At 40.3% G+C, this 60,948-nt stretch overlaps 2 protein-coding genes across 2 annotated transcripts; one reads left to right on the forward strand and one right to left on the reverse strand.

Moving 5' to 3' along the window:
• Positions 1–16,776: 16,776 nt before the first annotated feature.
• Positions 16,777–25,176, reverse strand: LOC137281522 (uncharacterized). Its single transcript, XM_067812801.1, has 4 exons — positions 23,401–25,176; positions 21,541–21,918; positions 20,153–20,509; positions 16,777–18,104 (listed from the first exon to the last, which is right to left on the reverse strand). Exons 1-4 carry the CDS (start codon positions 23,456–23,458, stop codon positions 18,004–18,006), a joined length of 894 nt encoding a protein of 297 aa, XP_067668902.1. The 5' UTR covers positions 23,459–25,176; the 3' UTR covers positions 16,777–18,003.
• A 151-nt stretch (positions 25,177–25,327) lies between these two features.
• On the forward strand, positions 25,328–57,661 carry LOC137281549 (protein kinase C and casein kinase substrate in neurons protein 2-like). Its single transcript, XM_067812853.1, has 12 exons — positions 25,328–25,416; positions 32,218–32,333; positions 36,578–36,713; positions 37,845–37,956; positions 38,492–38,689; positions 41,000–41,112; positions 41,894–42,017; positions 42,333–42,424; positions 42,568–42,644; positions 48,655–48,822; positions 50,426–50,569; positions 57,441–57,661. Exons 1-12 carry the CDS (start codon positions 25,328–25,330, stop codon positions 57,659–57,661), a joined length of 1,590 nt encoding a protein of 529 aa, XP_067668954.1.
• Positions 57,662–60,948: the final 3,287 nt, after the last annotated feature.

A 60,948-nucleotide genomic window follows, 5' to 3' on the forward strand; every position in this document is an offset into this window, starting at 1 on the left:
CCTGCCATCCCACCGATAACACTTTGACATCCCAGACCACCTCAAACAGCTACCATGTGGAGAAGAATTCAGACTGATAGACGACGGAAGATACAGGATCATTGGCTTCAGAACCACCTTCAGTCTTTACAGTGTTTCTGCTGCTGTCTGACAAGAAGACGGACACTCACCAGAGAGCCTTCACCTTGGTCCGTGATGCAGATACTGCCAGGGTTTTCAGTTGCATCCTCAAACTATCCAGTTAAAAAATGTCAATCATTTTCCCACATAGTAAACTGAATTGAAATGAGGACATCAAGATCTGAATGTAATTAAAAAGAGGCATGTCAAAATACAGTAGTTCGTAAATGGAAAGAATCATTCTAATTATATTTTTCAATAATCCTCTTTGTCGCACGACCAAGAGTGCAGCACTGATCGTCTTTCCCATGTCGACTTGGTAAGAGTGCTTTACTCATTTCACTCAGTGTGGTTGGAGGAAGACCCAACAGTGTAGGCTACGGACGAGATACAGCATGTAGCCTCTTCACATCACAACGAACTGGATGGAATGGAAGGATAACTGGAACCACCTCTCGGGTGGACCAAAAACAATCACCTTGAAGGATGCCATTTGCACATCTGCATGTTTTTAGCTGATCCTCTCCCTGGCAGAGGAGCAAATGAGCAAATGAAGGCGGAATGCAACCTTTTGTGAGGCCGGCTGACGTCTTCCTCCCAAGAAGGCGAAATACTCCAATCTTCAAGAAAGATAGGACACCAGAACCGTGGTGACAAGAGAAACAATGTGCTTGACGACACGTGTCTGTCAATTAATTTATTTAAAATAAATATTTAAAAAAAACTATTTCGTTTCCTTGTAATTTCACATTTCAGTATTGCCAGAAGTCTTGAAATCACAAACTTTGTTTTCTGGCGGTAACTAGTTCAGCAACCCATTCACCCGAAGTAGACATTTTTATTTGTTGGCAGGAGACGACTTTTAGAAATAAGCAGGGAAGATGTCATCTTTTGATGACTCTTTACCATCCGCCATACAATCAAAGCAAGCCATATATAGGACCATGTTCCCTCCGTCCGTCACCTGCACTTTATTTCCATACGTGGTTAGACATGACAAAGGTCTGTGATATGAAATGTCACATAGTCGAGATGAGAGTACAATATTTGCGATGCGAGTGCCAGTCTGTGATGCAAGCAAGTCTCTTACAGACGGAGGTAAGGTCAATACCGATGCTCTTGAAATCGTTCTTGATTTACTTAGATGCCTCCAGCATTGCCTTTAACGTTGCTTCGTAAAGAACTTTTCTTGTTATTATCCCCCGCCACGCGTTTTGTCGGAGTATTATTTTTCACACCGTCCCTACGTCGTCTATTCTGGAGTAGAACTTCAATGTTATTCAATATTTCTTCACCAAACTTGACACGTACATAGGTCTGGTGGTGAACTAGTGCCTTTTGGTGGTTTTCAGAATATAACACTTTTGCATTTCGCAACATGTTTTGCCTATGACTGAAATTGGTGTTGGTGCTCTTTTCTGAAGCAAGGTCCTTGTTAAAACCACTCCATGTTTCTTTGCCAGACTTGACTCATTGATAGATCTGGGTCTGAAGTGGTGGGTTTTGGTAGTTTTGGATTTCTGGATATCATTTTTACGTTCCTATGGCAACAAATTTGACTTTAATTAAAACTCGCAGTAGTGCTCTTTTGCGGAACGGAACTTTTAACTCTCCATCAACTTTGTGGGTATTCAAAAACCCAATGACACAAATCAACAATATCATTCTATTTCCGGCATCAACATTACTGGGGTACGTTTAACCATAGAAGCACTCAGGCAGACTGTTGTTGATACAAGCAAGCTGGTATATGAACAGTTTATCTATAAAAGCATTTGTTTGGTCAGTGTGAAAGACAATGTAACCGGAAATGGGCTTCACACAGTGTACCCATGTTATACATGAAGAGTATTTTACCATTGCGAGGGATATTGAAGACTTTGTCTTCTTGCATCATTTCAGATGGTCTACGTAGCTGCTGCCAAGAATGCCGTCGTCAGCAACCTTCCAACTACACTGTGGAAGGATGGTTTCTTCCATTAGACGCAAGGTAGTTGGAGAAAGACACACACGGTGGACCTGCAGACCGACTGCAATCAGGATTTCACCAGACATGTCAGACGAGGTGCAGTGTTGCCCTTGGTGTCAACACAGAGTGTTAGTATTTATTCCAGTCACGATAACCAGTTTTGTTGGATAATCATTTAAATCAATATCATTTTTTCTTAAGTTCAATATCTTAACCTGTGTGTACAAACGTTGCAGGTTGAAGGCGTATCATTGCTAACATGTCGAACAACCCTCGCTGTCTACAGTACTCAGACTACGTTTCTCTGGTACGATGGAGAGCTACCCAGGCGGCTTGAAACTACGCTCTGGCCAACGGCCCAAGGACCAACAATCACCTTGAAGGCTGGCATGGACGTTTGAATATTTTCAAAGCACATCCCAATGTGTAAGAAATTTCTACATGGGCGCTGGAACGATGAATGTCTTGGTATATGCTTATACAGTGTCGTACCCGATGAAGCTCCAGTAAAATGGGGGATGTTGCAAGCATAATGCTTAGTAGTTGTAGATAGTGTAGTAATAGGTGTAGTTGGAATGTTTATAATTTATAAATTATAATTTATAAATTTATAAATAATTAATTCATTTCTGTTATGAAAATATATATATTCTTGTGTATTATCCGGTGAAACTTTCGATGATGAATTTTAACGGGTGTAAAGAATTGTTCTTGGGAATGTTTCATTTATTTACTGGTTTACCGGTGTCACTCAAGTGCTTAAAATATTAATCAGGCAGAACCTCTGTTCTTCTCCAGAAGCATCCACTTGAAAATACTCGCATGCTCCATTGGTTTGTTGTTTTAACCATCAGCGTTGTTGTCTTGCAGAGAATGAACCCATCTCACGCCACACTACACGTTGTAAATGGTGCAGGCACCTCATCTGCCAGTTATCTCCTCAAACGCCAGTCTTCTCTTCATACACCAGTTTTCCTTACCATCGTGTATTTTCTAAAAATCTACCTGACTTCCCATGTGCAGTAAAGTTCCTTTCTGTCATCTTCTTAATCAGTCCAGAAAACTGTAGTGCATATACTGCAGTGTATTTGTGTGTCTGTGTGTATATATACTACAAACAAAAAGTATGTGGACACTCTAAAATGTGATAGTCATATATAAACGTACTGTAGTCATACATGCTCTAAAGTAAGGGAAACATTTTGTGTGCTTTTATTATTTACAAACAGATCTTAATGTATCACTACTTCCTGTGACGTCACACAACACACCAAACAAACGAAATGGCTTTTTAGAAAAATGTTCTTTAATGGCATCTGTCAGGTTAACAAAAACACACACGTTCTCGTGAGTTTGTGTTCCAGTTTAGCCAATTAGGTTACCGTTATCGATAATCGGTCTTAAGAAAGGATCACTGCAGGCGCCCAGATCGTCACAGAGCGGAGCTGGTGACGGCATATTCTTCAGAATATCCTGTAGGTCAATGTCTTCTGGTTCTAGTAAATGGAATACATGGAGATATAATACATGGAACAGTGAATGTATTAATATGACAAATGTTGGTGATATACTTTTTTCATTACTGTTGATTTTTCAACTTTGTGGACAACAAAGTGTAAGTCACGATATCTCTTTCCAACCCTGATGGAAACTGTTTTTCTTCTGTTTGTTTGTTTTGTTTTGTTTTGTTTTGTTTAACGCCGCGTTCAGCAACATTCCAGCTATAAGACGGCGGTCTGTAAATAAACGCTTCTGGACAATACAATCCAGTGATGAGCAGTACGAGTATTAATCTATGCAACTGGGATGCAAAGACATGTGTGAACCAAGTCAGCGAGTCTGATCACCCGTTCCCGTTAGTCGCCACTTACGACGAGTATGGGTTGCTGAAGAACAGATCTGATCCGATAATTCACAGGGTTTTTTTCATTTCTTCTACAAAACAGGTATTGTTTTTACAACAATACATTTTTGTGTGGTATGATAAAGCACCCAGGAATAAAACGTAATTTGTCATGGAGATTAAAAAAAAAGTTTTCAACGATCGATGTTTATAGAATGATGGAGTGTACACTGAAAAGTGAGGATCCTCCATTGTTCATCCTTTGTGAAGGGAGAATCACGGTGAGGTATGTCTTGCTTGACTGTATTGACATTTCTGCCCAAAGGGATGAATATTTAAATGCAAAAACAGTTCTTTTTGTAATGTTGATTATCATTTAATTCTTTAATTTTTAAAAGAAACTGAAGATTTGTCTATATTGCTAAAAACTGAAAAGATGGTGTAAGGAAGCAAATACGATATTTTATTTATGTAGCAGGCATATCCAGGCATGTAGCGCTTGCTGAAGACGCTGATATATATTTCCCTCGATCACTGGATGTCAGTATCACGGGTCCATTGTATTTTCAGTCTCAACCCCCTGGGGAGTATAAAACTCTTGCTGCCTCTAGGCGCACCGAGGTATTTATAGCTGTCTCATCCTATCGAGGTACCCATTCACACCTGGGTGAACTTGGACAGATAGTCATGTGGTCACCACCTGGTCATATACCAACGGATTCGTGGGTTCTTGTAAGTGAGCAGGCTTGTGTACTGCACATTAATGGTTCTGACAACACGGAAAGAGTCTGCACAAAGAGTTGACTCCAAGGTTTTTATACCCGATCACAGATGGGTTCGATCCCGACACCTCAACCTCGCTGGATCACTAGCCTGGCACTTTAGCCAGCTCGCCCACCGCGTCCTACTGTACTGCAGGTTCCCATAGTGACTAGTAGGGTGAGGTAACTTCAGTTGTTTGGCATCTGTAGTTGAAGTGTTTTAGAAGTAATACCACAAAGAACTGAATGAAAGTTTTAATATATATCCGTGACACAGTAGTTGTTTTTTTCTGTCTGTCGTCGGCATGTTTCTAAACTTTATGTTTAATTATTATTAATCTGTGCCTTCATATAGTCACGGCATGAGTGAAATGACTTAAACTGTTAACACATATAGATATTGACGATTCATCGTGATTGACACAAGTGTCACCAAGGATACCTTAGACAGCGATTGGAGGGGAGGTAATCTAAACAGCATAGTTTTAATGTACGATAAGGCAAAGCCCTATCTTTCGACCCTAGAAACAACTTCACCATTTAAATTGTCTAAGTTAAGTTAACTCTTATCTCAGACGAAATAGTTAGGATCTTTTTTAAAGGAATGCACAAAGTTCTTTCATGACATATATCACAGTTGTGTAGACTGATGTTCATACTGTTGATCACTAGATTGTCTGGTCCAGACTCGATTATTTACAGACCGCTGCCATATAGCTAGAATATTGCTGGGTGCGGCATAAAACAACGAACCACACGTTACGTATGTAAATTTAATCATTAAGACTAATTTAGACAGGGACCTCATACGATGCCACTGCATAAAGACTTAAGGGGTAATGAGGTAGACTAGTCTTAACAGCGTATAGTCGTCACGCCGAAAACTCGGGTTCTATTCCCCACATGGGTACAGTGTATGAAGCCCATTTCTGGTGTCCCCAGCCGTGATATTGTTGGAAAATTGCTAATTGCTAAAACTAAACTCACTCACTCTTCTGGGAAAGACGCCAACGCCGGGTTATTTCATGCGAAAATGGAAGTGCAGAAAGTGTTTCAGTGCTTACCTGTCACTGGCACAGCAAGGGTGACACAGACCACCGTGACGATGAGAGCCAACTTCCGAATCATTGTTGGTGCTGAAACACTAGATCAGTTTCATCCTTCATCAACAAATGAACTACGTCTTTGTAATGATCCTGCCCTCAACCCAAATAACACCCATAAAGGATGTCAGTTTGATTGATGATAGTTTTGTGAATAAAAGCGGCAATAACTGTTCTATAGCCATACAGAAATCTCCACACTCTTTAGATGTCAGTGCCAACAACACAACATGGATTATAGGATTGCGACAATATAACAAGCATGTGTTTGTTAATCATTGTGAAATAACTGTGATAAGGTATATTTCCGAATAGGTCACATATATGTGCCGAATAGGTAATCCTGCTTCCGTAGACACTCGATTTAAAAATCCGATTTAAAATCGTGTGTTGTGTGTTATGTTATTTTGTGCCTGATTGTCGTGAAATTTCTCTTACGAAGTGAGTTATTGTTTCGCCAGTTTAGCAAAATTCATCAATATCAAGACATGGAACACTAGAAATGGGCTTCACACATTGTACCCATGTGGGAAATCGAACCAGGTCTTCGACGTGAAGAGCATACGCTTAACCACTAGACTACCCCAAAGCTCGTCATACTGACTGAAAGAAATATTTTTACGCAGTAGCAAAATGAAATACATTGCCAGGGTATAATGACAATATGACAAATTCACAGACACTAGTTACTTACATGCATGTACACTTCTGTCGCTGGTTGAAGATAACGATAAGGACCTATTTCTGTCTTCTTAATATAGCACAAGTCAAAGAATGTCCAATTTCCTGTACGCGTTACTGTTAATGTATGGCACTTACGACAATCGTAGCGCTAATAGAGCTTCGAAAATCTAGACCCTGTATTTTTGTATTAAAACACGTAAAAGAGTAATCGGTGATGCCATACAATAGTTCTCCATAGTTAATGCAGCAGCTTAATTTTTGGAGCAATAATCACACGCACACGCACGCACACACGCACGCACACACTCATGCTTGTAATTGACATAAATGCATCAGTGCGTGCGTGCGCGCGTGTGTGTGTGTGCGTGCGTCCGTCCGTACGTCGTTTACTTTGTTGTCTAAGCAATATCCCAGCATAATCTCTGTGGGGTCTCCAGAAATTGGCTTCACACATAGTACCCATGTGGGGAATCGAACAACATTCAACGTGTCTAGTGAGCATATTTACCTCTGGGCTACCCAAGTGACACTTTTGCGTGCCAAATCATACCACAATGAAGTGAGACTCTCTCTGATATTGATCAATGAGATTTAACGCTTGTTATACGTCTGACAAATGTTGTGTAAAGTCGGAATTTTTAGTCACTCGCCAACCAGACTTTGTTGTATGGATCATTCGTGTGTCATAGCACTGATAATACACTTCCAACCACTTCACTGTCCAAAGAGACGGAATTTGTGAGCTTTGTTCGAGATGGGCGATAGGGTTATAACAAACTCAAAGAGGCCACTGATTGTAGTTCGTCATGACAATAGTTCGTCATAGCAATGGTTCATTATAACAATAGTTCGTCATAACAATAGTTCGTTATAACGATAGTTCGATACAAGCATTTAGTCTTCAAATGCACAGATGGGGTCGTTATTGTAGTTCGATTGTAGTTCACTGAAAGAGTCTGCACAGAAAGATGACTCCAAGATTTTTATACCCAGTTACAGGTGGGTCAGATCTCGGTACTTAAAACTCGCTGGGTCACTAGTCTGGCGTCTTATACCGCTCGTCCACCGCGGCCATGATTAGTGCATTGAAATCGAAATGCATCTGACGAACTACAATCAGTTGCCAATACATGTATGAGATTGCTGGAAATAGCTGGAGACTGACGTTTGAATTTTCCTTATAGACTGTTGAAGACGTATATGACCGCGTTCTTCACTAGGTTTGATCCTAAAGTCAGTCAAACCGTTGTACCGTGTGCAGATTTCTCATGTGGACACTAGGTGGGGTGGTCTGTGGATGTCGGGTGAAGGTGTTTACCTCTGTTCGTACAATTTAAGTAATTGCATTATGTGAATCCTCAGTTGAACGAAGACAAGATGGTGCCACAATTTCATAACGATGTCACCTACCATACCACAATTCCATAAAGATGTCAAACACGAAGATATAGTCACTCCATAACAACATATACAAACTGCCAGGCAGTAGTGCCGCATCTGCAAATTTTCGAACAACTACCATAACACTATCAGCTGTTAATTCTCCAGGCTGCTATTCCAACTTGACCCACAGTGTAAGTGAGTATTGTTTCACGCCACTTTAGCAATATTCCAGCATTATAACGGCGCGGGACACCAGAAATGGGCTACACACATAAATCCCATGTGGGGAATATGACCCTGCTCATTTTTTGCATGGCGATCGAACACTTTGACCACAAGGCTGCCCACGAACCCGATCCACATGGTAACCATTAATAATCGATGCAAACTTCCATCCTTCTTTCTTTGCCAATTTCAGGAAAGAACTCTCCCTTTTGAAAATGGACCATGGGGCGGAGTTTTCATCCTTATTTCGACGCAGGAAATAATAACATGAAGGTCATTTGATGGTTAAGAATAATATTTTCAGTTATATGTCAAATTCCCCCTTGAATCATGAGATGAGTATCCCATCTGAACCTTCAGCTACATGAAGCATTACTGTATTGAAGTGTATATATTTATGTTACAGCATGTTTACACAATAGGCCCGCCGACCACCTGGTCAGGCAGCGGTGTCTTGGGGTAAGTTAGTGTTGGCAGTGGTGTGAAGTTCTCCAAGAAAGCTGCAAGCGATGCCCAGACAGGATTAAACTTGAGTGGAATCGGCAGTTGGTCTTCTTGTTCTAGGGACAGAATGTAACATGATACAGACATCTATAAAATAGCCACCCTACTGTTAAATGTTTATCTTTTGTTGTTTGTTTGTTGGTTGGTTGCTACCCTGCACTCAACTGTATTCAAGCTACATGTATATGGTGGAGGGTATGTGGAATGGATTAATGGATATCATAAGCAAAGATATACTCATCTGAGATACGATGATGTGTATTAGCCAAGTCAGTCTGCCTATCAGGTTCTCTTGGTCGCCCCCTAGACATGCATTGGTCGCTGAACACAAAATCTAACCTGGTATGTACGGGAGACCAGCACGTGTGTACTGAAGTAAAAATCTAACCCGGATATCTAACGGGAGACCAGCATGTTTGTACTGAAGAAAAATCTTACCCAAGTATCTACGAGAGACAAGCATATGTACTGAAAGTCTAACCCGGATATCTACGAGAGACATGCACATGTGCTGAAGAAAATATCAAACCGGGGTATCTACGAGAGACAAGCATATGTACTGAAAGTCTAAGCCGGATATCTACGGGAGACAAGCATATGTACTGAAAGTCTAACCCGGATATCTACGGGAGACAAGCACATGTACTGAAAGTCTAATCCGGACATCTACGGGGGACAAGCATATGTACTGAAAGTCTAAGCCGGACATCTACGGGGGACAAGCATATGTACTGAAAGTCTAAGCCGGATATCTACGGGAGACAAGCATATGTTACTGAAGACAGGTTCTAACCCAGATATCCATGAGAGACAAGCATATGTTTTCCAAATCGTTATCGCGCAGTATGAATATTTGTTATACATTATGTCTACGATTATGAATGCGAATAGTCTATATAATTATACAATTGTATGTAACCTTATTTTACCTTCTACTGGTGCGGCCAAGGCCACACACGCCAAGGCGACAAACAGTGTCAGCTTCACAATCATTGTGCGTATCCTTGATACTGAAACATTAAAGCGGGCGAGTGAGCATGGTTTAAGCAATATTACAGCAAAGTTATGGTGAGGGATACCAGGAATGCTTTCACACATGGTACCCGTGTTAGGAAGCGAACGCATTTCCCGCTAGGCTACCCTCGAGGCCAGACACATGCAAGATGTTACTGAGACCGAAAAATACTGTTTTAAAACACGTCCTCGATTGCTAGGGCGTAGAGGTTGCCTAGTGGTTTTTAAAGTTCGCTCGTCACGCCGAAGACCCGGGTTCAATTCTCCATATGGATACAATGTGTGAAACCCGTTTCTAGTGTCCCTGTCGTGATATTTCTAGAATAATGCTAAAAGAGGCGTAAAACTGATATCTCAGTTCAATTGCTGCCTTTGGATTCTCCGGCGCACAGACATCCAAATTGCTGACGGCTGAATAGATTACATCTCAGATTTTTGGTTTAGTTTTTTCTGCTTTTTAAGTGTTTGCTTTTTTTTCTTTCTTTTTTTGTTCTGTTGTTTTTCTTCATTGTGTTTATATTATCTTTATCTTATTTATTTATAGTCGCGTGTTGATTTCTATGTTGAGACTGAAAGGTCGAGCGGGAATCAGTAAAAAAGCAAGGTTACGAGACCAGTCAACCACAAAGAATTATAATGTAATTAACAGTTACTCACAAATGAATCAACCCGCGGTTGTAGGTTTCATCGTAATATGGTGGATGACTGGTGAGAACAGCATGTTTCTGATGTCGGTTTCATGCCCTGTAATGTATTGAGTAAGTGAATTGATTTTACGCCGCCTTTAGCAATATTCCAGCACTATCAAGACTGGGGGCAATAGAAATGGATTTCACACACTGTACCCATGTGGGAAATCGAATCCAGGCCTTCGTCGTGATAAGCGAACGCTTCAAGTACTTGACTACCCCACAGTTCCCATTTAATGCAGAGTATGCCACTTAATGCAACATACGTATTACATTTGGGATTATACTTTCGCGGGAGCATCCTGAATGCCCGTGATTTCTATGGGCGATCTTTTTGTTGGGAGGGGCGATAACTCTCCTTTTGAAATGATATAAGCTTCCGGTCTGGTTCCCGACACAAAGTGCGCTGCGACAACTTGCTATGAAAATACAAGCCGTATAATAACATTAACCATTCAAAGGATGAAAGAAAACTGGATTGTTTCATATCACTATAATCTATTTGCCATGTCACAACAGAGCAACTATAGTAGTGAGGGAGGGAGATTTTAAGTCACATCGACCGTATTTCAGTCATATCGTGACTAAATCAAGTTATAGATTTGTAATGATTAAAAATAAAGCATAACTGCATGTCAGCAAAGCACAGTTACAACAACCAGACTATCACAGATATGAATTTCAATCTAGTAATCTAATCTGAAAAGTGTAACAAAAGAACAAGATATAATATAAAAACAGGCTACAGATCGATAACAATTGACGGTAGATCACCACAATAGGGACTATAACTATTATATTTAATCATAAAACACTGTTTCAAACTTTAACTACACAATATAAAAACTGGCTATAGATCGGCAAAAACTGAAAGTAGATCACCATACTGGGTACCATTGGGACTTTAGTACCTTTGCTACCTGCATGGCCCCTAGCTGGATTTACGCCAGTCCTTCACGTGTAATAAAGGGTGTTCCCTAAGATCTTTGAGTAGTATATATTATTTAACACCCTTATAAGACAATGTTCAATGTTCTCCGTGTACTTACAGTTAATATGGCAGTGAACAGTTCCGGTTTGGGCTGGAAAGAACGTGTTAAGACTATCTCACATATATCCTAAGTAATCTTTGACCTAGTGACGTCATTTACGACGTCAATACGAAAAGTGAACGCGATAACTGTGCTTTACGTTTCTATGGCAACAGTTATCTGTAAAACATGAACAGCAGTTAACATATACAATCTCAACCCTTTGGAGCATGTCTGGCACATGTTTTGTCGTCGTGTGTAACAAAGGCTTTATGGTATGAAAACCAGCGTTTGCATTTTTTAAAGAAAATGAAACTATTATCAGCATAAACTTAACATGGAATCCAGTCATTTTGTCAAAGGATCATGTTTTCCTATCGTGATCACCACTAGAATTTTTACACACATGTTGAAAATCAGTCACTGCAAAAATACAGGGGAAGCCTACTTACCTTCTTTGTGTATACTCACACTCTGTATTATTTCAGAATACTGTGTGCCCTATTCAAGTCTATCGAGAACATTTCCTATTAATGATGATGCAAACTTCGGACTGCGCATAAATTTCACTTAAATGAAATCAATGGTTCGTAGCTAAAAGCTCGAAACAGAATTGAAACCACCAAAACGTTTGCTGTGCCGGTCCTTTTCTATTGCTTTGGTATAGCTGAGTTTGCTTTAACCAACAGGCTACGTCGTGATGGAAATAAACCAGGGGGAGTCATTTATCAAGTCTGCCTCGATTTCGGAGTCGAACATTACAAATTCGAAGGGAACGGTGGAACTTCTAACCTGGCGCCTTCACCTATATTGAATCTATCTTGTGCCCTCCACAGCATTTCTCAAATCACCGAGGAAGTGATTACAAATGTCAGATCCTCTCACAGTCTACCCACTATGAGTCGCAAACTTTAAATTTGCTCCCTGACTAGTGTATTGTTAAGGGACATATTGTCCAGTTCTCATTTTCCTATTCGTGTTGAATGGTGGGATAGCCTAGTGGTTAAAGCGTTCGCTCGTGACGCCGAAGATACAGGTTCCATTTCTTGCATATGTCCTATGTGTAATACACACCAGCAGTTTTTTCAAGGAAAAAAAAGAAATTGCTATTCCAAGGTGAGAATTGGTGGCCATTTTTAAAAAAATGAGACGTCTGATTGATCTGACAACTTAATAAAACTAAATGAATAAATTAAGGGAAAAAATAAATGATATTTTCAAAAAGAATTTTTTGCGGAATTGGTCTGAATATTTGTCCAAGCTATTAAATGTATGCCATTATATTATTAAAATAACCCCCACATTCCTTCGAAACAAATCGTTTCTTGTAATGTGTTGCCAGTAAAACAATTGTAACAATACCAATTCGCATCCAGACTCTGAAATGTTGACATAAGGATAAATAATTTAAAAAATCTGCAAAAGTATTTCGCCTATCTCCAATGTTAAAGTGTGGGGACAGATTTAAATGCAGTCAGTTTGCATCTATTATGAATGAAATGGATGTCAAGAAGTTTGGCGAGTGGATGTTTCATGGAACTACCCTTGGGAGAACCTTTCCAGATAAAAGAACATTCTGTGTGAATGAGAGTCTCTACGCTTTTGTCCACCTGGCACTGCCTTCGCATCACAGCCATGGAAGTTGTACTGTTGATTATAACATTCGTGAAGATTGGGGCTTCATTAGTGTGCAATCACTCTCAGTGTGGCAAACAGATAAATTCTGTCAGATTTTCCGATTCAAATGTGGCATACATAAGGCAGAAGATGATCTGCTCCACGCTTTGTGTAGCTGAATGTCGACCGAAGATTTTGGGGTACCAGTTCGCTAATGTCTCAGCTGACGAAATCAAGTCTTCAACCCATCGATCCACTTCAGGAACACCTGCTAAAGGTAATACCACAGTACATTTTCCATTCATTCTTCATGTTGCTATTCTATCACGGTAAACAATATTGGACATTTGTTTGCACTGTCCACATCACCTTGATTGTATTGTAAGAATCCGACGGGCACATGTCATCGTATCCCAAATGCGAAGGTCCAATAAACATGAACACTTGATTGTCTCGTCCAGACTCGACTGGACCCGCCGAATAAAGCTGGAATATATAGTATTCCCAGAAATTATTGAGAATCATGTTGCGTCATGTAACTCATTACGTTTATTAACTTCTGGCGTTTTACTTACATAAACATGTAAAAACATCATCCTTTTACAACCTCAGTCTTGTTTTAGTACTTTCTTAGACATCCTCGCTCAGCAATGCATGCCTGAATATGCCTAGGCACACTACCCATCAAAGTTTGTAGGTAATCGTGTGACAGGGTATCCCAATATTGGACCACCTCGGCCTTCATATCTTCAATATTTCTCAGTCCCTTTTGGTTTATTCTGTCCTTCATGACTCCCCACACAATCTCAATTGGGTTTAGGTCTGGGCTGTAACTGGGCCAGTCTAAAACTTGAACATTTTCGCCCGACAACCACTGTTTTGTGTAGCGCGCAGTGTGTTTTGGGTCATTATCATGCTGGAAAATCCAATCATCTTCATACAATGTTTGTGCTGTCGGAAGAAGGTGACCATTTAGAATGTCAACGTATCTTTCTTTTGTCAAGTTTCCCGTGAAAGCACACAATGGCGTCACTCCGCGAGCCGATATGCCACCCCACATGTGAAACTTCGGGCTATGTTTTGGTCGCTGTTAGATAGTTTTGACAGTATCTTTGGTCCAAATTTTCACACAATTAGGGAAAAGCCAAACAGAACTTTCATCCGAAAAGAAACCATTATCCCAATATTGATTTTCATTAGCCCGACACCAGTTTAAACGGTTTTCCTTTTGTGCATCTTTCATCAACGGCGAGGGAATTCCACGTTTTTTCACGCAATTAAGTCTCTGTAATTCCTGCCTAACTGTTTCATTGCACACCTGAGGACTTCCTCTGCTAATCATTTCATTTCTGATGTTCTCAACACTTTTCAATTTGCCCCTACTCACAATCTGCCCAAGTCCTCGGCGATCCACAACCCTGAATTTCCTAGGCCGACCTGCCCCTGCTTTGTGCTCTATCCCGGTTCCTGTTTGAATATTCTTCAAAGTTCTGTATACTGTAGACAGAGGAATACCATATCTACAAGCTAACACTTTAGCATCAGCCTCACCCCTTTCAAAATCATCTAGAAAGAGCTTTCTTTTCTCTCTTGCTGTAAATTCTGCCATGTCAACACAGGAAGCCGTCTGCTCAGACAAGGGAGATAACTCTTGACGTAATGAGCTGCCTTCTAAGCCTTCAAGAGTTGTCTCCCTTATTTAGTATGCTTAGTGCATAGTGAAAGCCCTTTTTCCAATCTTAGCATCATTAGAAAAAAACAAAGATTTTCTCAATAATTTCTTGGAACACTGTATTTCTGAGTGCGACGTTAAACAACCATCCAACCAATCCCCAGTATGCGACGAAGAATACATGCAACTATGAACCAAGTTACAGTTTAACGTTTGATCCCCTATATCAGAAAGCTGCCTTTCGAATTGTATTCAGTTTGTGATTATGAATGAAGACATACGTATATCTGTTCTGTAAGTTGTTGTGAGTGTGCATAGCTTTACGTCGTTTTAGCAGGACTCCAACGATGCCATGAGCAAACCAGAAATGGGTTTCACCTAATTTGAAGATTCGAACTCAGTGTAATTCCATCTAATTTTGTATGAATGTGTTGTAAAGTTAATACGTCCGCTCATCACGCTAAAGACTCGGGTCTGATTCGCTAAATGGCTACAATATGTGAAACTCTATTCTGCTTCACACAGAATATGTCCGCTCATCACGCTAAAGACTCGGGTCTGATTCGCTAAATGGCTACAATATGTGAAGCTCTATTCTGCTTCACACAGAATATGTCCGCTCATCACGCTAAAGACTCGGGTCTGATTCCCTAAATGGCTACAATACGTGAAGCCCTTTTCTGGTTCACGCATGACATCAATGGAATACTGCTCAAACGGCATAAAACTTTACTATGTGGACACCATTTGTCTAATTACTCTTCCGTGGTATGAATGTAATTGTGCTAAAAGCGGCGTAAAACCGTACTCACACACCGATACATCTACCTTCCCTATTTGCTCTCTAAACTTCTGCAAGAGGTACGGTTGCTTTGTGGTATTCTCTAATAATTCAGTCTGGACCAGACAATCCAGTAATCAACAATTACGACTATCCATTTACGCAATTGGGAGGTCAAAGGTCAACGTTCATCATGATGTTCATTCGATTATCCGTCCAGACGCGATTCTCAATAATACGTCTCCAGATTCTTAACTGATATTATTTTTCACCATCATATTGTACATTTTGCAAGTAATGCTCGCACTCAGTTGATACAAACTTTCTTGTTTCAGAATGCCTTCTCCTCAGCAGCAAGATGAAACGTCACCGTGGAAAATCCATCAATGGTCATAATGATAAGACAATAATAGGAGTAAATATCAAAGAGTGTGAAAAGAAATGTCTCCACTGTAAAGAGTTTCTCTGCTGGTCATTTGACTTTCTTAGATTTCAAAGTATTTGTTACCTTTCAAAAATGGCCTCCCATAAGGTAAAAAAATCTGAGCTTGGTACGGGATTAAGGTGGATGTTGGGGACACGGCACTGTGTAAAATGGAGACACTAAAACAAGAATTCCTTCAATACCTAAAACGCTTACAGACCCCTTCAGGATAATATGGGGTAGACGGGTGATTAAAGTGTTCGCTCGTCACGCCGAAGACCCATGTTCGATTCCCTACTAGGCCACTATGTGTTATGTAATTTCTGGTATCCCATCGCCTGACATTTCTGGAATATTGCTAAAAGCGAGATAAAACCAAAACACACTCGCTTTTCGGGGTAATCGGGATCTGTTGTAACAAGCAACTGTCTTATGAACATAGCTTATAATAATGATAACCTGTTGTTGTTGCGTTGTTTGTTGGTAACTAATGCCCCTATAATATCTATAAACTATAATCGGAGTATCTGTGATGGCCAAATATGTGTTTAATAACGAGCAGCTTAAATGATGATGCACATCACTCTGGGATGCCGTGAAGGATGAAGAAGGCCCCAAAATACGTTGATCTTCTTCAATGGCACTATCAACAAGCCATGGAACCATTTCTGTATTTCATCCCAACTGTATGCAAAGGTATCTGTAAAGTTACCAGTAGCTCTGAATGTCAGCTTCCAAGCCCTCACAGAGAGCATTAATGATAGAAACCAACTGTATCGTTTCTGAAAGCGATGAAGTTCCCATTTCTTCCTGAAAGTCAAGTGACGAAGTTCCCATTTATTCCTTTATCCCAAACTTTAAGTGATGAAATTAGTATTAATTCCCTTATCAAACCCTTTTAGGTGATCCGTGTACTTTCTATTACCTTATCACAACCCTTTATGTGACAATTAACACACGTGGTCGAACATTTTATTTTAAAAGCAGCTGTTAAGAAACCATATGACATGACCATTCATCGAGAACATAACCAACAAATCACAATAATCCAAATACATTTCATTGGGTGAATAATTAAAAACATTGCAAAACTCTCTTATCAGAGAAACGTGACATCGATTTACCAAATTCGAAATATTTCATTCGCAGAAAAAAGTCATGACTTTTCGAACTAGAAACTATTTTTTAGACAACATGTCCTCAAAATATATAATGTTTGAAATATACTGTTAAAAATAGTAGTGGATTCTCATTTTTAATTTACCATTGAAAGAAATGGAAGACACATGTATACCGAATGTGTTGAGGGTGCATCACCACGTGCACTTCCTTAAGACTATGGTTGTTTGTACAGTAATCGCTCTTAAAAGATGATTGTTGTGTGACGTGAAATTTGTATGTGTACGATTGTCATTTTCAAAGAAAAAAACACTCCTTGAAACAAACACTAACAACTGTGCCATGCAAGGAGATGGTCAAAATTAATGGTCTACAGTCGACCATATAGTCACATAGTCAACCGTCAAAATAAAGAATGACACCCCATCTTCTTGGGATGTGAAGCCCATGCCTTGTGTTCCCGCCGTGATATTGCTGGAACATTGCTAAAAGCGGCGTAAAACCATACTCGTTCAGTCAGTAAACTGTCCAAGTGATATTATCTTACGTCACATCGTTTTCTGATTGGCTAAGCGCTTTCTAGTATTTTCAATGCACCCCGCTTACAAGCGAGCAACATTTCTATGATCCACGCTGGGAACGCCGAACTCATTTTGTATTTCGTGGTAGTAATTCTTTGTCTCGAATGACATTAAATCATATATGATTTACGGAAATAACCGATGTTTTGCGAATGCAAATCGGTGGAATATGAGTGTAAGTGCGTGCGTGCGTAGGGGTGGGGGTACCAGATGATTAAACTCGTCACGCCGAAGACCCTGGCTGGATTCCCCACTTGGATAAAATGTGGAGAGCCCCTTTCTTTGTGCCCCCTCCCGCCATATGCTCTAATAGCGGCGTAAAAATAGGTAAAAAGTCTAAAATGTGTCTAAGCCACCGTCAAGACCAATGGATAACACAGCCGTAATTCCTATACCTAGACCCTATACGTCTAGCTAACGTTTTCCAAACAGACGTCGATCTGTAGTGAATTCCCACATAGTAGCAGCTTTCCTGTAGTTCCTCTATAGTTTATCTGTCATGGCAGACATGAGAATCACTGTTAATACAACAGTCTTGAGATCCCGGCTCATCGCCACTTTAACAGTCGCTGAACACGCCATGTCTGAAACAAAAGATCGTCGACACAATAATAACGGATAGAAGAGCAATATCTTCACGTGTACCTATTTTCCTTGTGATATTCATGTTCTCAGTGAGTGCACTGGCTCGTGATGATTCGAGTTAGAAATCATCAATCAGTTCTCGATCCCCGATCATTACATCGTCCAGGGGACGGCTCAATAAAGTTTGATCCTTAATCGGATAAATTTAAGACTTTTTGCTTTCTTAACAAGACCTGCACGTCGTTTTGTGGGCAAAACCAAAAATGTTTGGAGGTCACCTTATCAACCCCTCTGTATGATGCATAAAATACATAAAATATAAATACATACAAATAAATAACACCACTCATATTTGTCCTTTGTACAAATGGAACAGGTTTAGTTTCCTGTCTTTATAGTCCCTAGCCTGGTTCCCATGGTCTGTTGCGCATGCGCTAAAGTACCGAGAGACCCAGGGAACCAGGCTGTGTCCTCCCTAGGTTTGGCTGATGACCTGCACTTCCGGTAGCATTCGTTATTAACACAATTTGACCAAAATAGTACAACTGTATTTGCAACCCAACGCCACTCAGTAGAAGTCCTTCGTTTCCATGGCGACCTATAAACAACTCAGACAATCAAGTGATCGGTGAACTAGAATAAACAATTATTATTTTAAATTGTCAGTTTTATAAGTAAAGAAAAGCGTTTTGGGGATAGATTTGGTTGATAGTGTCTTGGGTTCACGTGTAATATATAACCCGTGAAGGTTCCGGGGTAGAATAGGCCTTCAGCAACCCATGCTTGCCATAAAAGGTGACTATGCTTGTCGTAAGAGGCGACTAACGGGATCGGGTGGTCAGACTAGCTGGCTTGGTTGACACATGTCATCAGTTCCCAATTGCGCAGATCGATGCTCATGTTGTTGATCACTGGATTGTCTGGTCCAGACTCGATTATTTACAGACCGTCGCCATATAGCTGGAATATTGCTAAGTGCGACGTAAAACTAAACTCACTCACTCACTCACGTGTAATATACCGAGAATAAAAAGTTAAGCGCAAGACTTTTTTTCAAAACTAAGATGTTAAGCAGTGGAAATGTTAGGCTGCACTTGCTGGGAAGACCAATCCATATTTAGAGAAGGTAACTGGTAACTGTTTTAGGGATGTCATAATCATTGGTATTTACAATTAAAGGAAATATTGTTAATCTTATGCTATTAAATTTATGTTTCACTTGTTAAAAGTAACAATCATGTAACCATAGAATAGTCATTTCTGATTTTCACTTTTCAAAAGTAGGTAACCTGTTTGAGGATAACAAAATGCATGTTTTCCGAAAGAGCATCCACCCTGTTGAAAGTAAAAGATAATTTCCATTATGGCTTTGTTTTTAAACTAAAAGTACTAAACCATATTAAGATAGGTCGGCACAGAAAGATTTCCTGTCCTAACCTATATCTTAGCAAAATATACTGGGTGGCGCTTAACTTTTTATTCCGGGTATATCTCGGACATTTTGGAGGATTACAATGTAAGTTGCAATTGTTATCCTTCAGAGAAGTTGAGTATGACATTAATATAAAAAAACATTGCCTGTTTTCCCTCACCTCTGTGGTTATACATATGAGAATGGGTATTCTGTCATGACACGGAGTGAAGGCCTGCCAGATTTTGGTCAGCTGACCCGTTTAAAAAGCACACGTCAAGCACACATGCAAGAACGCACACACGCACGCACACGCATACCACCATCGCGCAGACATATGTTGAAGAACAACTGATGCTACGTTGCAATAAAGACAGCTAATGACCAACCAAGATCTGATGTACATGGCACCAACCACTGAACTGCCTAGATCCAGGCAAGGGTCTCCATTCACGAAACACTAAGGTGATCGTAACTCACTCAGGTAACTTTAGCGCAATGTTAAAGAATGGGGGTTAAGGTTAACCTTAGTTAAAGTTTGCTTCGTGAAAAGAGCCCCGAGTATTTACAGACTGCCGTCATCGACCTCCGATATTTCGATATTTTGTTGCTAAACAACTAACCAATTAACGTTACCTTGAGTAGAGAGTGTTTCAGAAATGCTGATCTCCCCCTGCACAGAACAGCGGAACTGCCTATTGAGGTCCGAAGATGACACCAGGTGGGTGAGTGAAGACCGAACCGTGTACACACACCCATGAGATCCTCTCACTTGCTCAACACGGTCATACGTGATGCTGGAACCGTTGGGGTACCTTGACCACGGAGATATCACACTGCCCACAGATCGCCATTCCCATGTCAATAGGTTTTCAATATTTTGATCAAAATGGTTACCAATTTTACTTGTGCACGTGAAACGCACAATCTCGTCCCTGTAATACAGGCTCCTGTTGGGGACCTTCGATATTGTTAGTCCTTTGGGTGGTTTATCTGAAAAGTAGAGGTATCTGGTAGGTAATAATGCCATTTTCTGTAATTCAGGGCATGAGAATATGACATCGTCAATCTTGTGGATTGTCTGGAAAATAGAGGTGTTGTAGTAAATTGTGGGATTTCTGTAATGCAGAGCCCTGTCAGGAGAATACGATATCGTGAATCCTTTGGGTGGATTATCTATAAAATAGAGACATTGTGGTAGGAATGTGGTGGACATAAGTTTCATTGCAGATTGACCCTGTCTAACTCTCAAAGGAGATTGAGAACGCGTCGTTTGTGTTTAGAAATTAGTGTAAATAAGTGATCTATTTTGCGAGCCTATAATGTTGAGGACTTTGAAGCCGGAAGTTGTGAAACTACGAGAATGGGTAATGTTCGGACACTCCAAGAAACATGGTCAAGGGAAACAGGAATTCGAACCACCGATTGCCGATTTCTGGTGTGGCCAAGGGAGGAAACTCTACACACCGAATATCGGCAGCTCACGCGACTTGTCACCATGCCCTCAAATGTTGGGTATTCTTTTTATTAGATAACGCCGCAGTCAGCAATGTTCCAGCTATATGACGGCGGCCTGTAAAAAAGTCTGGACCAGATAATCCAGTGACTGGCAGTATGGGCATAGGTCAGCTGGGATACGATTACGGTGTTAACAGTCAGCGATCCTGAGCAGCTGATCCTGTTTGTATCAGCCTATTAGGACAAACATTGGCTGCTGAAGATCAGTTCTCTCCCGGATCTTCACGGGATACCATGCCCCTAAATATTCATATGACAAAAAGAGTTACTTTTGTTTTGGACAATAGGGTAGCCTAGTGGTTCAGGTACGGCCTCGTCACATCGAAGGCCCGGGTTCCATTCCCCACATAGGTACATGTGTGACGCCTATTTCTGGTGTCCCCCGACGTGGTACTGCAGGAATATTGCAAAAAGCGGCGTAAAACTAACCTCACACTTTTATATGACATGCATTACTATGACATGAGATGCCTTTCCTTCGACCCTCTCATATGGGCAGCACTTACTTATGATAGTGACGTTCACAAAGACAAAGTCGCTCCTGGAGACATCGCCAGCTTCGTATCGGGCTGTACAATAGTAGGCTAATACGCCTGAGCATTCGAGTTCTGTGAGAACAAATTGTACAGTGCCAGTGGGTCCACTGAATGAACCGGATGTGGTCAGGCGTGACTGTAGACCCGTGTCCTGCACTTGAAGCGAAGAATTGGTTGCAGTGACTACAGGCTGGGCATTACTTCCTCCATAAACCCTTCCAAGTGTGATCTCCTCTACATACGTTATGTTTGGTGCGGATACGGAACAGTTGGCCGTCAACTGTGGGCTGGGTTCCCTGCCTCCAATTAGGATCCGTTGCGGCGAGACTGACAGCGAGACTGCTTGTTCTGAGATAAATAAAACATTTTGTTCCATAATTAGTGTTTTTGTATTAAAAAATATTTCATTGTTTTATTATGATTATTTAATCAATGTTGTGTTTGATATTATTGTTATTCTTATTATCACTGGGATTCCCAACATGGGTACAATGTGTGAAGGCTAACGGACTTGGTTCACACATACCCCAATTGCGTAGATCGATGCTCATGCTGTTGATCACTGGATTGCCTGGTCCAGACACGATTACGTACAGACCGCCGCCATGCAGCTGTAATACTGCTCAGTGCTGCATTATTCAAACGATAAACCTACCAAAACTTTCAGAAGTATGAACTTCAGACCTTAAATGCATGCATGTGACTGACGGACAGGGTTCGTAAAGAGGCTATGGGTGCATGCTATAATAATTGTCAAAAGCTGATTACAGGTGGGTGAATATGACTTTACGATGCTTTTAACACCATCTATGCTGTTTTTAGCACAACATATAACCATTAGGAAAACCGTGGCTACAGCGTGAAAAGCGAAAGTGTTAATCAATAGGGCGGTAGGGTAGCCTAGTGGTTAAAGTGTTCGCTCATCACGCTGAAGACCTGGATTCGATTCCCCACATGGGTACAATTTGTGAAGCCCACTTATGGTGTCCCAAGTCGAGATATTGCTAGAATACATCTAAATGTGGGAAAAAAACTCACTCACTGTCGCTTACGTGAACAACTCGGTTCTTCCGACGGCCCATGCTTCTAAGATTCTTAACATAAAGTCGTTAGTTTGCCGTGTCTTTTTGCTTTAACATCAACTAAATGTAGGTCAGTATTATACAACGGAGATGTATCTTAGTTTATTTCATGAGATGGGATGACCGTTGTGTTCTAACGTGCCGCACCGTGTGTAAAAGTGTTGAAACAACCACAGTTCAGAGGGATACTTACCCATGAAAGGTAGGTGAATATCGTGTTTCTTTGCAAATATCGAGTAAAGGTAATTTTGCTTGTTGGGACCATGAAAATATATCGAGACATCCGAAATAACGAGACATCCGTATCACGTTAAACTAGCTTGAATAACGGTAAGTTATGAAGGGTTTTGAGATATCGAAACGACACTCGACTGTTTGTATTTGCACGTGTATATCCTTGACAATGGCACTCCCTTAACGCCTCATGGTATTAATCATCCATAAACTTCCTATTCAAAATCGGCATTAGTCACATGTTCACAGTATCTCTCATCCTGATGAACGTTATTGTGTCTTCCAACATACAATCAAACGGCATTAAGCTCAAATCATACATGTCACTTAATATACAGAGATATATTCCTTAATAGCGATAATTCATCGTTGCAGTTATTTATAATGCTGTTAGCAACTGTACTTTGATGACCTTTCTATGATTAAACCAAAGTGAAGACTTCGTTCTCCAAACATCTAATAAGGATTCACCACTTTCCGAAGTATATCATCAAACAAACAAAATTGTACTTACTGTCTTGTCCAGCAATTGCTTGAATCATCGTCGTTAGGAATAGCAGTTCAAGCTCCATCTTAAACCTACGGCTGAAATTGATTCACAACAATACAGTAGGGATGATCCCCGAGATACTGAGGCCGATGAGTCGTGTGTGCCGATCGTACACTTCCGGATGTCACTTACAGACAGCTCATATCCTGATATGTCCCACAGCCTTGATGTCTAGAGAGGACATTTCCTGTTATCAATATTTCAGTGAACAGCAATCGAATTGAGTGTGATTCAGTCGTTTGTTTGTTTGTCTCAACTCATCAAGTTGCCAGCTATACGGTGGCAGTAGATGTCAACTTGAGACTTAAGCCTTTCTTGTTCATATTATGTTTTCACTACTTATCTTATGCCAAACTGGCCTCATATGAAAATCATATGTAAAATAAAATCCGTCACAAAATCAGAGTTTTCAGTGTCTTTTCAGAAAGGAATTTGCGACTGTGCGTTGGCTTCAGATGGGCTTCAGAACACGGCCAGGGAGTGCGGCTCAAGGCTGGGCTCTGGCTTCTCGAGTTTTCTTTCATGAAGTTAGAAGCTCTTTGAGAATGGTCTGTAACTAGCCTTGTCCGGACCATACAATCCAGTGATCAACGTCATGGGTATGCGATGGTATGCATGGGCGGATCCAACCTCTTTGAGAATGGTCTGTAACTAGCCTTGTCCGGACCATACAATCCAGTGATCAACGTCATGGGTATGCGATGGTATGCATGGGCGGATCCAACCTTTTGAAAAAGGGGCTGTTGCACTTTTGTCATTTTTATCTTCAGTCGGGGAAGGGGTGGGGGTGTTGATTGGGGATAAGAACATGACCTTGGAAACACACACCATGAAAACTATTGACTGAGAGTTTACCGCAAGATATTGATATCGATCTTTATTTATACACAAAGAGACATTGTACTCGAGTGCGTATGTCAATTTCAACTGCGTAATTCCGATACCCCTGCTGTTGATCACTAAATTGTTTGGTCCAGACTCAGTCACATGTATTTATACAGACTGCAGCTACGCAAAAACTGGAATAGCGTAGGGTGGCGTTAAACAACAATCAAACAGAACACCACTATAGCGTTGGAATATTTTGCTGAATGTGAGGCTAAACAGCAAACGAACCTCAGGTGACACTGAGAGAGTAACATTCTATGGTTTTACGCCGCTTTAAGCAATATTCCAACAACACCATAGTGGGGGCCACCGGAAATGGGCTTCACATATTGTACCCATGTGGGGAATCGAACCCGGGGTTTTAGCGTGACGTGCTCAAACCATTAGGCTTCACAGCCGGCCCTCGAGTGACACAAGTGGATCTATTTCATTAAACAAGAGGTGGCGGTGATTAAGGTTTGTAGAGAGGTATGTGCTTTTCGTTTGAAATAGTCAGTATAAACAAAGAAATGTGATAAATGATGCATTATGAAACCACAGTAGCGTTTAAGAAACCCCTTTTTCGGTTCACTCATGGCAAGAAGTGATATTTTACGTCCGTATCCTCTGATTTCTCGAGCCTGTGTTTTGAACCAAATAGAATGTCCAAATATTGGGTTTTTTCCGTGATGTAAGCCTTTTTTAAAGGTACAGATTAAAATGTGCGATTTGGTTGGTCAGTAAATTAGCACATACTATTGGTCCCTCAATATCCATGACGTCCGAGATCACAATGACAGCTGACTTTGAAGGTGATAGTCGAAATGCCATGAGCCATGCGTGCGACTTTGCCCAAGCTCCTAAACACCGCGCGCGACTTTTGCCTCCACACAATCAATGCGAGGAGTAGAGTTCAGCCAATCAAAATGCCTACCCCCTGTGACGCGCCCTGGCGACGGCTTATTATCCCCCGTGGTGTCTGAAAGGAGAGGATAGAAGAGTTGCAAAGGCGCAAAAATCAAATATGGCTCAAGCCTCTGGGCAAGTAGAACTTCCCCAAAGCTTCCAGGCGTCGACAGAAGCAGCGCTTCAAAGATTTACTCGTGGACAAAGGTAAATATTTACATATAATTGATTTAAAATGAGTTAATCTTGGCTCACTCAAAGACACCCGTAGATCTACATGGTAGCCATGTATAGGGTATATTCGTGCAGACGTGTGTGCATGTATTGTGCTGTTAGCAATTTAAAGGCCACATGCAACCAAAAAATCAAACATAACTAAAACACAGTTATTATTTCTTCGTGATATATAAATGCATTGCTGATTAAGAAAAAACAAATAAGGAAAGCTTATAATCGCAAATCAGAAGTGCAGTATTTTGTACTTGGGTTTACCTCCCTCGAAACGAAGCAGTCAGAGCCAGTGGGTGTGCACTCAAGTGTAACATGTAAACCCGATGGGTGTTAATTTCAAATTGCATGTGGCCAAAGATTGAAGTTGTGCATTGCATGTTGTCATTAACAGACAGGCAGGCAGATGTATTGGTGTCAATAAAACAGACATTGAGTTTTCTCAGTTGCAGAGTTTGATTGTCACAATCGACATGTTTTTTTTTTGTTTTTTTTGTTTTGTTTTGTTTTTATGTAGGGAGTAGATTATTTACTTGTTTGTGTACACCACCAAGATTAGACTACTGCTCATGACCTCATACTCCCGGCAGACAAGCTTCGCGAACCTATTCACTGGGCATGTCTTAGGAGCGCAGGACAACAGTGCAATTTTTCAACTTAGTTTGGTTAAGTGCATACGTATTAGAATCTGTGTTAGAATCTGCAAAGTTGTGTTTTACGTTGCATGTGACTTTGAGTCTGCCAATGGGGCCTTCGTCAAGATTACAGAATATCAGACACCCTCTGCCATCTTTATGTTTGGTTAGGGTTAAGGCTAGGGTAAAGTTAAGGTTAAGAATTAACCTTTGCATTAGGGTTAGGGTGATCTGACACAGGATATCCAGTATTCTGTAACTGTACCGGGCCTTCTGTGGGTTTTCTTATTTGGATAGCTCACACAGATTCCAAACATTATTTGATGGTATCCTACAGACGCTCACATGCATGCACAAAGACACATACACATGCATACCATCACCCTGACCTATGATGAAGGACAGCCCATGTTAGTTGGCAGTGTTATAGAGGACAAGGCTTAAGGCAATCTGGTGACTTGGTAAATCCATGTTATTGTATTCCATTTGTGTAGACAGATACTCATGATGTAATTCACTGGATTGCCTTCTCTGGTTTCAAGTCCAAGACTGCTATTGTTGGAAGGAAGGCTATGTGTTTGTGGGTGTGTAAGAAAGAGGTGGACATGTACCCTGTTTGTTGTTCATAGCAGCCTGACGCAAGTGACAGGGTTGGGTCCCAGAGATCAGATTCTTGGAACTAGGGCAATTCTCTTTCTGCAGTTGATGCCCAGAACTGACATTTCAAATTATAATGTCTGTCCTCAGACAAGGATGCCTGCTACAGCCTTTCTTCAAAACCACAATGCTCGCATACTAGCTTGGTCTGCAAATTCACAGAATCTCTCCTATATAGGACATGTGTAGAAAAGATATAGAGCAATATCTGTACCAAATCTGCCAGATAATGCTTATGGTCAGGGATTAGGAAAGGCAGGAGCCATGGGCCATTTTGCACATTAGAATGAAAAATGGCCCATTAAAAGTTTGAAGTTTACTATTGACAGAAGGGCAATTGCCCATTCTAAATTTAGACAATGGCTAATAATCCTGAAAATGGCCCATTGTCAAAGTTCTCTTTCCCAAACCCTGTATGGTTTGGCTCTTAAGTTGAAGAGAATAAGACAAGCCCTTCCCCAAGCCTTCCAGGTCCATACCATCCAATTACAGTTCCAGTTCCATTATTTTTTGCCATAGTATTTAAGTGGAAGGATGTCACACATGTATATAAGATAGCAAGTTCAAGTTCTGAAAGTCATTGTTTCATTCCCTATCAATCAACTGTTCAAAAAACACTAAACTGTCACAAAATCAATTGTTTGAGGTTACTTTGATATGAATATGTATTATTTCACAATGAGATGAGAAATTTTGAAATGACAATAAGTGTTGTGAGAAAACATCTATATATACTGCCATGGTTCCCTTCTGCCGCATTATATAAAACACGATCAGTGGCAGTGAAGAGGCTGATAAAAGGGGCACTTATGCTGAGCGAATAATGTTTCTCGCCAACGGTCTAATAACGAAACCAAACTGCAGATTGGTCAGCGCCCACTCTGTCAACCATGACGGACGAAGGGACTGGGCTCCAGTCCATATTAGCAGAATTTCTTTACCTAAACAGTCAGGAGGCTGGATGCCCATCATATGCCTTTATTTAAAAATAACAAAGTAACAAAATATCCCAGTAGTATAGTTTTTTTTCGGATGCTTGAATGGTATAGTAACTGATCCAATTTGATCCTATTTCTGTGTTTTTTACCTCGATATTTAATCATGTTATGTGAAAATATGACGTCTACAGGGACGTAGCAAGCCATTTGTTTCAGTCCGAAAGATTGCAAAGCTTTATATTTAGATAGTTTTGAGTGTTGGCTCAGCTGTGATAGCAAATATCATAAGTAAATATTGGTAGCTACGCTGGTTTATTATCTATGATAATAAAAACACACAGTTGATTTGTTTGAATTCGTAAACTAAAAAGAATGACTTTGCCACTGGTAGAGAAATCTGAAAATTTCATTTGTAATGAAGTAAAAATGTCTTCACCATAGTTGATCTGTCTATAATTAAACTCTCAATTGTGCATACAGACTGCACAGCAGAGATCACGAACCAGTCACGAATTCTGGGATATCATCCGGGTACTCACGGGAGAAAAACAATAACAAAAGTTTAAACCAGTCCACGGAAATTGCTCTGCATCAGTGCCCTTTTAATTGATTCAGTTTAATTCAACAAATGGCGGAATAGTTTTGTATATACTGATGTAGTCGGAGCTCCAGATAAGCTGCATGTTTGAGTAAAATATGCTGTAGAAAAGTTGAAATACGCAAGGAGATTAAATGCCAGCGTAATGAAAAAAACACTAAATATTTGTTTACACTCTGTCAAAATAACAATGTGTATTTACCCGATACATCAAAATCATGTTGCGTATTACATCAATTCAAGCCAGTCAAACTTCAAGCTTTTCCATCTCTAAATAATCATGATTAAGAAATTCTGGAATAATTCTAAAGGCAATTGAAATGTACAACAGAGATAAAATACCAATCATGGTTTGTTAACTCTTCACTGACTGGCCCATCTATAAATAACAACCAATCACATAGCGGCTTTCTGTAAACAAATATAAAATGATGGGCCAGTGTCATAAGTTTCAACATGCACAAAGTAAAATATCTAGTTTTTAATACCTTACGAAAACAAAATAATAACTTTATTAGAGGACTACTGGTTGAACTAATAGGCAAGTACTGTGTTTCACAATCAGAATCAACTGCCAGTGATATATTAAATGAACTTAGCTATTTTTTTGCGCGGAAGTTAAACAGCATGATAGGAACAAGGTTAAATGTTGGAGTGAAGACATGGCTATTATATCATTAAATAGCCGTTTTGGTATTTTGTATTACACCAAAACAGATGCAGACACTAAGGCACATAATTTTTCTTACAGCATACTTGGGTAATGAATGAGTGATTGAGAGAGTAAAATTTCACAGTCACAGCACAATATTTCAGTCATCATGACTTAAAGTGACTATAAATTCATGATAAATGCACACATTCTAAAAACATTTCTATGAAAAGACAGTAATGAAAAATAAAAAACTTCAAAAGTCTTGAGACTACTCATGGATAAAGCTATATTAACTGTCATTTAGCATTGTTGGGAGGATTACATCTTATTTTATTATTGAAATAAAAAAAGTTGCATCTGTTTCACTTATCTCGAATGAATACCCAGATATTAAGAAGATGAGGTTCTTGAGAGGCATTTAGAAGTCAGTATTCTAATATACGACAAAATGTTATGGATGTCAACTTCTTCTTTATTGTTTTCACAACATTTCTGGGCTATTCCTTGCCCCTTTGTCAGGCGGATTGTAACTAACAGTTAAACAAGATATATATACTAGTAATGTACATGAAGCCAGAGAGGTGATTTAAGTATGTATATGGTAGGTGTATATAGAAGAAGATGGTACGTTTCTAAAAGTATAGATACCTGCTTGAAATTAGAAATACCCATTTAGTTTTAAAAGCATTGGTATCACACCCCCATGGTCAAAAAGCTTATCTGGAGGTCTAGGCCCAGTTGTTCAAAACTCGGTTATTTTAACAGTCAGATAACACCTAATGGCCGGTTAAATCCCTGACCGGCCGTTAGCTAACCGAATGTTAAATATGCGTTGTTCAAAACTTGGTTGGTCATGCCGTTAGCTAACGTCACTGTGAAAGTTTAAGAACGTGGTTAACGTCACTGTTCAACTTCCATATATCCCATAATTCTGTTTTCTGTTTCATGGAAATGCAAAATGTCACCTACACCCCAAGGAAAAAGAGAAATCAATATTTCTCTGCTCACAAAACGATAGTGATCCAGTCAGTGATTCAGACCAACTTTATAGTTTATCATGGGCATGTGAATGTTGTACCGCCCGAATATTTTGTATTTGAACACAATGTTTCAGTCATTTGAATAAATATTTTAAAGACTTTTGATCCCAGCTGTGTGTGGGACTTACTATAGTTCCGAAAAGACATTTTAATGAGAAACTGTTGGAGGGCTAGATAAAACATGATGAATCCATAAAAGTAATACTAGTAGCAGACGTATGTTGTCCATGGATAGAAGATTTATAAATATTGCAAACGTGAGTTGCGCTTAGAATTTCTACAGTTTTAATGAATCTTGAATCTCCCACAAGACCCTCTTTTCACTCCTTAAATTGTTTTGAATGTATGGCTAAGTCATGAAGAAGCTTTCAGTGTCATTTATTAATTATTTGCCAAGTCTTTCAAAAACTGTAATCTTTCAAAATCAAACAATATAGAATGTTGTGAAACTATCAGAAATATGAATGCATAGCCAACAGAAACTGTTATTAGCACCACAAGCAAGTAGATGAAATTGTACAATAGGCCTCCAGGCCAGCATTGCTGAATAAAATTGATCTGTTATCCAAGCATATCTTTGACAGGATTCTCATGAGTAATACTGTGCAGTGTCATTATATGAACGCTTTCACAGATGCATATTCCCTAAGGATGCCTTGAAAAACATGAAGCTGCATCTAATTTCTACATGAACATAAACTATTTAATCAGATGAACCTCCATTTAGTTCAGTTCACAAGTGACTACAAAAAATGCATAGATAGTTCATTTCAATGTCTTCAATGACAGAAAACATGTGTTATATTTCATGAGTTTATTATGGAACAGTGAAACGATTCAGCAGAGAATTATTATTGTGCCATTGTATTCCTTATATGAACCTTTAAGTGGATAACATTAGCATTCAGATATTGTTATACAATAGGTTAAAAATTCCAATCTTTATTGTGTAATATGACAAGAGATATTGTTGTGTTCGCTGTGCCATAAAGAATTGATATTCAAATATAGCATTTTATATTAAAAGTTTATTAACATTATAAGAGACTACGAATTGTGCCTGCATATTACTCATAACATGAAAAGATAGATGATAATGTTTTTCTTTATTTTCCAACACATCTGATGCGAGAGCACTCAGTTTATTGTCAATTTATATAGCATTTTGAAAAATATTATTTGCTTCAATAAAATATTTGAAGGAATATAGAAAATAAGGCCTATTAGTGAAAGGATTTGTAGAAATGTAATTAAAATCCATCTGTGGGAAGGGATGCCAGAGGGACATATGAAACCAAATTGGATCATTACTTGGAGTACTGGCTTTCAAATAATTATCACTCATTCCACTTTTTCATAAAATTACTATTAATTTTGAAACATTGCCAATAAACCTGGAATCTTATTAAGATGTTTTCGTAAATACACTCACAACGAACACCAAGTGCACTGTCTGCCATATTGGATGGTGTTTACAAAATCACATCTCGCGAAGGTCGGTATTGAGACGCCAATCACATCACATATCCTCTGGCAACAAATGCAACACTCAATTACATTTTAGAATCTAATTACAACTGCTCTTTGTCACCAGACAGATACTCAGCATCATTCTGAGTATTTACCTCTCATATTCATGTATAAACATTCCCTGAGGACCAAGGAACGGTCCTCACTAGTCATAGTAAACTAGGTGTCAGTACTATTCGTTGCACTTCTCTACTATAGACTAGAGGAGTATACCAAAGTAAGTTTGGATGAAATCATGAAATAACCTTGTTTGTTTTTTATCTTACAAAACTATGTACCTTAACACACCAATAACTAATGCATGGGCTATGGCAGTCCTATCATCATATTGGTTGTATGTCAGTAAGGATAGTTAAACTAATGACTAAAAGAAAGGTTTCTACCCAAGTTGATGAGCGAGAACATTAGCTGTGTACTTGTGTACTCAGTGATGACTGTTTCAGTGTTAACACACCAGTACATGTTAGTTGATCAGTTCAGACTTGTGCAGTCTACAGTTAAGGCCAATGGCTGCTGTGTATAAGTTAACATATCAGTGAACATTTTTGTGGAGTGATGTCACAAAAATCTGTGGATTAATTATTTCATTTAGGACATCTGTATTCTAGTTGGCTTGTTCACCTTTCTTACAGATTGTGCATCTGTTTTATGAATTAAATATGTAGTATGTTATGTAGTGTTTGTGACAACTATGAGCTTCAAGTCAGACATTTGCTTCTGTTTACAGGTCAATGGGTACTCTTCTTAAAGTTCTGAAAGATTATGAAAAAATGGAGCAGAAAATCTCCCAAATCTATTATGAGTTCCTGCAAAAGTGGGAGGAGAAAAGCCGTACACAAGTTGGTAAGCCTTACCTTAAAGTGACATTGCATTTAGCTTGCATGGCTCTATATGGTTGTGATAAGGCTTCAGTATAAGTTGTGTTAGGTATTTAGGGTCAGGTACCCTCACATGTTTTAGTTTTGGTGTGCCTGTGTTTTCAGCTGATCTCTAATATGTTCGATATGTGAACCATTAAAAACTAACCTCTTTGATGCTCCAATCTTGATAACTGTGTTAACATCCCTTGTGACAGATAGACATTGAATATCTTTCACTGTGACACTGTCACTGCCATTTCAATCTCCAGGCAGGTATTCTATATTCTTTTTCAAAAGAAGTCCTCCTTGGGGTTTTATAATGAACCACAAAAGAAATGTCGCACCTATAGCAGTTTCTGAAAGCACAGAGTTTAATTCAGTTATTCACTCTAATGAGGGTTCAGTCCAAACTTGACAATTATGGTTAACACATTTTGAGGGATCACATTTAGAGTTCACAAAACCAGAATCACCAAAAGTGGTACCATAACGATATCCCAAAGTCACTGTGTGTGGCCTCTGTGGGCATCAGTGAAAGCATTGCATTGTCTATACATGGAATGTAGTAGGCAGTTGGTGAAGGCCATAAGCACTTGGTTCCATACTTTGTGAAATGCATGATCGAGTCCAGTAGCAGTTGTCAGCCTTCTGACACCTGGAGGTCATTCAGCCTTCTTTGAATCTCATCCCAAAGGTGTTCCGTTGGACTCAAATGAAGACTGAGTTCAGGCTTGGACCCCAAACCATTACACTTGAACCACCCCACAAGTCTCTTTCAACAGTACACTCATTGAAAAACAGTTCTTCACGTCTTCACCCCAATCTAACTCTGCCTCCACCATTGAAACATATATCGGCTTTCATAAGTTGCGATTGAGTAATTTTCTTGCGTGTTTGTTTGGTATCGCTCACAGTTTTTGTTCTACACTATAATTGTGCTCATGTAGGATTATGTGGGTTCAGGAGCCTCCCTCAAAAGTAGCTATGAAAAAGAAGAGTTTAATTGTCTTCTTTTCCATCCCAGGGATTCACCTGGAGTCCTATATTTGAGGGTCCCTGGGAATCATACTCCTAATTTTAAGGGGTCCTAGAGAGCAAAATAGGGGTCCCAGACATTCAAATATAATGTTATAATATTGTAATTCAGTTACTGTTATTGTATTGCGTATTATGGTCATCACAGTATTACAGCAATTAAATTGCAAATGATACCATAGCCCAGCTAGTAGCAGACTCGGTGATAACTTATTGATACATGATTGAAATTTTTACAAAAAGTATTTGGGCTTTTTCTGCATCCGTGTGGATGTGCTAATAAATATTGTTGTGTCCATTGTTAATTTTTATGCATATAGGACGCAGGAGTTTGTATCCCGTAAATCCGTGGTGATGTATTGTCTGATACAGTGCCCAAGCATACACATAACACGCATCTTCAACTCCCAATGTCCCTGTTACTACCTTGCTCTTTTGAACTTATTTCAGATCTCTTACAGCAATAAATGTCAATGGTACACTCCCTCATCTCAGACACCATGTCCAGTCTCCTTGCAGAGATCGGCATCCATAAGATGCTGGGATGGGCTCTGCTACTGCCTCAGGCAGTGTCCCCAACCTAACAGCTTAGACTCTGGTGTGGGGATTGCTGCCAGAAGTGTTCTGCGCCGAGTGCTGTCTCTATAGCTGTCTCTGTAACCAGCCACCCCTCCGCTACTTTATCAACACCGGTCTGAGTCTCTGCTCTAGGTCCGGGTAGGTGGTCAGTGCCGGATCCGCCGGCCATTCAGTGTCTGTCCCATCCTGTCTGCCTTAGGGGAATCCCGCACTGGCCTCTTCATCGTCTCGCCACTGACACTCGGCATCGAGTCATGCCGAGCCCCTTCTCTCTGCTTGAGCTCTGGAGACACAGCAGTTTCTGTTCTGGTGCGACCAGCTTGACATACGGGTGATGCCGGTTTGTCTCTTGATGTGTTCTGGCTCCACGTGAGTGGAGGTTCAATCAGGAGATATTTGAATTATCTCCAAGTTGTTGGAGGTACAAACCAGATTCTGGTGTTTTGCTCTTTGATACCTGAAACGACGGCCATTGCCTCGGATGCTTTCCAACTCAGTTGGATGGACAGCATTCTGTGGGCATTCCCGCCACTACCCCTGATTCCAAAAGTTCTCTCACATCTTACCAACCAACCATGTCGACTGCATGTGCTCCTTAGACCTCTTTGGTCGGCTCAAAGCTGGTTTCCCATACTATTCAGGTTTCTGGCTCAGCCTCCTGTACTATTACCCTTTTGACAAGAATGGAGCACCGCACCCCACCACAGTACCATGACTCAGTGGGTGGCCTGGCTACTGTCCAGAATTGCCTCCAAGCGAGCGGAATTCCTGCACCAATTGCAGACACAATTATTTCTTCACAGAGGGATTCGACAAACATTTAGTATGAGAATAGATGGACCTGTTATATGCACTGGTGTGTCAACAGAGGGATTTTCAATCCCTTTTCTTCAGCTGTAGTTTGAGTTCTTACAATCTCGGTTAGAAACCGGTTTAGCCGCATCTACTATCCAAGGCTACTCCATGGCAATATCTGCCTGCCAACAGTGCTCTCTTGGGGCGGCACCCTCTTATACAGCACTTGTTAGCAGGCATAGACGGAATCTGTCCAGTGGATATGTCTTGTCCATCATTCTTGATTGGATCTCTCATCTCTTTCACTCCAGCTCTTAAGTTGAAAAGCTGCCTTTCTTGTGGCAGTAACATCTGGCAAGGGGGTCTGCAACATTCATCCGATGTCAGAGTCTGTATTCAGTTGCCAGAGTCTTACCATACTAAAATCACAGGCTCTGTTCACATGACAGCGCTTATTGAACTGCCAGCTCTCTGTCAATCATCTCTCTTTGACATGCTCAAGTCATAGGTATCCATAAGACTTTCAAACCTTATATCAAACGACTGCTATCAGGAGGATAAGCAGCTGTCGTGCTTTTTGGCGGTAAGGCTTCTCTTCAAGTGAACAACCAAACTATATCTAGATGGCTTGCCATTTGTATGAGTTCATTCCTGATCGGTTAAAAGCTCGTTCGTTTGGGGCATTGGCTACATCAAAGGCATATGACACGGCACTGCACATTGAGGAGATCTGCTCAGCACCTGTTTGGAATTGACCAAGTATTTTCATTCGCCACTACCATTTGGACAAACCCTCACATGAACTGGACTGGCCAGACAGTTCTCCACAGTGGTCAGAGTGGTGACTCTATAGCCAAGTGAGCTGTTGAGGTCACAATTGTTGGAGGGTTATGGTGACATTTCCCAATGTTTATCGATGGTGGTATTATATTGGTGGTGGTTTTACCTGTTTTAGTGGCTCTAGCGTCGTTCTACACCATACCCACTGTTACCCTACCTGTACCACGCTTCTTTCTGGTTTTGAATTATGAGTGAAATATTTTGGGCTTAACCCGTACATTCCTTTCCATTGGATGGTTGAGGGATGGGACTCATCTCTGTCATTGTGATATTGATGCTTGGCTCCTTTTACCCCTCTTTGCCACACCCCTACCTGATTGCCATCAGCGCTCAGGTGACTAGGTAAGTTTGTTTTTCTCTGTCTTGACATAGGGTGTGACTTTGATTGAATGCGGGTACATTTTAGCAAGACAGAATGCTTGTCCTGACTCACTATCGTTAGGAGTCTGTCTTATGCTTATATGTATACCAAGGAGGACTTCTGATGAAAAAGAATTATGCAAACCTGTAGAGGTTATGAATTCTTTTGTCCTCCTTGGGTTAAGGCCACCCACTTCCCAACATTCTGTGTGATACATTCAGCATGAAAAGTGAGGTTCAAAATAAGCAGTGTCTTTTGGCTGTAGGTCGGTAATATAATATTCATTGAAATATTGTTACAGTTGTCATAGGTATTTTAAAATGAACATTTTAATGCTTAAAAGTACCCCAAAGAGGACATTCTTCAAAGAATTCTTAAACTCTACAGGTTTGTATTAATGTAGGGAAGGTGTGACATACAAGGGTTTTGTTTTGGTTATTCAGTATCACTGTAAAGCACACCAGAAAGGGATTACCAATATCATTATCATTTTCTTATGTAAATGCCAAAATACAAACCAACTGATACAAAAATAAAAGCAGCGTAGATGAATAGATATGTCTGGTGAATCCTCAGGCTCTCATATGAATCTTGAATGTATATGTGTGTGCATGCAGGTAGCAACTTGGCCTATGATGAAATGAAAGCCATTATGAAGATCCTGATGGCAACTTACAGAGAACAGCTTGAACTACAGAACAAATCTGTGAACTCCTTGAATGGCAAGAAGGGTCCAATCAGAATCCTTCAAGAGTAAGTATGTGATTCATTTGAAGAGTAGCTGGTGGTTTTATGTCAGAGACTGTTATGTTTATGCTTTATTTGCTGATTGCTTGGTCACTGACTGTCAAGTCAAGAGTTATGCTTTAATTGACAAGAGTTTCAACTTACTGTCAGATGACATTCCTTGGTATATGGTTGTAATGTGTGGGAAAACATGCTTAAGGATTCAACCTTTAAAATGTTTGATTAGAGCTGGGACAGTACACTGACACAGCACAACAGTGTTCACGATTGTGTTTCAGACTAACGGGACATTGGGTCCTATAAGTTTCAAATGTCTGTCTGACCCACTGAAAATTCACAGGACCCACAGAATTACGTTGAACAAACATTTTAGATTTCACATTTCTTATAACTGGCCTTGAATATTATTAACCATTAGATGATGACAAACATAAAATTTATAAACAGCAAACAAGTGTCACATGCCACATGTAACAACTTCACACAAGGACATTGTGAAATATTCAGTCAGACACTGGGACTGGTGGATTGGTGATTTCTATCTGACCACTGGCAAATCTGCCAGATTTTCAGAGGATCAGAGGCTATTCGTGAACACTGGCACAATACATTTAAGTTTGATACATCTATCATATCAGCAACAGGTGTATCGATACAAAACAATACACTTTTTTTGAAAGAAAACTGTATTATCTTAAACATTTAAAAGTACTTATTTAGAGAACAATATGCAAGTATGATAGGGTTGCTTGATTGTTTATAACAGTAGTGTTTATGTAATAGATAAATACCTTGAAATATGTCATTTTAAACCTTAATGCTGTGTCATTCTTTCAAGTTGTATGCATTGTGATACATATCGTATTGCAGGTAAAATATTATGGTACATATTGTATTGTGACATAGTGTATCGGCCCAGCCCTATGTTTGATAAGAGTGTGACTGCTTGATATTTTCAAATGTAATTTTACTGATATATTTCTGAATGAAAGAAAACACTGTTACAGTAGACAAAGGTTATGGAAACAAAGACACCTTCTATCAAGTCACAGATGTTACCAACTCATACATTTCTTAAACAGTAAAAGTTTCAAAGATATTCAGATGATTATTTATTCAAAGATTTTATCTTCTCAGCTACATTGACTCAGAAGATGTTCAGGCCTCAAGGAAGGCCACTCAGTCCCTGTATGAAAGGACAAACAAGAGACAAGTGAAGCTGGAGAAGGAGATTGGCCAGCTGAAAGAGGTGATTGTTGCATCACACCAGTTACTGTGCTTTTGTAATAAAGGAGTTGTGAGAAATCTTGTATTACCTTTGCAAAGTGATATAATGTACTTAGTTCTTTTGAATGGTGTTTTCATGCATGCATGCGTGTGTGTGTGCATGAGCATTGGCATGTTTGTTGTGTCAGGTCTTGAGGGGGTTTGGGGTTACTTGTACTAATGTGGCTACTTGTTCAAAATTTACTCCAGCAAGTGCCAACCTACTACGGTACTGGATTGGAGCTCAATAGGATACCTTTTGTCAGACATTGTCATAACCTGTCGTTCTTTAGCCCCTGAACACCAAACGCTAAACTGTGTAAAGATTTCTCTAGGGTTTTAACCACCGACCTCTCAGCTGCATCCAGTGAATATTGGTGATGATGATGATGATGATGATGATGATGATGATGATGATGATAGAAACTCAAACTGCTGAACACAAACAATTATCCTTTTATTGAACAGTTTCAGTTATGAAATTTCATTCCACAATGTTTTTTCCATACTGTTCACAGGACTATTTCCTTGCTAAGGACCGGATGATTAAGTTCAAGCCCGAGATGGATGCAGCACAAACTGGCCAGGAGGGTCGCACCAGCTTTCAGGAACTTTTGTCTCACTGGCGAAAACTGGAATCAGACACTGCAGAGGCCAAGACGTCTTACCGACAAAAAGTGGAAGAGGAAAAATCTACACGACCAACTTTCATAAAGGTAGGAACTTGTTCTTGTATAAAACAGGACCATTGAAGATCTAGGGTAGAATAAGTCTTCAGCAACCCATACTTGACACAAAAGGCGACTAACAGGATCATGTGCTCAAGCTTGCTCATGGTTGGCACACGTCATCGGTTCCCAGTTGTGCAGATCAGACTGTGAGCCACAAAATGCCTAGAATATTGCTGAGTGCAGCATAAAACTAAACTCACTCACTTGTAGAAAACAGTCCAAACATAGTATTTATACATCATCTAAGTGATCTAAGGCAGAAAGTTGTATCTACCAGTGTTCCTGGTGGCTTTGAAAATTGCTGGTGGCTTATGCTGACAGGGTCTGAAAATTCCAGCTGAACCAGGTTTTATCCAAGGAGAAAGTAATCAGTATTTATAATGAAAATATCAATTAAAGTGTTGCAGGATGTACTGTGTGTTGCTTGTTGTTTGAGAATATGTTCATTAGACCTACATTAAATACAAATATCAATTCGATGACATGCTGAGGTAATCACTGAATCAGAAAATGATTTCAAGCTGTCCAACTACATTCAATAAATGTGTTCAGAATGTCATTAAATAAATTGAAAAAACTGATGAATAAAATCAAGAACAACATTCATAAAAGTTGTCAAACGTACGTAAAAATTACTCTGTCTATCCTTTTGTGCGATTGTGTAATGTAAGGCTAGTCACTGATAAGTGACATCTCCGCTTTCTCCACCTCAGTCTTTATGCTCAGACACGATGTTTAATGAAGAAAACGTGCATGAAGTATATTTGTCACAGGTCATAACGCAGCGCAATATGTCCAGTAGTTTCCATAATTTACATATTGATTGGGATTTCTTGCTTAATTCATTCAAAATGCCATTATTTTACCCAGAACGTTCATCTAAATCTAAAAGTGTTCGTTCACACAGACAACATTACTATGATATGATTGGCTGCCTTGGGTCACGTGCCTGATTTTGGCCAATCCCTATTGCAGACTGTGTCGAAACCGCATCATTAGAAACCAATTATTATCCAATAAAATCGCTTCTTACAACTGTGAAAATACTCTCGGCAAGCGTACAGTCATATATAATATGGTTGATAATCGCAGATTTCGAACGATACCCACCATCAAGCAAAACGCCTCGCATGTTATTCATACAAAGCTTACAGAATGGAAGTGGTATTTTCCACTATTGTGTCATGTTAGCGAGTGAAAAGCTTCTGATAACGGAAAATGGGCGACTATATATACTATTTAAGATGTGTTTTTATGATTATTTTGTGATTACATAAATATGACAAAATAAAAGGAAAGGCATGGGGCTGTATGACATGTCACAATTGGAAAAAAACGCCATATTTTACCATACCCTTAACCACTGGATTAGATGTTTGACTTTTATTTTGCATCTTATTTGTTCCTGAAAAGACCCCTGTCAGTGTACACTGTTCCTTTTTACTACTGGAAGCCATTTTTTTCACTACACACGCAATGATTACCACGTGCTAAGGCTATAAATAGATAATGGGGGACTGTCTGTATCAGCTAATCACATGGCATGGCTTGATCTGCATATGCGTAATGTGCTAAAGTCTATATCTAGATGTGCCAAGACGTGTTTAACTGCAATTATATTAGATTTAAAAGGCAACCTAGTGCAATGAAAAATTTACCTACAGCAGTTGAAAATACCGGATCATCCCAATTTTTATCGGCAAAACACCGGTAATCACCAGAGAACGGGAACACTGTCTACAATATATGACAGGGTTTGACATTCCTTCTATTTAGTGACAATTGTTTAGTTTAAATCATCTTAACAATTACACTAAGTGCCTTTGAATGGCATGCTCAGAAATAATGTTTTCTAGCCCATAGAACCGTATGAGCGGTTGTTAAATGAAGCAGGTGTTAAAGTGTTCGCTTGTCATGCCGAAGGTCCAGGTTTGCATCCCAATGTGGGGTGAATGTGTAAAACCCATTTCTGGTGTCCCCTGTTATCATATTGTTGGAATATTGCTAAAAGCAGATGAATTGATTGAATCTTGCAATATAGTTGATACATTTACAAAAAGGATATTAATCCCTGCGAATTCATTTGCTAATGCATAGACTCATCAATCAAACAAAATATGGCCTCACTGTATATAAGGATATTATAAGGATGGAAAGAGACATTTTGAGTTAGTTAACTCCCTCAAGTTGTGAAGATGCTCAGGCTTGGATTGTGATAAAGTATGTGTTATTTAATCCTTGTGTTTTATTTGGATTTTTCTGTGCTTGCGAAATATTCATTTCTCTGTACTTCAGGATATGAAAGGATTCCAGAATAAATCTGATGCCTATGAGAGGACTCGCCTTCAAAATCTGCACCATGTGATGACGTCTATGATGCGAAACACTAAAGCTGTAGAAGTCAAGAGGTAGATATTAGTAGCTGGCACTATACTAGGTTATGTTACCATGTGATGACGTCGATGATGAGAAACACTAAAGCTGTAGAAGTCAAGAGGTAGATATTCGTAGCTGGCACTATACTAGGTTATGTTACCATGTGATAACGTCGATGATGCGAAACACTAAAGCTGTAGAAGTCAAGAGGTACATATTAGGAACTGGCACTATACTAGGTTATGTTACCATGTGATAACGTTGATGATGCGAAACACTAAAGCTGTAGAAGTCAAGAGGTAGATATTAGTAACTGGCACTATACTAGGTTATGTGACTAGAACACTGTGATGTTGCTGGAATATTGCTAGAAGCAGCTTACTACCCAACTCCTGTTTATTAGCCACTGTTGTGATTTGTATACATTTGTCTGTTTATGTTACCAAAACTGCAAAAGCAATGAGGTCACCAGGCCTGTGTATGGGAGGGACTGGTCATTTGAATTGCAGTAGTTCACTTTACAGAATTGCAAGCCTTGTGCATGCCAATAACCTAGGATTGTGGTTTTTAATCCTGAGTCTGGGTCTGTCACCATCACAAACCATAAACTTGATCATGAGTTTCACACAAATGGTAAACAAGTTAATGCATCACTTTGGACTTTGTTCCATAATCAAGTTATCGCAACTGGATTACTATATATACAGTCAGGTGTATACTTTGTGAAAAGAAATACCTGAATTGGTTTACAGCATTTTTACCCAGTGGTTTACAGTAACTTTGCACATTTGTGGAAAATATTTTTCCTGCTAGATACAAGGTGTTGAAGCCATTGTATGAAGAAGGAAGCTCTCGCCTTCAGCAGTACAACCTACAGAAAGAAGTTGACTGCTACAATGCATTCTATCTGTATCAACATCAGTTCCCTGAGGAGCAAGTGAGTAGAGCAGCATGGCATTCTTTTCGTTAATGGAGTCGGGAGTGCTTTGTATCAGAAAAACGTATCAAAGATGTAGATCAGAAGTTCATCTGGGCACAGAATGGCCACCACTGTAAAATTATTTTGGAAAATTTTTGTTTGTGAATGATTTGAACTGTCAGACTCGAATGGTTTGAATGTCAGTGTTGAATGTGAAAACAGAAATGTTCTGTTCATAAAACATGTGTGTCTCTTAAAAATAAAGTAATGGTCCAAACTAAAACTTAGATCTGTGGATTAACCAGTGTAAAATGGCCAACATTTTTCCCTCAGCTTCACCCCTCCGAAGCATCAGCCAAGAAGACAGATGAAGAATTCTCTCAGAGGACACCTCAAGATGAGCAATCTGATAAGATTAGCATTATGTAAGTTCCTTCTCAGTATACACCACTATCTGTATGTGTCAGTGATAGTGATGTGTGTTGCATGTGTTTGTGAGTTTTGTTCCCTTACAGTGATATGTGTGTTACAGTTGTGTCTGTGTCACTGACCTATGTTTGTGTTACAGCCAAGACCTGTCAGCCAAAGACAAGACAGACAGACTGTTTATAAAGACAGCAGTTCATCCAGATGCTGAGAAGTCAAGTGAGTTCTACAACCTTTAGTTTATCAGTTACTTATGCCTTACAAGGCAGTATTCTCACTATTCCAGACTGCTTTTTGTGAAGTTTATTTATACTATTTTTTCCCAGAAGAATCCTCAGTGGCACTGAGAGGTGTATGGAGTCTGCTCAGGTTGCATCCATCTGGGTTAAGGGTCAGATTACTGGGCACGTCTCTGATGCCTCAGTGACTTTCAGTTCTCAAACACATATTGGTCAAGATCAGTGTCATAAGAAAATGATGAAGGATCAGTTATTGGTTTAAATATTTTACAGCCATGTCCTTGTGTATCAAGGTGCCCTGATGGGAGACCACCTTGGTAGACTGACTTACAGCCATGTTCTGGTGCAGTCTGTATCAAGGTGCCCAGATGGGAGACCACCTTGGTAGACTGACTTACAGCCATGTTCTGGTGTAGTGTGTATCAAGGTGCCCTGATGGGAGACCACCTTGGTAGACTGACTTACAGCCGTGTTCTGGTGTAGTCTGTATCAAGGTGCCCTGATGGGAGACCACCTTGATAGACTGACTTACAGCAGTGTTCTGGTGTAGTGTGTATCAAGGTGCCCTGATGGGAGACCACCTTGGTAGACTGACTTACAGCCGTGTTCTGGTGTAGTCTGTATCAAGGTGCCCTGATGGGACACCACCTTGGTAGACTGACTTACAGCCATGTTCTGGTGTAGTGTGTATCAAGGTGCCCTGATGGGAGACCACCTTGGTAAACTGACTTACAGCCGTGTTCTGGTGTAGTGTGTATCAAGGTGCCCTGATGGGAGACCACCTTGGTAGACTGACTTACAGCCATGTTCTGGTGTAGTGTGTATCAAGGTGCCCTGATGGGAGACCACCTTGGTAGACTGACTTACAGCCGTGTTCTGGTGTAGTGTGTATCAAGGTGCCCCGATGGGAGACCACCTTGGTAGACTGACTTACAGCCGTGTTCTGGTGTAGTCTGTATCAAGGTGCCCTGATGGGAGACCACCTTGGTAGACTGACTTACAGCCATGTTCTGGTGTAGTCTGTATCAAGGTGCCCTGATGGGAGACCACCTTGATAGACTGACTTACAGCAGTGTTCTGGTGTAGTGTGTATCAAGGTGCCCTGATGGGAGACCACTTTGGTAGACTGACTTACAGCCATGTTCTGGTGTAGTCTGTATCAAGGTGCCCTGATGGGAGACCACCTTGGTAGACTGACTTACAGCCATGTTCTGGTGTAGTCTGTATCAAGGTGCCTTGATGGGAGACCACCTTGGTAGACTGACTTACAGCCGTGTTCTGGTGTAGTCTGTATCAAGGTGCCCTGATGGGAGACCACCTTGGTAGACTGACTTACAGCCGTGTTCTGGTGTAGTCTGTATCAAGGTGCCCTGATGGGAGACCACCTTGGTAGACTGACTTACAGCCATGTTCTGGTGTAGTCTGTATCAAGGTGCCCTGATGGGAGACCACCTTGATAGACTGACTTACAGCAGTGTTCTGGTGTAGTGTGTATCAAGGTGCCCTGATGGGAGACCACTTTGGTAGACTGACTTACAGCCATGTTCTGGTGTAGTCTGTATCAAGGTGCCCTGATGGGAGACCACCTTGGTAGACTGACTTACAGCCATGTTCTGGTGTAGTCTGTATCAAGGTGCCTTGATGGGAGACCACCTTGGTAGACTGACTTACAGCCGTGTTCTGGTGTAGTCTGTATCAAGGTGCCCTGATGGGAGACCACCTTGGTAGACTGACTTACAGCCATGTTCTGGTGTAGTCTGTATCAAGGTGCCTTGATGGGAGACCACCTTGGTAGACTGACTTACAGCCGTGTTCTGGTGTAGTCTGTATCAAGGTGCCCTGATGGGAGACCACCTTGGTAGACTGACTTACAGCCATGTTCTGGTGTAGTCTGTATCAAGGTGCCCTGATGGGAGACCACCTTGGTAGACTGACTTACAGCCATGTTCTGGTGTAGTGTGTATCAAGGTGCCCTGATGGGAGACCACCTTGGTTGACTTCCGACCAAGGCAAACTTGCACATAGTAATATAGTGACATGGCCATCCTAAGACTGTGTGGCAATTAGAGTTATAATCAGAATCACCAGGAACCTTTTCTGCAAGTGCACCCATATTGTTTAACCTTGTACCTTTAAGAAGACTTTCTATTGCCCCGTGATGTCAGATATTTCACATATTTTTAAACTTTACCTATCTCACGGCATGCACTTCTCTCTTGCTGTGACACTGAGTGGAACAATGTAAAGTTTTCGCCCAAGGCCTCTCTTGTCCATTCACTCCATGATACCCTCCTAATGAGACACCTTCCCAGCCATCAACCACAGCATGCAACACACCCCACTAGTTACCTATATGACTCTCAACAACATTGGGAAGCCATAATAGGAAGCCTTGTTCACAGTGCAATAATGTGTTTTCCTGAGTGTTTTGTTGCGACTCATGTTGTAAGAAACACAAGGATCTTACCTTCATGGAGTTTGATGAGCCACTAGGGTTTGCTTGTGTTGTTACTGACTACTTTTGTTATGCCACTTCACTTGATTGATGGACCCAGTCCCTCCAAGAAGTCATGTTAAAGCATCCTACTTTGTCTGCTCGCCGGTCATAATCCACTCACTTAAATGATGAGGTTTCCATGAGAGCATTGTCCAATTCTTTGTCTACCACCCATCAGTATATTTCTGCATTATGGGACCTTTGAACTACGTTCTCTGTCTCTCACTACATGGAGCAGTTATCTTGGCACTGGCTTATCTGTTTGGGGCAAGAATCAGCTGATCTCTACGCCTACTAACTTCCCACAGCGCATGCGCTGGAGCTGTTCTAGCTGTCATCATTCATCTAGCAGTAACAGGCAGCAGTCTACCTGCTTCAACACCCGTTAGAGGTTACTTCACCATCTGCTTCCCATTTGGCATTTAGAAATGTTGTCTCTTGCATTCAGCCCAAGTGGTATTCAGCAGAACGTCCTCCGGATCATCTGCGAGGTAGTAATCGAACTCTGTTGCTTCCTATAGTCATGTTCCCTCAGCACAGACACGGCTTTCACCGAGTCATTTGAACCAGTCTCCTATTTTTTTTTTTTTTTTTTTTCCAACGGTTAGACCTGGTAGTCTTAGTACTTCACCACCGAGATGCCACTCTTTGACTCATTCACATTCAACGAAGAATGTGCCTCCATCTACTTCATTAAGAACAGTTCTTCAATCGATTTCACCTCCTTGATTTTCCTTTTCTACACACTCGACCTGTCAACATAGATCTATACAATTGACCTCTGCCTATCGTTCAAGATCAAGGGATCAACATGCTCATTGAGATACTCACCTTCCTCAATCCCGATCTCCTCAGCTTCATGCTGGTCACCATTAGTGCGTCTTCTCCCAGTTCATCCCTTCTCAAGACATAGATATAGTTCTAATGCCAGATCTACACTTAGGAGTTCCAATTATAGATCTCAGCATGCTACGACTTCTGAAACGGGCTCCTGCCTCTTCACATCTCCCTACTAGGACTGTACCAGATTCCTGGACTCCAGTGCAGGGAACTGTCCTTCCCCTAGAGCTGGCTGCAATGATGAGTGTTGTTCTACCGCTTGGAATGAGCGGTCTGCTCACTCAACAGAGAGTGTTCCATCTCTCAGACCACCTATTGGGGCGCCTGGTTTGATATACCACCAGATCCTCCATCTCAGCACTTTCAGGTGTAGTTTCCCCAGAGGGAAGTTTTCACTGAACCAGCTTTCACATTCATCAATTAGTAGCATTTGTCTACGAACCATGGCTGCATCCAATTGGCTTGCACCAAACCAAACTGGCATTCCATGAACCAGAGTTCAATGAGCCAGCATTCATCGAATCAGCAGTCACTGAATCTATGTTCTTTGACTTAGCTAGCCATCTTATGGTTCAACAAACTACTCTTAGTATAATCGTCAAACCTTAGCATTAATCACAACGTCATTTAACTGATTCTCCTGCACAGCAATGCCTATCTCATCAGAATCACATCGTCAGACTGATTCGCCACCTCATCCCCATACTAAAAAGCAGATCGATCTGAACGTCATCACCAAAACGTCAGGCCCAAGTGCCAGAACGCAGATCCAACAGCATTCTCTGATTCAACAGTGTTCAGCGAACCGTCAGTATTTACCAAACTCCAAACTACCATCTTTTGCCGAACCATGCCAAGTTGATCTACTTGCATCATTTTAAAATCAGAGTGGAAACTGCTCCCAGATTTTCCAGTCAATGTTGTACCTTTTATCACTGCCTGAAGTAGACCTGTTCACCACAAGGTACAGAAAACAACTTCCAGAGTTCATATCATCATCCCCAGACCCCCAGCTTGGGACTTGGATACACTGGCAATATGATTGGAGGGTCTCAACGCCAATGTGCTCTCCTCTTCAGCTCTGAGTGAGTGAGTGAGTTTTAGTTTTACGCCACACTCAGCAATATTCCAGCTATATGGCGGCGGTCTGTAAATAATCGAGTCTGGACCAGACAATCCAGTGATCAACAACATGAGCATCGATCTGTGTACTTGGGAACCGATGACATGTGTCAACCAAGTCAGCTAGCCTGAACCACCCAATCCCGTTAGTTGCCTCTTACAAAAAGCTGAGTCACCTTTAATAGCAAGCATGGGTTGCTGAAGGCCTATTCTACCCCAGAACCTTCACGGGTCTCTTCAGCTCTGCTTTCATGCTTATGATAGAAGTTGTTAACCACCAGCGACAGTAACATTTACACTGTCCTGTACAGTCCACACAAAACACATGTGGATCACTCGCAGGAAAACACCTCTTTGCACAGCGAATGATGCCTTTTCTTGTGGCTGGTGAGCCTTCCCCAAATTTTAGACCAATGTTAGCGTTGAGCTAAGCAATACACGTTCACACTCATGTGCGACAAGAAAGAGAATGATGATTCACTATGGCAGTCAAATAGGAAGCTAGTGGGGCATGCTGCATGCTGTGGTTGACGGCTAGGAAGCTGTGCAAGGGTGAATGGACAAGAGACCTGGGGTGAAAAGTTTACATTTTTCCTTTCAGTGTCAAAGAAAGAGAGAAGTGCATACAGTGAGATAGGATAAGTTAAGAACATACAATTTCTATTGAAATTTTAATTTTTTTCTTGTGACAAACTTGTGTAGAGGAACAGTACTTTTGTATCACATTATGAATTGACCCGTGAAGGTCCCGGGGTATAATAGGTCTTCAGCAACCCGTGCTTGCCATAAAAGGCAACTATACTTGTCGTAAGAGGCGACTAACGGGGTCGGGTGATCAGGCTCACTGACTTGGTTGACACATGTCATCAGTTCCCAATTGCGCAGATCGATGTTGTTGATCACTGGATTGTCTGGTCCAAACTCAATTACTTACAGACTGCCGCCATATAGCTGAAATATTACCAAGTGCGGTGTAAAATTAAACTCACTCACTCACTCACATTTTTTAATCAGGATCTGAATCATTTTGGTTTCAAAATCATATGAGTCATAAGTAGCCATTGTCGGATAACATTGTTGACCAGATCAAGCACATTCATAAAAAACTGAAATAGATCACCATGATAATCATGGATTTGTCCACTGTTCAGAGTCCTCTTGTAACTGACCTGTCAACAATTAGGGGTGAAATGATATACCACGGTATAGTATTATAAATACTATGGTATTTTGCCTTCAGTTTGGTATACCATAATGCAATCCAAACATTCATTTTCAGTTTCTATTTATTTAACTTCTTTTTTTTTCTCATATACCAAAGCAGACTGAATTGTTAAAACAAAGGCTGTGTACCGGAATAGTTATGATACCATGTTAAGAGTGTACTGTTTCACCCCATATCAATGATCTTGGGTTTATTGGTGCCATATCCTTGTTCATAGAAACACCCACATTCATGCATCACTTTCATTACCTGACACATTGATCTGGGATGTTGTTTAATGTCTATAATACCATGTTATTCTTACAGAAGCCCCAAGATATTCACGTCGTGTGACAAATACCACACCAAATTCAAAAGAAGTCTGCCGTATGCCTGAAACAGAGATTCCCAACTTGGTGACAGACAAGAAACCAACAGCAGCTCCCATGTTGATGGAGACAGTACTGGAAAGTGATAAAGACTCCTGTAAGTGTTGTTTGTTGTATCATGAGTGGGATAGAGACTTCATATGAATCCCAGCTGGGACTGAACCCTGTTTATTACTAATTGCTAAGGCTTGCGACAAACCAAGATCATTTCACTTGGGACATAAACTTAATACAAAAGGGATGCTTATTTCATATCCTATAAATATTTACCCAAACCATGCCTTACTGAGACTGTTAGTGTTAACCTAAGTATAATATTTATTTAACTTTTTCCTGTCACTCTGTAAGATGAGGGATGGAATGGACAAAGCATCTGCTTGTCACACTGGAGACTTTGGTTCGGTTCCCCACATGGGTACAATGTGTGAATGTCCCCAGGTGTGATAGTGCCTCAATATGGCTAAGGATAAGATAGGCATAACACCTCACTCAATCAATAAATAAATAATTCAATCAACTGTATTAAGTTACTCTCCTTGCTGTTACACTAGAATAACACGACGTAACACTAGAATAATACAACATTATTTTTTCAACCTCCAGGTACACATTTTTTAACAAATATTACATCAGCAATGACTTATATGGACATTTTGGGGGTTATCTTTGAAAATGTTGAGTCACATATGCAAGAGACATGAGTCAGTTAGAAATGATATATTGTCATAAAAAATGTATAACCTGTGTCTTTTGTGTTGTGCCAGTGATAAAGATACATTTGAACGACTGAGCTAAATTATCAAAACAGATGGCCACATGTGTATATTGAACATGACTTGTTGGATTTACATCATCAAGTTAGTACAAACTTGTATACACGAATGAGGGTGTACATTTATAAATAAATAGAGGCTGGGCGAATACATTATTACTGTAGTGGACCTTTTAGTTAAGTAGGTCAAACTGTGTATATGCTAAGTAAAATAGTATCTAAATGTTGCCATTTCTTAGTAAAATGTCTATGTTTGTTATTTTTCATTGCAATAAACCTTTCAATATAGCACATGTCCTTAAGTAACTTGAGTAAATCTCCAAAGGATATATCCTAAAATGTGATTTATTACTTGGCTATTTGGGGGCAGTCCATACATGATAATAAATTTAGATAGTTTCACATTAGTTATCATTCAGGAATTAAACATTGAGCCAAAACTTCTGAACAATTTGACCTTCAAAGAAGACATGTAATATATCTTCTGAGGCAGTTTTACAAAATGTACATGTTGTACACGTATCATCATCAACTATCTTCATTTTCATTAATTTTCTTTTTGTGCAAACTATTCTGTTTGTAAATCTGTATTGAAAGTCTCAGAGCTTGCAGTCATTTGTACATTTCCTATAATAGCTAAATAATAGGAAATGGTATTAGTAATAGTGACTTGGACTTGTTTGCCATAAATAGATCAGTCATTTGATATATTTTTACTGGCTGGTAACTGAAAACACTGTTATAATATGTCATGGCATAACCATCGAATTAAAATGAAAAGGATAAATGTTTGAAATTATTCGCGCCATCATTTATCATGGTATGTGGCGTTAAACAATTCACCAAACCTTTGCATCATTTACTAGCCTCCTGCCACTTGAACAGCCTATATTTCTGTGACATGAGTAAAGATGAAATGAACCTATTCATGTTTCAGCTGATTCTGACTCTGATGAGGAGCAGTCACAAGGGCAACCCAAAGCCACTGATATCAGTAACATCACGCAAGGCCAGAAGGTCAAGGTGTATGCTATGAAAGACTTCAGTGCCCGTGCCACAGATGAGATCTCATTCAAAGCAGGTATGTACTGTATTTCCTCTGCTTTGCACTGGGACTTAATAAGATTAAGCAGTGCTTCCAGAAATAAGTGCCGGGCCTCTAATAAACGCTGGGTCTAAAATAAGTGCGGGGTATAGACCTTTGTAGTTTGCAGTTTTTCTCAAATGTATTCTCCCTTGGTGTAAAAACGAAATATATTATGTCTGGTCCCCTAAATCATAACTTATGTCATCCACATGGCACGGGTCAGTCAGTATTCTCCAGATATATATAGAATCAGCAGTTAGGGGCTTTCATGTTCACAGACATGTATGGGATCCACTCATAAATGAATGGTTACAGGCCCCTTTGGACAATAACAACCCTTGTGACAGGTATGCAATATCTTTATTAAAAGGCAGAACAGTAGTTGGCCATGTTCCTCGTGAATTGTCATACACACTTCATCACTTCATAAAACGAGGTGGTCATCTTATGTGCAAAGTCTTACAATCAGAACATAGATTCTGTGAGATTGCTAGTGGGTTAGAAATTCCCTGTGAATTTCATTTTCAAGGAGACAGAAAACTAGTTGGAAAAGCTAAGAAGCTGATAACGCAGCTTACGACTGTGTAATGTGAAAACAACATTCAATGTTTTTTAATCCGAGTTTGTGTTCTCTGATAACATGAACATGATTTTTTTTGTCAAAGTGTTCTCATTTTTTTTTGCTATTGTTTATAAGATCACATAGAGGATTTCATTGTTATATATACCTCTGATTGTCATTTACACACTTTTGTCAAAGCTATAACAGAAGAATTATTCAATCCTTTATTTTCAAATCTGGTCAGAGTGTTTGGCAATCCTTGCAACCGTATACCAACAAGTCAGCAAATCTTTACATTTTGCATAATGTTGACAAAACAGTCCAAACAGTGTTAATGACATTCTTGATTCAAACGAATAGTATCTGAGCTCAGGCATTCCGTGTCAAGCATATTAACGAGCCTTGCATGCTCACTTTTTTTGCATTTTGTCGCTGTTTCAATCACTGAATAGTTTTGTAGTAGCAAGTCTACATTTCCTCAGGTTCAGGCCCTTAATGCCCCATCTCACTCCAGCTTCTTTCAGATATACAAGGAATTGTTCGTTACTACCAAATATATTCAGAGACAAGGCATCAGTGAGTCTGGCTGCCGTTGTACCATTAGTGATCTTAACACTACCTCAGCATACACTCACAAATATAATGGGGGTTACTTTGTGCAATGACACAATTATCCACTGAGCTAGTGTGGCCTAACATGACTACCTTCAAAGTATACTGACTCAAAACCCACACTTCCTTGTTTTACCATGTTATGATGAGTGCCAGACACATTAATAACAAGTAAAGCAGTTACCTTTTATTTTGGGTAGGGTTGGGACAATTCACTGATGCACCGATACATCACGATACATGTAAGTTTCATACAACTATCGTATCATCAACTGGAGTATTGATTCTTAACAATAAGGAACTTTTTTACATCTTGAAAAATGCTTACATTTTAAAAGTTTGCAACTCATGTTTAACTAGCTACCAGTAGTATCACTATGATGGTTTTGCCACAGATGTGGCTTAGTGACTTACTGATGAAAATGAAGCCTCCCAACACCCTGAAAAAAGAGCAAGGGTTGCATCTGAGACTTCCTTTCAAGTACCACCTAGCTTGCAAGAGTTGACCCAAAGTTCCGAGCACTATCATCTCAGCTGGCTTGCCAGTGTGATGGTTAAAAGATTGAACTCATAATACAGCATTTGAAGTTCAAGATGGGGAAGTGGCAGAAGCTTTTTGCAAAGCTGCCGAAGCCCTGCCCGCCATCTTGAGCAGCATAGTGTCTTTGCTGCTGGGATTCTTATCAAAAATGGCCACATGGCTCGGCAAGAACCTGTGGGTGGTTGTTGGCACAGCTGGCCTCCTGCACGTGGCCGGTAAAGAATTTTTAATGAAAGGAGGCACAACCCAACCGCGATTCCACCAACCACGAGCACTGTTATATGATCGAAGTGTGGCTGATGTTCGACCTCCTTACGTGGTGATTGAATGCTACACTTCAGAGGTTTAGGTGGTGGTTTTACTAGGCCCATTTTACCTGTATGCGATGGGACGTGGTGGATGTTGATATCAGGGTTAATGCCCAACTGTTGATCAGTGGTCACGATGAGGATTTCGTTGTTGTAGCCTACTACTTTGTGGACCCTCAGTCACATGTCATTCAGAACCACATACAGTCCTATGCCGAGCATGTAGTCGACTTTCAACCCGGCATGCTGCAAAGTGTCTTGGTATCGTATGGCAACTAGTAAATCCGCCGGTCTGGTGATGGTGTCCTCAACATTGACCACAAACTGTTTCTTCACTTCATTCATGGTCCCTGTACCCACTATGATGAAACGCATTTGCATCTGCACACCGAGCATGGCCCACACATATACGTTCTAATCAAATCGTTCAAGCAGGTGAAGCCAGCGTGAGTAATTCCTTCCGACTTGTCCTTTATGAACATTTTCCAATATTCTTCATCTTATTGATGTTGTTCCACCTTTTGAACAGTAAAAGTGGAATCATTCATACGATCATCTTGCCACTTACTACTTTCTGGAGCAATTTGCCAACTTAGTTTACCTTTTCTCAGTAAATTATCACTGACTTCTTTCATGGATCACTCTCCACTGTATGGAATAGCCAACCCAGAGTTCGATTCTACCAGTATACACCAATCCCTGTGCAGTTCAATTTTTAATTTGTTGCAAATCCACCAATCGTACAGATTGTTCAATGCATCCCACGCTTCATCTTGTGGCGCAGACCCGCGAAGGTCCCAGGGTAGAATAGGCCTTCAGCAACCCATATGCTTGCCATAAAAGGCGACTCAGCTTGTCGTAAGAGGCGACTAACAGGATCGGGTGGTCAGGCTCGCTGACTTGGTTGACACATGTCATCAGTTCCCAATTGTGCAGATCGATGCTTATGTTGTTGATCACTGGATTGTCTGGTCCAGACTTGATTATTTACAGACCGCCGCCATATAGCTGGAATATTGCTGAGTGCGGCGTAAAACTAAACTCACTCACTCACTCTTGTGGCACAGATTTCGTTCAGGATGTGTCAGATCTGGTAGTATATGTGAAAATAGAATACAGACTGACTCAGTGAATCATGACTAATAGCATTCAAGGTCAGGCACCCTGTCATTACACACCAGACAGCAAAATTGAACTTGCTCTGCCAGAACTGCATCAGATTGTTAAATGATTGTGTACTGCTTAGACATTTGTGACTGTAAGTTCATACATTTGCAAGACATCGCTAAATTGAACACTAAAATGGGAAACCACCACATCACCACGATTTTCAGTTGTGTGAAACCGGTTAAAGACAGTTTCTCTCTTATTTTCTTGTAGTAGAATGTAGACAGCTTGAAAATTTTAATTACATATCTTATTTTTGACGTACATCACACTCCTTGGAATCACAAGCGGAAAGCCCGTACCACTGCTGCATGTGATCGTTGACACATCGTGACGACTCACACTCTACAATATCACCTATTACCCGTCGAATATCAGCGTAGAGAGAAACAACAACAAACTTTATCGATAATAACTGCCCCCTGTTGACAAACGGTTATTATAACGTGTATGCTGGACGATGAAATTTTTAACCTGTCGGAGCCAGTCTTAAACTCAGTGAGTCTGAGGGCACGCTCAAGTTGATGAATGAAGACCAACCCATCAAACTGGGTAGACCCTTGGCGAGAACACCAGGGTTGATGATTTAACGACATAGCACCTCAAGAAACTGTTGCCCAGCCTCATCCCTTACCGTGAACTGTGCATTCATCTCTATCAGCTGGGCACGACGGACAATGTTCAAGGCAAAAGCCCATCCACGCTGTTGAGAGCTGTGCACATGAAAACAGAAAAATCAACAACGGTTGCATCGAATTGTTTTCGCTATGACAGTACAAGTTAACGCTGGGCAACATCACAGAATTGAAACTGTCAGTTTTAGATATAAAATATAATCCCATCCATACAGGATAACTGAGTGTTTCAATGACTCAATCTTCGGGTCCTGGAACAGGATTGCTCCAACCTAGCAATCTTCAACATCCAGGGACATGCACTGAAAATCAACATTTACAAATGCATCAGAGTGCCCGCCGGCAATGGATCTGGCAACGTCAGCGCCTTAAGTGAAGTCATTGACATCAGAGAAGTGAACAGCAACACATGGTACGACCTTGCTCACAATGATTAGAATGAATGGACGAAAGCTGTGGCATTCTGCGGCAAGCTGTTGGATGAACTGTCTGTTGCAACCAATCGAATTGCGCATACTTAATCACTGTGTCCGTTTTGCCCAAATTGGTGACCACATCAGCAGTGGCTGAAACTGGAAATAGTAGACCCTCCATCATCTTATTAGTCATTTGTGTGGAAATGTTTTGGTTTCGAAGGATCGCAAACCTTGGGGTGTACTTCAATCTATGAAGAATACTGTTGTATGCAGGGAATGTTTCGCTGAAGTTCGGTGCACGAGTAGCACAACCAATATGACTTTTCACCTACATAGCCATCATAGTGTTGATAAGAATGCAGCTTCATCCAACACAGGTAGCGTAGCGAATGTTTCCAGATTGAAAGAAAGTCAGTCAAGCCCAGGTCATACTCAACCATGTCACAGTGATATCATTTTCGAAAAAACTATCATGAAACACATAGGCAGTGTCTGTCAGTTTGCCATTGGAGGTTTGAATAGTCAAGATTTTCTAGTGATCTAGATCATCTACTCACTGTATATAATGGTCCAGGAAAGTAATACAACATTTACTTACTTGTTTGTTTATTACAATAATCTTATTGTTATACTCAAAGTCAAATACCTTGAAATAAATCATTTTAAATTTTACTACTGTGTCATTCTTACAAGCTATATGTATCATGGTACATATCGTATCAAAGGTAAAATATCATGATACGTTTTGTGTTGTGACATTGTTTATTGTCCCAGTCCAAATTATGGGGAAGGACATGGGTGGGGATGAAATTCCTAACTGGCACTCTCATGGTACTTCTTGTGCTCAACCTTCTGCTCATGGAACTTCTTGTGCTCAACCTTCTGCTCATGGTACTTCTTGTGCTCAACCTTCTGCTCATGGAACTTCTTGTGCTCAACCTTCTGCTCATGGAACTTCTTGTGCTCAACCTTCTGCTCATGGAACTTCTTGTGCTCAACCTTCTGCTCATGGTACTTCTTGTGCTCAACCTTCTGCTCATGGTACTTCTTGTGCTCAACCTTCTGCTCATGGTACTTCTTGTGCTCAACCTTCTGCTCATGGTACTTCTTGTGCTCAACCTTCTGCTCATGGAACTTCTTGTGCTCAACCTTCTGCTCATGGTACTTCTTGTGCTCAACCTTCTGCTCATGGAACTTCTTGTGCTCAACCTTCTGCTCATGGTACTTCTTGTGCTCAACCTTCTGCTCATGGTACTTCTTGTGCTCAACCTTCTGCTCATGGTACTTCTTGTGCTCAACCTTCTGCTCATGGTACTTCTTGTGCTCAACCTTCTGCTCATGGAACTTCTTGTGCTCAACCTTCTGCTCATGGTACTTCTTGTGCTCAACCTTCTGCTCATGGAACTTCTTGTGCTCAACCTTCTGCTCATGGAACTTCTTGTGCTCAACCTTCTGCTCATGGAACTTCTTGTGCTCAACCTTCTGCTCATGGAACTTCTTGTGCTCAACCTTCTGCTCATGGTACTTCTTGTGCTCAACCTTCTGCTCATGGAACTTCTTGTGCTCAACCTTCTGCTCATGGAACTTCTTGTGCTCAACCTTCTGCTACCATGGAGACAACAGACATCTAAGGTGGTTGTGAAGTGGGTGCAGTGTATTTTCTTTTCTTTTTTTTTTCAAACAAACTGTTCAATGAGGTATTGAACAGTTTGTTTGAAAAAAGATAAGAACAGACATTGAGTGCACACAAGCTGTCGATGAATTAGATTCAGGTAAAGATGAATGTTTTGAGGTAATGTATTCTGTGTATTTCTATCAATAAAGAGAAATACTCAGGATCATTATGATAGCGATCTTCATACCCAATAATCTTCTCCATGTGTAGCTTTTTAATGTCAATAAAGAGATATGAATAGGTGTTTGATGGTTGGGACTGCAGGAATGAATGAAAAACCAACATTGATTATCCAGGCATTACTAGATCAATCTTTCATAGAATCAACAGTATTATGTAACTGTGTACCTTTTACTGTGCAGGAGGTAAATACCAGTGCTTATAGACTGAAAAAATAGATATTGTATAAGGTCTATATTGCTTTTCTTTTAGTCTGAGTAATGTTTCCTTGTTCAAGTACTGTCGTTTCATTTTCCTGCTGAAGTAGTCTCGAAAGACATTCCCAACTGGCAAAGTAGATTGTGGGTTATTTTTGGGTTTTTTGCATGTTTGTAACACAATGTTCTGCAAATATTACAACACAATTAAGTTTACTTTTGGACATGGATTCCAGTTAACAAAGTTTACTATTCAAGGACACCTTATTTCCACTATTATCACTATTATCACTTCTGGGATTTCAGCAAAAGAAGACGCTTTCTCACTGAAAATTGTCTGATACCACAGTCCTAGAGTTTTTCTGCCAGTTAAATACTCCAGTTGATACTGTACTTAACTAAGTCTGGAAGGAGTGTATATATGCGTTATTGAGGCTATAATGTAAATCACTCAGCCAAAGACAGCAGAAAAATTCACCCGTTTGAAAAAGTCTAATGGAAGCTTCAGCCCATGTTCCAACAAACATTAACTGAATACCTTACCTGAAACTGATATATTTGAACTGTTTCAGGACGTAAGATCTATGTGACTGAATCTGCTGTTGCCGGGCGTGTGTATGGTTACATCAAGAAGGGGAAGCTGATCAAGAAAAGGACATATGGATACTTCCCCGAACAACTTGTGAGCACAGACAAGACGTTCAAGGTCAAACAGACCTTGAAGAAGAAGCTGTCCAAGCACCTTCCCCATGATAGTTCCAAGAACATCAGCTTCATGGGGAATTCTGGGTAGACACCTTGCAGACATCCTCTGTATCTCCAGGGCTAGCATCTCGGTAAACCCGCATTAGCCATGGGATACATTCTTGCAGTTCTTGCAGTGCCAATTACCAGCCTTTGATTTTCATGAAATTTTTCTAGTTAATAAAACGTCAATATTAGGAAAAGGTAATTTCATAATGCTTAGAAACACCCAAGCCAGCACCAATTTTGGGGGGTATGAAGACATCTTTTCCATCAAAGAGTCAATTTAGGGTTTCTTTTGCTGGTCAAATTTTCAATTTTGAATTCCACCCAACTCCATCATAATTAGAGGGACTGGCTGCTATGATTGTTGCTATTGCTAACCAAACATTAAGGCAGGTTTTTTAAAAAGCTGTCTTGCAACTTCCATCATTAGACATTAGACCCAGTACCACAGCCAATCAAATTGACTTGTGGAAATCAAGAGGAGGTAACTTGTAATTGTAAGGACCACATGAGTGTATCCAGGGGTTAATGTAGGTTTAACGAACTGCTGTCCTGGAGATGCAATGGAATACCCCTAACGGACTTGGCTATGAACTCAAAATTGACCTCGAACTGTGATAAGCCTTTATCTATATTTGTTGATTTGATTGTTGATTTGAATATATACTTGCTTGTTCTTTTTTGAACAAAGTGATCTGTGATGTATTTTGATACTATTTTAGGGTATATATATTTATATATATGTGGAAGATTCCTTGTGAGTCATTGAAAATTTTGTAACCATGCACACAAGATATTCAGTGTTTTATGATGAAATGTGTGAATGAATGTAATGGACGAAGATATTATATCTGTCTATTATAAGCAAGATACTTAAAGTTATAATTACAAGTGACATCCTTCAATTTATCAGTTCACTCATTTATCTGTTGTGTATCACCTGATTACTGATATGACACAAACTGATAACCCTGATGTCATTGAACAGCTGCAATTAGAAGGGAATGATGAAATCACTGACATGTGACAGATGTGTTGACATGTTTGTCCGCTTGCAAGAGAACAGCTTCAGACAAAATGTGTGCGACAAACTTCTGATAGAGGAGTTTTTAACTCAGACTGAAGACCTGCATGCTGTGGGTGCATCCAGTTTTATCACCAGGTCATGTTCAGCCATACTATTGATGGAGCTGTTCCATTCCCTCAGGACCATCAGTTTCTGTTTTATTTGTAACCAAGCACAATCTCACTAAAGGATGATAGTTTACCAGTGTATGAATGAGCTATAGGTATGAGAGAATCCCTACAGCCCTATTTTGGTGTACATTGTTTAATCAGTGATTACTTTCAAGATATTGGTAGATGACTTCAGATTAGTTATACTTGATGTAAAGTGGAGCCTGGCTTTGTTTATGGACTTACTGGCTGGGACTAACAATTTTATGCTAACTCAGGTCTCTAGGAAATCTCAGTGTCGGGGCAGTGATAAAAGCCACCAGATCAATGAGTCATCAGCACTGGTTTTATCTGCTGTAAAGTAGATCCTGGCTTTGTTGTGGACGTACTGGCTGTGACTGTTACAGGTTTACTGAGTAGCAGTGTAACATGATATAGATTAGTCAGATGTTCAGTAAACCTCAGTATTGGGAGTAGGGATGGTAGCAGAAATGATACTTCAGTGACAGAAGCCACCAGACCAGTGACATATCCTCAGTTATTACATTTAATGGACAGCAGGGCCTGGCTTTGTTATGGGACAAAGTGGTTGGGAGTGTAAATCCTCTCAGTGCTACCGTCAAACCAATCAGACAAGAGAGTCACATAATGACATCCCCATACATAATATACAATAACGTTTCACCAAGTAGGAGTTACGTGTCATTTGAATTATGTATGGAATGCATGTTCGAAAACATCCACCCTCTTCACAGGACCACATGCTGAAATTTGTTCATCAGGCTAAAGGTTAGCGGCCAAGTCAGGTGTTGAGGAAACCACAGAGTTTTGGAGGGGGAATGATTGCAGCAGTGATACCTTGATGACAGAAGCCACCCAAGCAATATGTCATCCCACCAGTAAGGACTAACGGTTGCTTCCCATCCCAAGATGATCCCTGGGTCTTCAGTGCGATGAGTGGTCCCTTTGACCACATGGCTACCCTACTGCACCTGGAACATTAGAAACTTCACAGCAACAAGACCGGTCTATGAATTCTCACAGCATCAGGATCTTCCAACATGGGAGATGAGAGGGAGACATCAAGTTCCTCCTTTGTGGCATGTACTGGTGTAAACTGTAGTTCGGTGTAGGAAGGGGCACGACCGACACTTCCTTGGACTGACGTTTCTTTTTTTTCTCCTTTCGACAAATCCCCTCCCCCCTCTTCTGAACCTGCTGCAGTTTATCTGAGCGATGATTTGGGTTCATTGGGCAGGAACCTGATGTTGAACTTAAGTCAAGCATGTTGAGAAGATCCTGTTACTGTGAGAATTCATCTATCTGCCTTTGTGGTGTGAAGTTTTTAATGTTCACAGGAATGGTGGAGTAGCCATGTGGTTAAAGCATCCCCTCATCACACTGAAGACCCAGGAATCATCTTGGGCTGGAGGCAACTGTTAGTCCTTACTGGTGGGACGACATATTGCTTGGGTGGCTTCTGTCATCGAGGTATCACTGCTGCAACCATTCCCCCTCCCAAACACTGCTGTTTCCCCTACACCTGACTTAGCCGTTAGTCTTTAGTATGCTGAACTTATTTCAGCATGTGGTCCTGTGAATAGGGTGGGTGTCTTCGAGCAACAGCATTTACACATTCTATTCATAATTCAAGTGACATGTAAATCCTACTTGGTAAAACGTTATTGCTAGTTAAGTATGGGGATTATGTAACTCTTCTGTCTGATTGGTTAAACAGCAGCATAGAGAGGATTAGCACTCCCAACCAACATATCGAACAGACCTGGGTTCAATTCCCTGCATAGGTACAATGTGTGAAGCCCATTTCTGGTGTCCACTGTCGTTTTCTTACTAGAATATTGCTTAAAGCATCACAAAACCTCACTCACTCTCCCACTCATTATAAGTATTTGATATATGATACAGTCAGATTTAAATTGATAACTTGATCAATGTTTAATATTTATGTAATTGTTAACGAGGAGTCTTGTTTATGATGAAAATATTTTAAGTCTCTACCAATTTCTTGTTATATCCGTGTTAGAAGTATGCGATGCCTCATATGTCCTTTTGCCTGTGTTTAATATGATAGAGGATAAAAGTTCCATGATATTTGTTCAAATATAGGAAAAAAAGTAAAAAGACTGAAACTGA

This window comes from Haliotis asinina, chromosome 1 (genome assembly GCF_037392515.1).
Source record: "Haliotis asinina isolate JCU_RB_2024 chromosome 1, JCU_Hal_asi_v2, whole genome shotgun sequence".
Taxonomy (NCBI): Eukaryota; Metazoa; Mollusca; class Gastropoda; order Lepetellida; family Haliotidae; genus Haliotis; species Haliotis asinina.

Bases quoted from the DNA above. Each gene is read 5' to 3' on its own strand.
- LOC137281522 (XM_067812801.1), bottom strand. From the start codon at position 23,458: ATGGAGCTTGAACTGCTATTCCTAACGACGATGATTCAAGCAATTGCT. The intron at 20,510-21,540 runs GTAAGTGCTGCC...TCTACTTTTCAG, and splicing joins TGTGAACGTCACTATCATAA to ATAAACCACCCAAAGGACTA. The intron at 18,105-20,152 runs GTAACGTTAATT...CTTTTGTTTCAG, and splicing joins TGAAACACTCTCTACTCAAG to ACATGGCGTGTTCAGCGACT.
- LOC137281549 (XM_067812853.1), top strand. From the start codon at position 25,328: ATGGCTCAAGCCTCTGGGCAAGTAGAACTTCCCCAAAGCTTCCAGGCG. The intron at 25,417-32,217 runs GTAAATATTTAC...TTCTGTTTACAG, and splicing joins AGATTTACTCGTGGACAAAG to GTCAATGGGTACTCTTCTTA. The intron at 36,714-37,844 runs GTAAGTATGTGA...TTATCTTCTCAG, and splicing joins CCAATCAGAATCCTTCAAGA to CTACATTGACTCAGAAGATG.